The sequence below is a fragment of the Sipha flava genome, unplaced genomic scaffold (assembly GCF_003268045.1).
Source record: "Sipha flava isolate LNK unplaced genomic scaffold, YSA_version1 0_pilon_pilon, whole genome shotgun sequence".
NCBI lineage: Eukaryota > Metazoa > Arthropoda > Insecta > Hemiptera > Aphididae > Sipha > Sipha flava.
In genome coordinates, this window is record NW_020271713.1 from 5,890,040 (window position 1) to 5,962,128 (window position 72,089).

General features: G+C 29.9%; 2 protein-coding genes and 1 pseudogene across 3 annotated transcripts; 2 read left to right on the forward strand and 1 right to left on the reverse strand.

Moving 5' to 3' along the window:
* The first annotated feature begins 13,056 nt into the window (after positions 1 to 13,056).
* Positions 13,057 to 33,058, forward strand: LOC112682315. 2 transcript variants are annotated; one of them, XM_025552977.1, is made up of 8 exons: positions 13,057 to 13,345; positions 30,640 to 30,847; positions 31,432 to 31,609; positions 31,712 to 31,790; positions 32,015 to 32,078; positions 32,159 to 32,272; positions 32,347 to 32,478; positions 32,647 to 32,721. In XM_025552977.1, the coding sequence occupies exons 2-8, from the start codon at positions 30,716 to 30,718 to the stop codon at positions 32,719 to 32,721; spliced, it is 774 nt and encodes a 257-aa protein (XP_025408762.1). In that variant the 5' UTR covers positions 13,057 to 13,345; positions 30,640 to 30,715. The 2 variants fall into 2 exon arrangements, with proteins under 2 accessions (XP_025408762.1, XP_025408684.1); XM_025552899.1 differs by lacking the exon at positions 13,057 to 13,345 and having other exon boundaries at positions 30,716 to 30,847; positions 32,647 to 33,058.
* Positions 33,059 to 33,211: 153 nt separating this feature from the next.
* On the forward strand, positions 33,212 to 40,057 carry LOC112694451 (annotated as a pseudogene).
* An 8,536-nt stretch (positions 40,058 to 48,593) lies between these two features.
* LOC112694461 (52 kDa repressor of the inhibitor of the protein kinase-like) lies at positions 48,594 to 49,043 on the reverse strand. Its single transcript, XM_025569925.1, has one exon. The coding sequence runs from the start codon at positions 49,041 to 49,043 to the stop codon at positions 48,594 to 48,596; it is 450 nt and encodes a 149-aa protein (XP_025425710.1).
* Between the last annotated feature and the right edge of the window lie 23,046 nt (positions 49,044 to 72,089).

The following is a 72,089-nucleotide window of genomic DNA, read 5'->3' on the forward strand; positions in this document are numbered from 1 at the left end:
CGGCCGTCAAAATATAACATCGGTATTTTGAAAACTTTTTAAAATACATTGTTTTGTTTTTTTACGCTTTCGTCGAAACTTATTTTTGTCAATAATTTCCAAATTAACACCATTTTCATAATGCAATACCGCTGAAGCAATGGCCGCCCCAGCTCTGTCTGGAACATTATATCTATCACATGTGTTTGATAATAAAGCGTAATTAATTATAATAGTAGATTTAGTTTCAGAAACTGTCTCGGGGAGTCGTGATTTTTTTTTGTGTTGTATATTATCACCTTCAATATCATAATCACTAAATGCAGACAAAATTAGTTTTAAATTCAAATTTCAATATGAATCAAAAATAAGTGGTGACAAAACATGGGAACACGCAATAAGCATATAATTAATACGTACGTAGGCAGTGGCGTAACTGGGAAAAAATCTACGAGGGCAATATAATATATTTATTATTACCAAAACCCTGACACACCTCCCCCTCACCAATTAAAACATATTTTTATTGTATGTATTTTATACAGTATATCTAACTGTTTGATTTTACATAAGTCTTTTAACTCATTTTGTGGCTTAGATAAACATAAATTGTAGGTAGCAGGTACTAGGTACGAATATTGTTAAATAATACCCATAAGAGTTCATTAATAAAAGGTGCTATTTGTACTTTTGGATTATCTGGGAGGGGGCAAAATTATACCTTTATCTCTCAAAAAATTGTCAGGGGGCACTTTCCCACCTTGCCTCCCCCACAATTACGCCACTGTACATAGGTACACATAAGTAGGTATGTATGATTTAGATACTCGTATAGTATATAATATCGTAGGTATATAAAATAAATTGCAGCAGCTTATATAATGTATCTTATCGGGTTTGCCGCACATTGTATAATGTTAATTTGTTTCTTGACGCAGTTTACATGTCGACTGTTAGAAAAAGGTTAATTTTGCCGCAGTTAACATAAAGCTCTCGCCGAGATGATTGGGCGGACGTGTGTCGACGACGAATGTTGAATGTTTATTTGTTTTTTCTCCCTTGATCTGATCCGTTTGTATATTTTAATGTAGAAAACGAGTATAGATGACAGATAATCGTGATACCCAATCTTGTGATTCGATCTGCATAGTTACCATGCTGTAGTAGGTAATCAATATTTCTACGGTATTTTCCTGCTAACCCTGACCGCTTTTCATCAACGTTGCACTAATTATACGGTTATCTAAGACTACCAATTAAGATCATCGAAAAGTGAGTAGGTGCAACTCATATTTTGTTTTATAAATTTTATATTATAATACACAGTGAATAGCCATGTCGTAATAGTTATAATCAAAGCTCACAACTTTTAGTTCAATAAAAAGTAGTTAAGTATAAGCGCTTAAATATGCTCTAAAAATACAAAAATATGCGAAAAAAAATAGATATCACGTGTAAAAAACTCTTATTATTAAAATACCGATCGCGTCGCTATATGATACAAATAAATATATAATTTAAACCAAAAAAAGAAAAATTAGTTCATTAACATGAATTAACTACAAATATAAATAATTAATACTACTATAGTTACTTATTATTATTAAGAAAAAATGTGTTAAATACTACGGAACTGAAAAATACTTTAAAAATTAAAAAAACAATATAGAAAATAACAAATTTTTAAATATGCAAAAATAAGTTGGCAAAATAGCATATATACTTTGAAATTTTCAAAAATATACCACATTAAATTTCGTGTTTAGCTTCTTAGTTATCTGAAACAGATTTACAGTTCGCATTTCTCAAAAAATATGTAAATACTATAGGTATTATAAGTATATTAAGCCCTGGTTATAATATTATTATGATATAATACTGAATAAGCCTAAAATTTCATGCAAATGAAGTACTCTTTTCGTCTCACATGATTCCGATGAATTGGATTGGATAATATTTTAACACTCAACCAATTAAAACGCTTTTTTAAATTAATAGGAATTATTAATATCTATCAATTTTAATTAAAATAAAATTGTCATGTTTTACATATTTTTGTAAGTATAATTTCTTTATTTGGATAAAGTTTATTTCTTACTCGTTAAAAAAGAAAAAAAATGTATAAATTAGTATAAATTATAAATTAGTGAAGTGTTTAAATATTACGAGCACAATACGTTGCAATTGCAATGTTTAAACCATCGAAATCGAAATCACAAGGGTTATATATTATTATATTATTAATTCATTATATTATTTTTACCTACATAATCAACTTATATAATCATAAGTATTAATTCTAAAATAACTGCAATCAATAATATAATATACATTGTTATATTATTGTGTAATATAATATGTTCTGGGGAATTGCGGAAAACTATATATGTATTGTTTATTTCAAAGGTATGGAAAAAGATCATGTATAATTTCCAGCGCACAGTTTATGATGACAAATCCACGTGATTTTATTTCATGAAATGTATTCTAAAAAACTAACTCGGACAGGATAGTGTAATTTTATATTTTACTGTATTCAATTTAAATGCAATGATTGTATTCGATAAAAAACGATTCTGAGGGAATCTTTTTTATTTAATTTTATTCGTTTCTATGGTGATAAACAAAGCGTTTTAAGAACAGCTTAAGAACGATTTATATAAATAGTTAATTTATATAATTACCTACAGTTATAATTTATAATTAGGAAATATCATAAAAATTAAAAAAAGTATAAAATAAGAGAAAAAGCTCAAAAGTCGCTCAAATGTTTTGAAAATGTTACCATGTCTAGGCAAGGATAATATAAGTAAACAACCTAAATTTCAAGTTTTTATGAATGTTTTTAATCGAATTACAACAAAAAACTCCCAAAATTAAAATGTCTATAAATAGCCCAAAAACGGCTAAAATTATCCGAACTTTAAACCGTAAGGAACAAAATTCAAAATACAATAAAAAAGTTTTGTTGTCATTTTTCATTTGAAGCAATATTTCTGATAAAAAACGTCGTCCGTAATTATTTAATATTATAAAAATCGTAAAATCGTACGTTTTTTTTCCTTTAACAGGCTTTATTTCGAGTACCGTTTTGAAAATCAAAAAATGACTTTTTTAAAGTATCAGCTCAAGAACACTACCTTTCAGAAAAGATGCTACATTTGATACTTTTGAGCAAGTTTAGAGGGAGAAAAAGTAGTGTTTACCAATAAAAAATAAAAATAAAAATAAATTTCTTTGATGTTTATTAATAAACATAGATAATAAATAAATAAATATAGACAATAAATAGTATAACACAATAAAATATTAAAAAAAAAAAAAAAAAATTACGCCTTAATAATAATTTCAAAGTATTAACTTAACTTAAAAGTATTTGTTCAATTATTAGGTCAGTAGTTTTATCACGTTATACTAAATCAATTACTGATACTACGTGATAGATATTATGGATAAAACTGAATGGGATTTTTATCTATAACGTATGTCGAGTTTTTAAACTTCTAGTTTTTTAACGAATGCCATAAAAACAATATTGACATAATTTTTACGAAAAAAATTCAAAGAACGTCTTTAAACAAATCATTGTCGAAAATATCTATATATTTTTATATTTAAGTCAGTACAACATTAATTAATTTTAAATTTAATATTAATATTTAATTAAAAATAAAACTAAAATTCAATCTGTTATTTAAATTTTATTCTATAAGTGTTTTGTTAATTCATTTAATTTCTTAGAGGTGATTATAGGATTTATAACATGATTAAGTGGTACTCGGTACATATCTATGTTATTACAATGACCCTTAGGAGTAATCTTAGAATAACCTTCCATACAATTTTTACAATATGTTCTTGTTTACTACTCTTGTTATAAAGCTGTTCGACTTTTTTAATTTTTAATTCTTTTTTTAAGGTGAGCATAAATTGTTGATCGTTGAATGTTTACACCGTCATAGTGATATTTGAACGTGCTATAACTCATCGGTTTTTATGAAATAAAAAGATACACCGTGTAATCAGTGAAAATGTATAAATTATGATGATATTATATTTAATGATGGTTAGTTGTAATATAATTAAGTGTTTATTATGATTTTCGAGTGGAATAATTTATAGTAAAACTATAATAATAGAATTCGAATATCAGAATAACCACGTTTTATTACCATTGTGTCTTTTCCAGGCGAACTGAAATATCTGATTCAAATAAAAAAATATTTCAATACTATAAATTATTCGTTTTCATAAGCATATAACAAAAATGACGCAACCAACGGGGGGCTCGAGCATTTTATAGTCTCTTAGCCATACATTTACTGTGTACATCGAATACCCTAATGTAGTATCTGATTATAATGATATTAACATAATATAAATAAAATGTAAACATGAAAAAATATTGCTTATAATAAAAATAATAATAGAATACTTTAACCAAATTATTTGTCATTAAACCAATAGGTAGGTATTACATATTTTAAAGCATACGGTTGATATACGTAGCTTATACGAACGGCAAGCGATTCATGTATTAAAACACTATTACGTTGATATCGTTAAGTACTTGTTTTATCGTACTTTAAACGAATTAGATTATTTGAAATGTCCGAACAGAATTTAATTTAAATCGAGAGTCATTGATTACACAGGGGTCATAACCCTAGCACTCTTTGTTCGTTTAATTTAATTTTTATATTTTTGGTTTGGATTTACACTTGCTTAGAGGTTAGAACAATGGTAATTATTCTCATAATATTACGTCATTAGCATATAACACGCGAATATTATTAAGAGAAATCGTTTGCCTGCATGAATTCCATTTGAAGACAGTTAGGTTTCGTACAAAAGTTTAAATTTCATGTTGCATCGTTAGGTACACCAAAAATTCAAAATCATCGTAAAAGAGAATCAAGCTCCCTAGAACTTATTTTAAATCGAGTTTGAAATATTATTATTATCACTGATATCAATTCATATGGTACGTAAATACTTCAAAATAGTTCTACGTAATTTAATTAATGCATGTGTGTGTGTGTGTGTGTGTGTGTGTGTGTGTGTGTGTTTGGGTTAAGTGTAGTTAATTATAAATACCTACATATTTTTGAGAATTAGAAAGATCATATTATGTGTCTATTTATTGTTGGTCATAGTAGATTCTTATTAAATTATTTATTATGTAATTGATTTTTTCGAGTGCATTCATTAATAAAAAAATAATACTATTATATTATGTGTAAGATTTGTACGACTGTAGAGATTTCAAACAACTGTTTTTTTTTGTATAGTTTTAGTTCATCTTTGATTATGTGCATGAACAATATTATATAATAATATACTAATTAAGATATTTTTTTCGTATAATAATTTACTATGACTTTTAATAAATTTTATCTATATGAATAATAACATGGATCAAGTTGCCAAAATTGAAGTGGTTGTGACCAATACCCACTTACTGTGCTTTTTGATAATTTATAATTTAAGTAAATATTTCTCTGATGAATAGAGTAAAAAAGAGCACAAAATTGTACAAGTGTCTTATGTAAATACCTCGTATATTTAAATACTACGAGGTGATTTGAAGTTTTTAATTCATAATAATTTTGGAGTTTTTTTTTTAAATAATAATATTTCAATTTTGCAAGAAATTTAATTATTATTCTAAAAGCAAATAGTATATTATTTGTGTGTATAATGTTTGGTGTTATTGAAACTTGAGTTTTCTACAGATTAAGTATAATCCAATGATGATTATCAATGGAATATCGAAAAAAATAATAACGTACACTTATTCATAAAGATTAATATATATTATATATAGTATAAATTACTATATTATATATAGCAGTATTCTCTGCCCTCTTAAATCCGCTCCTGGTAGAATTATTAAAAAATAACATTGTAATATTTCTTTTATTATTGGACATAAAGTTTTAATAATGCAATTTTTAATTTAGTTGTTTAATCAGTGTTTCATTAAATTTCCGGTAGAAAACGTTCGAGTTATTTTATGTAAGCTGAGAACTTTAAACTCTGAAGTGTATTCATTTATATGCATGTTTAATGTTTGGGAAAGTAATGTAGAAAATTTCTTACAAAATTATATAAATCGAAAATAAACTTTCAAGTTTTAATTATTGATTAATTTACTTTATACACTTGATAACTAGATATTAATTATTGCTTAGTTAATTTTTTTTTTTTTATTTTATTTCGAATATTTAAACACTAGTTTATATTGATAAATTAAAATGCCGATAGAAAAATTCATTTTTACTTTAAATCTCGAAAATTGACCAATTTCATATTATAATTACAATAGTATAAACTAAAACTATTATTATATACTATGTGTTATAAGCAATCTAGTTTTGTTAATTATGTTATTTTTATTAGTCTTATTATTTCGTGTACACTCATGGAATCACTATTCAATATCTTAAAATTTCGTATTATTTTTTTTTTTATTTTTCTTCGATTTTGATAATATTATATTTTATACTGTAATATTTTGAATGTATTGCGAATCTCATACGTTTAAAATTTAGTTAATTTTTCCAAAACTAGAGCATATTATGTTTAGAATACATCTTTTTTTCCTTTAATAAATTCCAACCTTTCACTCCTCAACACTAATACTAAACTAAATATAATGTACTATTTAATTTTTGTCATTTCACTTTCAGCGTACACTACGAATTGGAAATGTTTTAATTATATTATTCTATGCCATTAAAATGTAAATTAGATTTTCTAAACCGGGTCCGGATGTTTATTAATATATCTAGGTGTTCGTATTTTACTTTTATCTTTAAAAACGATATTTATTTTCTTCGAAACAATATTCTGTACGTTAAAATTTAAGAATACACCATGCTATATGTGGAATGATATTTTCCGATTCGAAAACGAACGACGACAACAATCACAATGTCATCGAAAACGCCCGCACAGCCATATGTCCAACGTGATCCCGTGATGTTTACGACGACCCGTAGTTCGGTTTTTATAAAAACACCAGAAAATCACACCCTCCGTCTTGGACGTTCAATAAATTATATCCGTGCAACATGTGGATGCTGTAAACCCTGTGACGCCGTGCGGAATTCTGTGTTTCCACATGTGAACGGCGTCTGCAACACAATGTGTATGCGTTTTACGGTCCATGGGCTGTGAATCAAACAATGACGATAAAATATCTAGATGCGGCCGAAAGAATAAAGAATAATTTCAAAAGATTTACTTGTATTTTGCTGTAAGGCCGTATTTTCATTCGAACACTTTGTCGGGCCCGGATTAGATGAAATATGTGAATATTTGTATCGGTTATAAGTGTTACATATTATTTCGGTTATTATTGGAATTTGGATGTTATGTGATACAACTAATTGAATACCAAGTAGCTCTCGATATATTTTGAGAGAGAATTTTGAAACTTGAATGGCGTAATATTTTTTTTCTCGTCAAACCAAGCGTAGGTATAAAATATGTAACGAAATATAAACGTTGGCAGTATATTATATGAAAATATAGGGTCAAGTAGATTCAACTTGAATTACAATTATTGCATTATTTTATTTAAAAATGCTAAATATGTTTGTAGTTCTAAGTGTTTTTGAGACAGCAACCTAAAAAAGAATAAAGAATTATTATGGACATTTTTTTTATGGCGCGTAAAGATTTATCTTTACGATTGTAAAATGTAATAGACTTTTGAAATGTTTGATATTTAAATAAAAATCATTAAATATAGTAATAGTTTAATTATTATTTATTAAAATTTAATATTTATTAAATTAATACGCACAAATTGGCGAATATCTATACTTCAATAACAGTTTTTGGAAGTCATTTAATTATTTAATATACTTAAATAAGTAATTGTGTATTTATGCTAGATTTTCGAAGGTTTAAAAGAATTAATAGTTGATTTTGTGTGTTCATACAAAAATGTATTTAACAATGTAGAACGAAAAAATGAAATATAATAAATAAATTATCTGAAAGAATTCACTCAGGTTTGCTTCCCCTTTTACCAATAAATGTGTTATTCTTAAGAAACAATTATTAAACGTTTTTTTTTAGCGTTGAACATATTTCAATGAGCAACCTTCACTAATTTGAATTCGAAAATTCGATTATTGCGTATAGATTAACGTACACCACATGCCAGCTGGAGCAGTCAAGTGGTCAACGAATTTTCCCATTGAGGTTATAATGTTTCTGAATGTAGTTATTCTATTACATGCGTCTTTATAACAGTTTATTTAAACACGTAAACGCTTATATGCCGATATCGAGACAATGTAGGTAGCTGCCTAGAGCGATGAAATCAGGTGGTAAGATTTTATTTTTTGTATCATTAGTACGCAATCAATGTCGCACGGGCAAATTTTATTCGACTGGGAACTAGTTTTTAGGACCCACGCACCAACGAACTTCCAAAATAGGCTCAGTCGCCATTAAAGTTATTTATTCAAACATTTTAACTCATTACTATTACTAAATATTGTTTTGTTAAACATGTATAGTTAATACTTTACAAAAATATTCTACCTTGAACAATAAAAATGACATGAAAAGGTGATAAACAAATTACTACTATAGCCGCAGGCGTTGGTCACTCGTCGTCTTGCTTTATTCACAGCGGTGTGGAACAGTGTACATAGTATAATATTATTGTTTTTAATTTCAACGCGGTATTCATCGCATTCAAATGGGTGTCATATGGTGACATTACAGATTACTGCTCGATTTGTCCAAAATGTATCAATGTTGTATTAAAATTAAGTACTCTACAGTATACTATACAGTTTAAACTATACGTATCGCCCGATTTTATCGACGATTAGGTATAATATTTTTTATATAATAGAAGGTTGGCATTGATAATTTATTATTTCGTATATCAGTGAGGACTGAGAAAATGAGCCCATTCACCGACTAATTTGATGAAATTCATTAAATTATTTACCACAGTGAATAACATGAATTGAATTTATCAGTAAACAATAAATCATTATTTTACATTTTTCAATAGATTACTAAAGAGGTATTAATGTACGTTGTGGTTCATGAGACATGACCCGGTCACACGAATTACAGTAGCGTAGTTGGAGCACAATTAAGGAAAGGGTGTCGATTTAAAAATATCACAGGTCTAAATACTATATTATTTTATTAGCTATAAACTATAGATTTCAACCGTGATTAAAACAATATCAATAAAAAATTCCAAGGCGAGGGCGATTCACCCATCAGCTATGCCACTGCCGGATTATATGTTTGTACTAAGAAATTCTTTATAATTTCAATGTTATAGTAGGTAGATACTGCCTTGTGAGTTGGTCGATTGACAATTATATACCAGTAATAGTATGAAATAACTGTTTTAGTTCTTATTTAAAACAAATAAAAAATATCGATACATAATGAAAATAATTCAACAGTTTAACAATTCTAAACAATTGAAGCACGTTTTGTATAGTTTCATTATTCTATGAAAACGCTTTTAGAAAACTGTACTATTAACTGTAAGTGTTTTTTTTTTATAAATAAAAGAATTACCGTAAAACTCCTTGGTCAATCTTTAAACTAGATTTAAAAAAATATAATTATTATTTACTATATAAAATAATCATTTCGGGTTTTTTTTTATAACTCTAAGCAGTAAATAGCTATGATTTATTACATTAAAAGTGTTCATAGTCTCTTCAGCGTAGAACACTGTCAGATGTAGTGTTACAGAAGTTGGGTGGGCCGTTTTTGAATTTGAAAGCAATGATAAATCTTTCATCTTAAAAATGAATGCGAGTGGAGCGTGGTTTACTATAATTAATTATGATAAAAGTATAAAACTAGTTTTCCATAATTTTGGTTTGTAATTATTATTTTTATTATATTTAATATTATTATTGTTTGAAGTATAAATAGATAGACCTATCACAAGTAAATAATTTTTGATGTAATTTCAATTGATAGGAGATTATGAAATGAATATTTTTTCCATATTATAGGACCTATAATATAGGTAATGAAAAGTTACAATAATTTGTTTATTATAATTCTATTTACTTTTTTCTGAAAATAATTTTATATTTTATAGTGTAGTTAAAACAAAAAAATAATATTTACTAAGCCTAAAGGTATATTTTACAATTCGCAATTCTATGATTTTGTTATATTAGGTATTATAAAGTTTATTGAAAATGCTTTTTAAACCAATTAGAAGGTAATGTGGAAATTATGTGTAAGTTGATATGTAAATATACTCATACTTTGGTATAGATTCTCAATATTTAAGAACATTATATACCATTTTTAGGTAATTTATTACAATTGAACTTTGTTCAGAAAAGATAATGGGTAAAATTGAATTATTACAAATTATATTTGTAAAAATATTCACATTGCATAGAGCAAGTATTCATTTTTAATTTATAATTATACACAAATCATGTCACACAATGTCAGTTCCCGATTAAGACGTATAAAATCGTGGTTTGGGTGACGTGACTTTAACCCTGTCGAGATCAAGAGATCTTTTTGTACTGGTTTTAGTCTCACCACCAGTGCTGTGCCTAGCATAATTAGCGCCCGATGCCAAAAATCATTTTTAGTGCTCTCACCCCTCTACTAAATATTTTTATATCTACAGGCTATAAAGAGACTACATATGAATAGGGGGTTCTATATAATTACTTATTTTGTATGTATTAAATGAATAAAATAAATAATTATATAATTATAATTGAATAATATAAATCAACAACTAAAAAGAAATATGAGTAATATGACTCAAACCGATATAATACATTTACAAATCGAATTTTCGATTGGAAAAAAAATAACTTACCTTTACATAATTGCCGATTAGTTATAGTTGCCTATGAAACTTCTGCGTTCATGATATTTTAATTTTTTCTAAGTATTTCTATGTATAAGTACATACCTAAACGGTTTACACTTCTTACTATAATTTAGATGTATCCAGAGCCGGATTAAAGGAAGAGGAAGCAGGAGGGCATCTGCTCCCGGGCGCAAGATTTTAAAGGCGCAAAGTTTTTAAATAATCTAGATACCATTTAGAGTAAAAAAAACTATTACAGAAAAAAGTTCTGAATTTAAGGAAGTTTACCCTGAGGTGCAAAATTTCTTAATCTGACCCTGAATGTACCTTACCGAATGTTCGCAAGTGATGGACAAATTATCATTTTTAAACAGTTAAAATATTAAGCCAGTATAAATAGATTATACATATATGCTCAATTTTTTTAACTTTTAATAACATCCAGTCGTTTATATAAAAAATATTTTTTATTATCATATGGAGAGTAATAATTGGGTCTACCAAAACCTTTGCCAGGAGTAGCATGGGAAAATATCAACAAGATAAATTGACTTATTAATTAGTTTTGGACCTTTTTTTCAAGTAAATTAAAAAAATAGAGTTGATTGAAAGGGAAGTGCATTAATGATTAATGAACATTATGTTATAAGTTTTTTAGTAGCCCATGCATATATTTTATCAATTAGTAACTACGCCACTGTTTGCGCGTGTAATAATAATTGTTTGTCATCTAATATATGTGTAGGTAATTTATTGGATTCTAATTTAATATTTTTCAACAACTAATGGGACAAACAACTTTTTTAAATAGTCACCAATTAACAGATTCATAAACATCAGGACTAATTAAAAATTAAATTAAAATTTTACTTAATTTTCACAATATTATTTAAATTGGTTTAATTTAGTAATTAAAGTATAACATGCATAATGTTCTCAAAAGTATACAATCATAAATAAGCAAAAAAAAAAAAACATGGCTGTATTAAGAATAAAACAATTTATATAAAAACTCTTTTATTAATAAGAAACATAATTAATTAATATTTGAATGTAAAAGTATTATAAATTAAATTCAATAATATTGTTCGTAAGCAATGAGATTGAATGTACGTCAATAAGGCCAAATTACGATGGTGTAAGACCTTTAATGGCTTTAATAATTAAATTATTAAATAATTAACAATTATTGTTATAGAATATAGTTTTCTGATGAAAATATTACCTACTACTTACGAACTCCATGGCACGATTTGGGTACCAGACCAACACAAATTACCTTTTAATAATTTTTTAAATAACAATTCATTTTAAACAATAATTGACTTAATGTGGGTTTGCACAATTAAACCTGATTGGACGTGGTTAATGTTACACAATACAGTTACATAAATTAACGATTATCTATTTACAATAAATATTAGAAATATGTGTTATTGATTAGAAACATTGATAAGATCATACTATGAGATTTTGTTATTTCTATGTATTCGGCTGTTCTTTTAAAAAATCATGTTTTTAATTTGTTTGAGGTTAATGCGGTGACTTCCGGTACCGAGATAATTAATAAAATTAACCAATTATTGTATATTTTGAGCATAAGGATGTAAGTTTTGCTTGAATCATAATGTTCAGAACTGCCTTCCCAAACACTGGCCCTGTAATACTATTATAGTGTCGTAAGCTCGTGGGTAGAGGTGAAAAGCAGAGGTAAGCTGATGGTTCTAGGGCCTAAGTGCGATATTACTTGGAGCTCACTATAAGGAAACCGTTTTCAACGCTATCAACTGAAGACGGACTCGGACATTCAGATTTTCAGGGCCAACGAAAAAACCACAGGGAACATCGATCCGGACGATCGGGAAGGAAAAATAACGATTCAGTTTTCGACGTTACACGCTGTCCCGATGGTGAAGAGGGCCCGGAGGCTTAGAGCCCCGTCGATCATTGCTGATGTTATCAAGATGTTCCAATAATGAATGTGGACTGGTAATCGCGTGTGATCGATCGTCCGCCCGACGACAATGCCGCGGGGAGGTTAACCCCGACAATTTCGGAACGTCCCGGCGATAGGGCGAGAGAAGAGTCGAGGGGAACAGTATTTCTGGTGCACCGCGTGGCCGCACTGGTCGACGGCGCCGGGTCCCACACTCACTCGCGCCGCCGCCGCGCCGCCGCCGCCGCCGCCGCGACATGTGCGTTTCGTACCGGACGGCACATCGCTCCGATCCGTCGCGCGCGCCCCTGTCCGCTCTCGTCACCGCTCGTCCGCCACCGTTTTCATCCGCGTGTCCGCCGCCCGGTTTCGTCGTCACAACAAACGGGCGCGCACACGCACGCAGTCAGTCTCGCGCGCACGCCGTACCGTACCGGTTCGCGTTCCGTCCGAAGCGTATTCGTTTTTTTTTTTCTTTTTTCTCTTCCAATTTTCTCGTTCTTTCCCCGTCGTCCACAGCCGCCGAAGAGAAACCTCCGTGCCGTTTTCAGGGTTTCACATATCTCCACGTCCAGGTAACGATCACAACGTTTACATCGTATTTATCGTAGTATTTATCGCCACGGCGGTTGGTTCGTCTCTTTTGGGTTTTTATTTTTATTTTATTTTATTTTTTTTTCGATCCTAATACCATTTCCTAATGAGACGTAAATGCATTTTTTTTCGAACGTCTATCGCACGCACACACAAACGCGCGCAAGTGTCGCTCCGTGTCATCGTCGGAACATTCCGACCTGATGATGGTGTAAAAAAAAAATATATATATATATATAATAATAAATAAAAAAATACAAAAATAAAATCATCTCTACGACGTTTTCCCACATTCCGCGCGTCAAGTGTATCTCTTATACATTAAATATTATTATTATTATTATTATCTAGTAGTAAGAGCTGTGAAAATTCTTTTCGGAATCACTGGGCCGTGAAAACCTCCATATGGTCTCTTCCTGTGCGTCGGATTCCGGGGTAATTTTTTTCATATTAGTGTGTAGACGGACGTATCGAGTACACATAAATACAACCTTGTAAAGAATGCGACGGATTGTCTGGTGCATTCCACGTATACCTAGACAAAAATACGTAAGCGTTAATGATCTTGCGTCCATTTTGGTGTTATGCCTTAACTGTATAGGTATAAAATAAACTGTATGTTATGTACCCATGTATGCGTGCACGGTAGTGTACCACGTGTGACTTATAAGAATGTCTCTTCGGGATGAATTTGTATGTGTGTGTGTGTATGTGTTTATGTCTATTGTAGAGAGATGTATACAACGCCGACGCGACGCTGTAGGTATTGCTTTTCGTGAAACTTTATGTATGTATATGTTTAAATATGTGTCTATTATATAAGTATAGTGTTTTATACGTGTGTTTATCACTCGTGTCCATGCGTACGTACGTTTTGTGTGGGCAGTACTCTTGGTTTTAATTAGTCAGAAATTAACGAAACATCTGTTGTTTTCTAACTACGTTGTATTAAACGAACGATATATCTTCGTAATTGTTCATTAAAATGATTTTAAATATTACGTCATGACAGTCGAAACATATTGTTTTTGCTTTTACGCTATTTGAAAAATCGCCTTTTACGTCATTTAATTAAATGTTCACATATTATGTTTCATGAATTATATATTATAATAACCACACCACTATGCGTTACAAAGAAGATTCGATATATTTTATGAATCAAAAATATTTTAGAAATTCCTACCTATCTAATTCGTCGTTGATAGTTTGTCCGTACTTAATGATAACGACGTAGCATGTAGGTAAATATATTGTAAATAGACCGATGTATAAATAGTATGGTGTAGATAATCCTTTGAGTAATACAAATATAGAGACGATAATTTAGTTCACTAAATAAAATCAAATACTACTCTACCAGTAGGTAACAAAATATATAATATTGTGATTTTTTTAGTTGATGGTATTTTTTTTATGTTCATATTTGATGGGCGTCAAATTTTAGGTTTTTAATGATGAAACAAAAACGTTTGACACATCAATATAAGTGAATATTTTGAATATTGTAACAGTGTTTGAAACAAATGCCATTGTTACAAATGAAATTTTCTAAAAAGTTTATTTGTGTTATGTGACCGAGTGTACGAGACTGATATGAAATGATTAGTAGTTTTATAAAATTTCCGATGAACATGCATTAAGTAATTTATACAATCCGTGTAAAGTACTGAAAATAAATTAACTCTCGATAGCTCAGACCCAGTACCTATACCAGCTATTACCTGAAATGTAGCTTGATCGTTTTATTGTAGTTTATTTTAAAAATAAAATGTCTGTAAATTCCTTAAACATTTTTTTTTAGTTTTTCGATACTGTACAATTTCGGTATTACTATGTTTGAAATTTAAAATTTGCATATAAAGATAAAATGATATGAGATATAAAAAAATATTGTATTTGGATATTTTCATAACATCATAATAATTTAATAATTTACAAAAATATAAGACGCAGCTCATATTTTATGTTATTATGATACGTTTTCTAGACAATGAAATTGAAAATTCAATTAGGGCGTTGGGGGTATATTCTAATATTAAAATTACAAAGATTTTTTTTTAATGGTCAAAATAATATTATTTGGAAGGACGAATGAAAATAAATCTACTTGGCAGTATTTGTGATTAAATTTAATGTATCTACCTACCTAGTTATGTTTGTTGCATAAACTGATATCTCAACTGATAGGGACCTACTTACATGTTGAAATAAGATGCATCTTCTGTCTTCACAACTTTTTTTCGTGTTAAACTGATTATCAGATGACAAAAGATGACATTTAAAATTCTGTAACGAGCTACATAGGTATTTAAGCATATATAAAAGTTAATCACAAAAAATATAAACATAAAAATATCAAAACTATAATAATATTTTGACTTGTTACTTATAGAGGCGTGTAATCTATGTCTTTACATTTATTTTTTTGTAATGTCATAATATCATACCAAATCTAACATTGTTTATGGAATATATTCTCGGCACTATTAGTAGTACCTAATTATTACATAACAAAAAAAATCAACTCTTTTTGCAATATAAACATTGAAGTCGTATATATTTTGGTGGTGGCCAATGTATACAGGTTTTATCGACATAAACAAAACCCACGTTACCTGTTAGTTTCTAGTTCGTGGGAAGTAATATAACTGATTAAATCCTACACCCATGCGATTTTCACCATTATTGATATACATTTAATGTCAAAAACGTATAACCCCTGGGTATATTCTATTTTACTATTATTATCTTTGATAAAATTCGCTGTCTTATTATTTTAATCTGTGTATATAATTTTAAAAAATGAAAAGTCATTAACTAGTTTTAAATTATATTAGACTCTTTGTTAATGAATAAATCGCTGTATACAGTGGCGTATTTTCAAACTTTTTGGGAAGGAGGTTTTAAAATTTTTCTAAAAAATAAGTGATTTTGTAATATTATAAAATACATATAAAGTAGGAATTAATAATTATATTATTCTATTACTATTATTATTATTATTATTATTATAAATTTATTGAAGAGTTATTTATAACTAAATGATATATTTAAATAAATATTCTCTTTCTCTGTACCTTCGTAGCAAGTCTTTATGATTTTTGAATGTTTCTTTTTTTTTGAGGTGGGTCGAGACTGGGTTCCCTCAAAAAAAAAAAATACGCCACTTGCTGTATACATATATACATATTAATATATGAGCAAGTTTATTGTTTAGCTCTTATTATTTTATATATTTCATTTATAAATAATAAAATCTTGTTTAAAATTAACAAATTGTTTAAATTGAAAATTCCCAAGTCAAAATGGAAACAAAATTTATATTAGTAAGTATGTAAGTGGGCTACTGAAATTAGTTAATTAACCCATTTTGGATGTTGTAAGATATAAATAACTTATATTGAGTAGAACTCAGAAGGTTTTTATTATTTTAAATTAGTATATTTATATACCAAAATAATCTCGTCTTGTAAAGAGTTAGCACGTTTAAAATGTACCCACTATCGCCGTACAACAATATAAATACGTGTTTCTAATGTGTGAACATTATGTTTTGAATTTTAATTCAGTATACTCGTAGTTGTATCTATATAATATTATAATGATTGTAAATACTACGCTTGTGTATATTAACATATTATTGAACATATTACATGTCGTGTCATTGCTAATTTAAATACTCATATTGATTATTAATGTATATACGAGTAGTTTATAAGTTTATATGCATCATATCTTCAAGAATGACAAGCAACACAAAACAAATAAATAAACAGTGCTAGATATTGTAACTATTTATGAGAATATTTTTTACATTTTCTTGCTTATTCTTGCTGTTCTAAATTCAAAATATTTGACTAAAAAGTTATAAATCAATTCATTTTATTTTAAAAATGTTTGTGTATTTTATTCAAAACAAAATTAAATTAAAAACTTAAGGGTAATTTGTAATTACATAATATTGTTATGTTTTGCTGCCTTGTAAAAATTCATAATCTAATACGTTTTGATAGCCATTTAAGATGTAACTATTCTAACATTTTAAATTTATTAATACACCCGAAATTCCCTGTATGTGTACAAACGTTGTTTAGTTCATTCGTTGTTTTAATTAAAGCCACCAGCTGGTGTTTTTGATCTCGAGATCTTCATTGAAGCCTAAACACAAGGGCGTTGTGTTCCGGCTGCTGGTCTGTGCAACCGGATAATCCTTATTACTCTTTGTCGGTTGTCATTTGTTCAAATTTGGTGCGCGATTGTTTGTTTGGAAATTACTTTTTTTGATTGTTTTTATTGTTACCGGAAAATACTTCTAACATTCACAATTTTACTTGACATTTTCAGTAAATCGTTTACAAAACTTCTCAATCAAGTGTTACTGATACATTGAGTCATCGAGTAATTTTTTTTTATAAATCTATAGTGTATTATTTTAAAAATTTAAAAATGGTTACACCAAAAAAAAAAACCGTCTTTATTTGGTAGTGCTAAATTCAACGAAAACAATTATGTTAATAAAATAATGTTTGTGATGAAAAAAATGCATTATGTCGACGATTAACGTCTACTATATAATATAAATATTATTTTTCTGAGTGGTTTATAGTTGTGTATAACATATTAATATTATTAGTATTCCAGAACATTTGATTTAGAGATATTTTAATAATGTTGTCAATGCAATATGATAATATATTTGTTTAGTCTGTCGTTATCGTGGTTTTAATGGATTTGTTTTTGATTTTTTGTAAATAATATAAAGAAATGATTATAAAATTTTATATCAACATTACGTTACATTAATATGTCGCTCTTGACAATGCTTAGAAATGTTTGTGTGTATCTGATATTAATATTTATACATAAATCTTTTCTTATTTACTCACGAATAATGTTTACCATCATAAATATTTAGAATTAATATGTGGTGGAGATCGTGTAATTTTAGTAATCGTTTTAACGATAAGGGTTCTTTATAGTATTCTGAGTTTATATATAACAATTTCTACTAACAATAATTATTTATTATTTTATGCAAAAAAATGTATGACGCATAATAATATATATATTATCGACCAATGACTTCTGCGAAATCTATCCACTAATAAAAATACGAAGACATGCATGCAAGCGGATGTACAAGGTTCAAGTGAACAATAAACTTAACTAAACGAAACTTGAACACTATTTGATATTTATTTTTCGTCTCCTATATTTTCTAAATTTGATAATTAGTATTGCATAAAAAAAGATCGGATTCCACATATAATACATTAAGTTAGGTATGCAAAATAATCCGGTGGTCATTAATACGTCTCCTTAAATAATTTTGCTATTTAACTGATATACAATTCATTATGAGGTATCATAATTATTATTAAATCCATTAATATGTTAAGCAACGCCATAACAATGTACTTAAAATACCTATAATTTTATTTTATCATAACGTGTGCAATCAATAATTATTTTGAATAGTGTTATTTTGTTTTAAGTATTGTTCACAATATCAATCGTTGTACATTTAAGTATTATAATAATTCTCGTTTTACAATAATTCAATATTCGACGCAGAATATGTTTCGATTTTTGCCATACGATCGTGACAACATATGCAGTGATTGGATTTATTATAGGTGCCTGTAATAAATAGTTGTCCGTATCTAATGTCTGTACGTCATTTAACACGGGTATAATATGACCAATTAAGAGCGTTTGTGTGTATGAAACCCCAACATTACTTCCGATTCGGTTTAACCGGTGGTGCGTGTCAGATAGGGGGAAGTGCACCCATTAGTGAGTAAAAAATGTACGCATCTCGAAACTAAAACAGTAAAATACCGGATATTGTAATGGGCGTATGCTGCGCTGCATACCTACCTATATCCCTTGTTTTTTTTCATTTATTTATAAACAAACAAAAGGATAGGAGAAATGCATAAAAATGATTGCGTGATCCGGTTCAGTTCAGATGCTGTCCTTGGGTATATCGCGAGTGGTATTTATATATATATATATATACATATATAAAAGTACCTGAGGGCTATATATATACTATGCACTGCTACTGATGGTATTTTTATTACAATAATTAATTTCTGACGCTGAGATGAAATAATGATCAAATTCAGTGAATGCTATGACACAGGCGGATACGCTAATTTTTTATCTGCCTGTTTAATTATAATATGAACAGTTGTAAATTATTATCGTTTCACCATGTTTAGTTCTTTTTCCCTCGCGACATTCTATTTAATCACGACGTATTTAGCATAGATATATTTATAGAAAGTAAATTAGCTAATTGTAATATTGCTTATTGACCACGTAAAATTCTAGAGTTTGAATTCGTGTTTTATTTCACTTCGTGTGCAGGAATAATTTTTAAACTTATATAAACTGCTGGCTAATATAGCTAATTCGATATACATATGGGTGCATAAGGTACTGCATTGCATAGTCCAATAATTTCAGTGTACTGCTCTGCTATAGTACTTACCTATACATTATTATACTTAATACAAAATTGTAATTGCCCATATATGATATTACATCGCCTGTTATGTGATTTTATAGTTTCTGATAACAACTAGCTGTATGTACAACATACATACACCGTATTAGTATTCAACAAAGAACAATATAAAATATCGATTTTTTTAATATTTGCACACAATACCGGTAATAAATAAAGTCGAGGAAATCGTTGGAAGGCTTGTTATGTCCCAAATTCATATAGGTACGGTCAATTTTTTTTAAAAAATTACCGATGAACATTGGTGAAAAAAAAAACAAAAAAAATACAGTCATCCATCAATATTCAAACACAAACGACACTCCTTGCCAAAATTAGTTTTCAAAAATTACTATTGCAAAAAATGAAAGTTACACGGTTTTAAATTGTAAAATCTACATAATATATTCTAATTACGAGTGAAACAAAAATTTGCGGACATTTGCTAACTAATACATTTCGTATTTCTGTATTATTCGTAGTGTAATTCAATGTCACAGTTGCTGCACTGGTGCAAACAATAATCTCCGTTTGTGCTGTAAAATCTAAACCTACGAATTTTGAATGCTGATCTTCTACCAATTGAATACTTATGTGGCTGCTAAGCATTCTATGGTTAATGTCCTACGATCGTATGCACGCTGAATCGTCGTCAAATATGCAAAAAAAATTAGTCACGATTTGCAAACTGATACAATTTATATGAATTATATATGGACCACGAATGTATAAAAACTATAAACAGTGCTTCAAAGTTTTTATTTAAATTCATTTTATTATCATACATTTTCTTGGATTATTTAAATGTATGGGTTGTTATACATATAATGGGTTATATGCGTTATTATACGCGTCCACAGAGTTATTGTAGCAATAATAAACGTTATGTTTGGCTTATTTACACATTCGAAACGTCTAGTAACACTTTTGTGCCGTCGTTGTAACGCATTTTTAAAGAAAAACAAATATATTAATTTATTTTATGATTCAATTCGATTTCACGGGCTGTTGAATTATAATAATGCTTGTAATATTTCTGTATAAAATGCTTACATAAACAACAAGAACAAAAAGGGCTGCTGTTTAATCCTTCATAATCGAAGTTAAAATTATTTAACTCTTTTACACAACCGACCCGTTGTTGAACAATGTCATTTATCTACAGTAAATTATATTATGCTCAAGAAGCCAAAATGAGTAACATAAAAATGTTAAGATTCATTGCCGCCAATTCGGCGCACCGAAGCGCAACAAAACAAATAAAGGTATATACCGAGATTTTACGTATATTATGAATTGTGCGCCATTTGATAATTCGTATTTACGCTAGTTAATTTATTATGAAATTATTTGACGTCATTCAACAATTGTTTGTATCAAAGTTGTACATTGTATATTATTATTTTTTCCATAATTTTTATAAATTCCGTCCGTTACATAATATTTTGTTGATGTATGTTTTCATTTTTATTTTTTTTATTTTTATTTTTATTTTATTACATTCTATGACATGGCAAAATATTTTTTCATATTTATTTGTGGTATTGCAAAAAATATATGATACTCTGTATTCAATATATGTTTTTATTGTTAACAATGAGGTTTTTAATGTGTATATTATAATTTTTTCTTCGCTGCTTATCAAGTGATGTTTTATATTTCGACAGCTATCAGTTGGGTACTAACTTGAGTTTATTATCATATTTAATTAGTGTTACACGAACTACTGTTAAATTTTATGCTTAATATTAGTATAAAAAATTTCTCGTCGTGAGAATTTGTACAACTAGCTAAAAGTTTTAATATTTAGCTTCACCTCGACAATTTTACGAAAATAATCGTATACCTATCTCCGTGTATTTTTATATTTATTCGCGTCTCATAATCGACCTCAAAATATATTACGTTACGCATGTTAACACGGAAAATGTAAAATATTAAAATTTCCTCTGAATCATTCAAATATTCCAAGTATATATTAAAAATATTTTAATGCAGTATTCAATTCTTGTTTAACGTGACCTTGGAATAATGAATGTTTGCAGACGATAATTTCTACGTAATGGTCATCATACACTTATTACCAATTAGTCCTTTAGAAAATACAAATACAGTTTTAAAAGGAAGGCAACTAATTGAAACTACTTAATTGCTACAGTGGCATTTAGGTTCAGTGACCTGAGGATTAGGCTTAGTAAATAATTCTCTATTTTTTATAAACCGTTAAATTATTTTTTTTTAAACCTTTTACATGACCTATAGATATTAGACACACAAACTACTTAATATTTTATGATAAATATAAAGGTTGTTCCGTGATTTGTAATAATATTATATATTTTGTTAAAATCGTTGTTTTCGGTTAGATAAATTTCAAAATGCTATTTTATACTTGTATGCATTTTTATTTTAAATTAAATTACAGTTAAGTGTTCTATTTGATACTGTTAATTATCATTAAAATTATGATTTTTTAAATTTTTTTTAATTAAAAAATTTATATTGGTTTAGAACAGTTATTCAAAGAGACGTTTCTAAAGTGTTACTTTATTGCAGACATGATTAATGTTTATAAAAATGTGCATACATTTTTAATTAATTAATTAATTTAAATAATTTAATATTCGTTTATACATGGGAAATATTTTCACTTCTTAAATCATTTGATTTTTATGTCAAACTAGCACAGATATAGAAAGGTAGTTATTAGATATACATTCAATTCAATAAATTTGATAATATTTGCAATATAGGAGAAATATTTTTAAAGTTTCTATAGGAAATTTGGATTTTAAACGTAAAACATTCATGCCAAAATGCCAAAATTATTTGGTACAAAGTGCTAACATTCGTTTATTAAATTGAAAAAAAACTATGCGTCATGTTGACAAATCGTATTTTATGACGTTTATTTTCTGATATTAGTATTTAATATTTTATTTTAATATATTTCTTATATATAACGTAATCATTATTTCATAGACATATTTATAAACATAGATATTTAATATTACAAAAAATCATTATGTCACGCAATATTTTAAAAACTATAAAAATCCACCTTCAATTAATATTAAAATTCAATAATTGCATGATTAATTCCTTTATTTGAACTATATGTCGATTACACAAAAAAAAAAAAGATATAGTTCTATAAATGCACGTGTTCTTTTATTTTGTAAGTAATAGTAATTAAAAAATTATAGTATAAACATGTATTCATCACGGGACAGTATTGATATTTAGTGGTAATTAGATATCTACATCTTTAAGAGTTGTTGAAAAATCGTTTTTTCTTTTTTAAATTGCACTCAAGTTTATTTAAATTTACAATATTAAGTTGTGAATATTGCAAAAACACATATTGGAAATTTCAAGTTTAAATTGTCAACACTATCAAATAGTGTATAATATGATTGTTCACTTTGAACATTAAATATGTTTGTTCACTTTAAACATTAAAGAACTCATATATGTATGTAAATTAATGAAAATCCGGGTTTCCAAAATATATATAGGTATTTAGGATTTAATTCAAAACAGTTTAAACAATGAAATTAGTGTGCTATTCACATGAAAAACACTTATTAAAAAGATCATACGATATTCATATGAAGTTTGGTATACTTTTCTTCGAGTTGCGGTCGTAATTTATATAAAATGTTGAACAATTATTTTCGTGCCTTTTGAAAATTCATTATTTTTCACGTTTGCTTAAATCAAGTTATTGCTCTGCTTATCACACGGATATCCGCGTGGGATTATTTTGAACTCGACTTTGCAGTGCAAATAACAATAATACTGTAATTTGTCTTGTTGCGTGAACCAATTCTCATAAAAATCTTTTTTTAGGTTCACTCACATGCGCGTGTTAACACATATTTGTCCGGGTGAAGTTAATTAATTGTTAAGTGAAATGTTTTCATTTCAACAATAATAACATAGTGATTAAGTGACAATTAGAGTATAAACTCGGTGGTGGTGCGTAATGTTATTGGTATTCCGTCAAAGAAATAATAATGACTGTACGGAGCAGTAACGATTTTTCAGTGATGCGATCAGTGATGATGTACAAATTAATTTTGTTTTAACTTGACTGCGAGCTCCTTGTGTAATATACAAAAATTATAAGATAACCCAGTTTAGTTAGTAAAATATGTGCCAGAAAACGGTATTTATATATTCGCACCATGTCCATGTGTAATATGTCGCATATTAGTATGTAATGTATGCATGTTATCCGTCGACGGGCGAAACCTGTTAAAAAACGAAATTAATTATAAGTAAATGCGAGTTTCACTATCGCGTGAAGGACGCGTCTTTGCCGGCCAAGTTTAAATCCTCAAAATAACATTATTATACGCTGTACGTGCATGCATACAGGTATGCAGAGTATTTTTTCAATTTTTTTTTTTTATGAAAACAATAGTAATAATAAAACGCACCTGTGGGAAAAAAATAATATTGCGTTGAATTTTCCCGACCAATCAATAACGTATACATAGTACGCTTACCTAGGTTCCGAGGCTATAGAAAAACGGAAGGACGTAGATGAAAAAAACTCAATGAGCGTGACGAAAAATCTCAGGAGCATCGGCTTTCAAAGTTCCTCTTTATCGCTATAGTTTTCTTTTTTTCTTTTTTTTTTTTTTTTTACTTTTTACGAAATATGACATGCAGTATCATTCCATTCATCAATGCGGTGTATTATTATACGCACGGTTACTACGTTACACACACTCATACACCACGATAGTGCATTTTTGTGGTTGGGCATTGAAATTATACGAGTTGTTATGTATCGAGTGTGTGATAATATTGTAATATGAAAAGAGTATATATGTACCTCTATGTGTCGGGTGGCGTCGGCGTATAAGTGTATTGCAGTGCGTGCCCCAAACCGCAGCAGTTGTATAGCGAGTATAAAATACTGTTCCCGGAGTTGTAAAGTATCTCAAGGTCTGGGCTTGTATGTATATTTATATTATATTTTAGATAGCTAGATTTTGTAGAATTATGAAAATAATAACAATGTTATAATAATCAATGATAATAATATGATACCGTTGGTTCGCTGGGGTAAGAATCTTGTACGTAGAGTTTAAAGGTCAAACACGTTGACGGACGACCGCAAGATAAAAATATATTTACGACCGTGCGTTAGGATACGGATCCTGCGTGCGTACCACGAGCATGATGTACTTAGGACGTGTATAATAAAACTTGCAGCCTGCTGGTTTTCGAACAGTAATGTTCCCTGACATGACAATTTCATTTAAATTCCTGATACCCCTCCACCCCTAGTTATCTCTAATTTATCCTTGACTCGCCGACTTTTCTGTTTATCTCCGTAAACTTCTGTAAACATGTAAACACCTTGTACCTGTCGTCACAAGACGTGAATAGTATCATATTTTCCGGAGTGACATAAAAAAAAAACTTGATCGAAACCTTTAAAATGCGCGAGTTACAACACCGTGTAAAAATTATTATCTATAATGAAATTATAACATAAACATTCATCGATACGTCGCATATGTACTATATTTTTAAAGCACACACAAATTAACGTGCGCATTATAACGCTTCGATTTGTATACTTATTTATATATATATATATAATGTTATACGAGTAATTTACTGTATATTCACGGTTTGTTGATAACGCACTTACGACAGTGGTTGAGCGTTAAAATATTGCACTTGTGTTTCCGATTCTTAACTTCAAATGGTTTTCGAGTGTACAATATTATTGTGTCGCGACGTAAGAATATCATAGTACTGATACACTTAATCGATACAGAATATAATGATGACGTGTCTTTCATAATTCGATTGACAAAATAATAATATAAATACTTGTAATCCATTGTATGGCACATAACGGGATAAAAACAGTAATAATAAATAAGATAAAACTCATAAAAATTTAAATCACTATGGCACGTGCATTTATATTTTGAATAGTTTTTGTTCATCAGATGAATTTTAGTTTATGTCGACTGTCAAACGCATACAGGGTAACGAACGGATATTTATAAAACGATTTGTTTTAAAACGTTTGGAGGAAGAGTGCACACCTCACGAGACAACCACTTTAAATCCAGTAAAACGTCGTAGCATATCCTGCTTTATTTATAGATAGACAACGAATGCTTCCATTCACTATAAGAAAATAGGTAATTCAGTAATATTCGAAATAAAGAATACTTCAATTTGGAATGATTAAATGGCGTAGGAAAATATTGTGTAAAGTGCATACATTGATATTATATTGCTAATATAATATATGTACTATGGTATAATAAGTGCCAAAGTATTTATGCAATGCACGTACCGTGTAACAACCGGAAAAAGAGCTATTGATAAAATGACAAACCTACGGTTAGCTTAAATCATTATTGCCAGATGTTTTAAATAAAGCTTATTGATTTTCTTTTGTTTTGTATTGTAAGTTGTAATTTACATTTTAATAAAAAATTAACTAAAAAATGACAATTATGGCACTTTACAAACAAATAGCGATTAATTTTTAAAAAATATTTGTTAAGGCGACCGTATAAAACTTATTTTATTTTATTATAAACCCCAAATTATTATTATTATCATTGTTCTACAAGTATGACTCAGTAAAAAAAAAAAAAATAAAAATATACGTTGAGACTTACATTTCAGTATATTAAAATATTATTAAGTTTATCGTACATATCATGCTCGATTACTGTTAGACCTTAGATCCATTAAAAAAAAATATATAAGCTTATATAATAATACTTTTCAATATTGTACAAATGAATTTCATTGTACAAAAATAATAAATACCATTGTATTTTAATGATTTAATGATGACGTCAAATTGTTGTTCAATCATTGTTTTTCATCGTTGTCGGAACCGTATTATATTTATTATATTTTGTTTTATGAAATAGTGGTAACTGTGGAGTAAATTCGACCTACGCTTATATTTTTATAAAAAGGCATTGACAGTATTAAAAAAAAAAAAAAACTCTTATAAAGCCACGCAATAGTAACAAAATCTAATTCCAAAACTCGCATATTTTGTTTTCTGCTGGGATTTTAGTTTTCGCGTATTACGTCGGATCGTTTCGTCTGCATCTGTGTGTTCGTATGTTTAATGAGCATCGAAACCTCGGAGAAGACGTTTGGACAGAACAATAGCGTTATGGTAAAAAAATATACGTCTACCGGTCGCATTTCATCGGCGTCCACTGCGCGTGTAACAGTACACGTAGGTATATTGTTTAATCACGAACGCTTACGGCCTAAACGGTTTTTTTTCCCCCGACGGTGGTAAAAAAATAAAAAAATAAAACACCAGGAACCGCGGTGATACACTCCTCCGGTCACGTAGATGGCCGGCGAGTGTAACGTCGTCCACAGGTTGCTGTTGCCGCGCGAGATCATGTACAGCCGGGCAGTAGTGATTGTTTGTACGGTATTGGGGACGTGAGACGCAGACGCGATTTTTGACGTCCGAACGTTTGTACGACGGCCGTAAATCACACGCGCACGAAACACTTGATCGCCATGACGCGGTGGTGGTCGGTGCGCGCCACGATCCGAAGCCGATGCCGGACAACCCCCACGTAAAGGTCTATTTAGACCTAACCGTTCCGTGTCCGTTCCGTATCCGTACCGTCCGTTTAGTTTCAGTGCTTTGGATTTACACAATACCGTTTCGTGTCCGATCCGCATCCGTTGTCCGTGCCCGTTCAGTGCTGTTCGAACCTATCTTTTGACCTAACGCGCGTTTTACGTATCGTGTTTCATTGTTGCTTTAGGCGCTTGAAAAAAATTATAATATGACTGGAAGTGCAGAATCGCTAGAAGATCTAGCTGTACTTGCCTTGCTGCTAATTCTATATGAGAACGAACCATTTCTATAATTTTTCTGTCGATATTGGTACACACGATTTAAATGTAGATACTCAAGTTTTTGAAAAAACAACTTTTTAAATACTTTAAACTTTAAAATTTTATTTTTAATTTTACAAATACGTCTCGCGAGTAGGTATGAAAACCAATCAAGCTGTCAGTTGTCACTGACGGCTGTTTACATAGTTCCGTATTTTCCATATCCGTATCAGTGAAATCCCCAAAAACATTGTCTCCGACAAATTTTAAAGCACGGACACGGATAGTGCGGATACGGAACGGACCTGTGTAAACATGCCCATTATATAACAAGTAAACAAACTTTAAGCGCCGGACACGAAACGGACGGTACGGATACGGAACGGTTATGTGTAAGTAGACCTTAAGGAGAAACCCGTGCGCGCGGAGACTAGTCCGGATTTATACTAGAGCTCTTAAAACACGTGTCACGGAATTCACGTGTACACGTGAAATACATGTTTATCCAAAATATATATCCATTTTTACAATGGTAAAATTAGTAATTTTATGTTATACACTTGAAGTTTTAATAAAATATTAATAGTACAGTATTAAGTTAAGGATATACGTTTTTATTTTGGATTTTACACGTGACTCGTGACACGTGAATTCCGTGAATTCACGTGTATTAGGAGCTCTAATTTATACCGGGCACGTACGCCGACCGTGCGCGCGCGGACAACCCAACCAACGGACGACGACCGTCGTCGTCCCCCGAGACCGGTAAATCACGCGCGAACATTGCGCGTGAGCCGTCCGGCCCCGTCGCGTACGGTCGACCTTGCGGCCCGACCCGGACCCGTTCGGGTGACGGGGCGCTGTGCGCGCGATCCGTTTGCGCGCTCGCATCACGACCGAATCGAATGGAGAGAAGAAACATTAGCGGTCCGCACGGGCGGCGGGTGACCGTTGGATTTCGTTTTCCACGCCGGAGAACACTAATCGTTCTTATGATAACGCGACAAAAAGAAATTACATTTACGCGTACAATGCTTCCATTCAATACAACGCGTTTAAAACGAGAACGTTTATCGTTCGAAGAATCACGGAATGCCTAATATTGAATTTTCCGTTTAGGTTTTATTCGTGTTATACTATCGTTATTATTGTTATTATTATCATTTACGTAATAATTACATTTCATCTGTTTGATTTGAGCACCGGAAATGTGTATAGTTAACGTACAACGTTACATCATAACATAGGGTTAGTCTTCGGCAAGAACAAAACATTTCTTTACTAAATTTTGTTACATTTGACTGTAATTAAGTTGCGTCCGACTGCGCGCTAGTGCTATTATTTTATACCTATCGGTTAACTAACCAATCCCCCCGTCATTTTCTCTAACTGCCAACCTTATAATTCTACGTTTATTCACCGTGTATTATTAATCGATGCGTTCCGTCCCGTTGCCGGTGTAAAAAATATTATATTTACTTTGGTTTATAAATACGTCGTATTAGTGAGATTTACTAGAGTAAGCAATGTGTGTGTGTGTGTGTGTACCGTAAACACTGAGAGCACGTAAAAGGCGTAAATATAGACTTGGACGGCTTACAGATACCGGGAACACCTGTGTTTTTAGGGACCCTCGACCGAGTCCTCTAAATCCTACCACGCTTTTGTCTTGCTCCTTTTCGACGGCCGCATTATCAACACGATATTATTATTCATCGGCACCGGCGGTCCCACATGTGTGCACCGAGAGGCAGCTGCAGCGGTGCGATACCGCTCGCGGTCGGTTTCATGTGTATGCACATTAAAGCATCGCTGGTGCTGCTGTGGACTTGAACCGTAATATCCGCCGAAAACATCGTGCTCTTCGTGCAAACGCGTGATTCCGATAGATTAAATGATTAGTAATTTCCTGCGTAGTGTTGCTCCGGCACATTGTCAAACCCAAATACGAATGGCATGTTATCGAGAGATGAAACAACAATTTTTGACCCTAAGAGAAAATATCAGTTTTTCTTTCATTCCCGATTTTTTCGTTGCCGGTTTTTGTTTTTATTAAAAAAAAAAAAAAAAGACAAAAAATGTCCATAACATATCACGATGTCCTACTGAACTGTAAAAATAATTTGTTAATGCGTAAATAAATAAGTGTAATTTGATTCGTCTTTAGACAGCATTTTCAACGCGGACTTTACGTGCGTCGTGTAATACGAGTGAGACAAATTATAGAATACCCCGCATTCATTTCTGATTCTCACGAAATATTAATATTTTTTCAGTTCGTTTTCATATATTTTTCTAACATTAAAATTATAGCGATAATATTATTTGCTGGATAGTTTATTAAAATCGTAGAAAGAAAAAAATTAAATATAATATTAATAAATTGATTGCGGTTGGTGTGATTACAATTTTCATGAGGAAATCAATCAATTTGTTTGCTTAATTTAATGTGATTTTATACACTCCAATAATATGTTATTCTTAAGGTTACCGAGAGCACGCAACTTCAAATATACATTGTATAATAATTATGTCCGTCGAACTTCTTAATCTAGTAGTATCACCATGACGTTATTAATTAATACGTTAGTTAATATTTACAAAAATTCTTGCAAAACAACTATAATTATTTAAAATAATAGCTGTATCAGAAATCCAATACAAAAATAAAATTTGTTAAATTTTTTTTTTTTTAAATAATAATGCCTTGTATTGATTTGTATTTTGGAGAAATGTTGACTCTGAAATATTGCCCATTGTTCTATTAGAAGTTTAATAGTAGTCATCGGTTTTTTTTTTTTTTTTTTATATTAACCGTCGTGAAAAATAACTCCATTAGGACAAATCTAAATTCATAAATTTAACTTTGTGTTGTTTTTTCAGGTTTTAATCGCTCTGTCTTTCGAATTGGTTTATGTTGATCGGTAAGAAGATATAAAAGAATCCAAGAGTATTAACCATGTTGAAACACGTGCACCGAGCAAAATGTGCCGATACACTTAGCATTGTGTCTACGGCAAGTTCTTTCAATCAAGAATCAATGTCGAGTAGATGTTCAAGTATATCTTCGTTGAACATAACAAATCCTGTAGTGAGTTTCTTAATATAAAAATTTTTTATGAATACCTAACCTTTTAAAAGGAAAAACATTAATATTAATTACATTAGAACATAAATTTAGTATAAAATTAGCCTGTATCTTCTACTTTTAATTAGTTTTATATTGATAATCTGATGCAATAAAATTATTTAAACACAGAAAATAATTTACATTTATCAATATTTAATATTGTAAAATTCCAATACATATTATTGGAATATTAAAATTATACACATGTAAAACACTCTTATACATCATTGATGATGTAAAAATAATAATAATTTAAAAAAGTTTACATTGCGTACATAATTTTTCATACAAAACATTAAGTTAAAAATTGAATCCCATCAATTATGATATCTTACAATATTATAATAATTTTGCATTATTGTTTTAACGCTTAAATATTGGTTCAAAATATAAATGATAATTCATAATATGTGCATGCTTTACATACATACAACGAATATTGCTTGTACCTTTAGATGATATAATTACTTTAAGTTTATACTTTTTAATATATTTGAAACACAAAAAGCATATAAGATAATTTATAATTTTTTTTTTTTTTTTAGGAAACAATCAAAGTTTATACAAAATGTTTGCGTTCCGACCTCGAGTATAAAACACTTGGCCTATCTTATACGACAACTTGCAGTGAAGTTATTTCCATTTTACTCAGTAAATATCGAATGCGCCACAGAGACCCAAATCTGTTTTACATGACCATGGAAATAAACTTAAGGAAAATAGGTTAGTTACTATTGCTACAATATAGCTGCTTTATTTAAACACTTCACTACAATTATATATTATTTTTACGGTTACAAAATATTAAGATTTTATTTTGTTCAGGACTCAGAACTGTATTCGTCTTGGATAACGAATCTTGTCCCGCGGTATTACAGTCCTGTCAACCCAAAGGAGAATCGAGGTGTGTATCTAGCTGTTAATTTATCTTTTTCATAGTACAATCTAAATATAATCAATTTTTTTTAAAAAATGTATAATTTAAAATTTTTAAAAAATTGAAATAAAATTATTATATCAATCGGAAATAGTAACCCGATCAACTGATGAATCCCTTTGTATTATACTTTTATAATTGCTTATTTATAATTACAACTGGTTTTAATTCAATATTTGTAATTAATATAGATTTTGTTTGCAATCAAAAAAAGGTGGTCTTGTGAAAATTTATGACAGTGAATTGATGCCAGGAGTAAGTGTTTTTATTAACATTTAGCTAGTAATTTTTTTAACTTAAGTAGATACTAATTATGATTTTTTTTTTTTTTTTAGTCCAAGTATAAAAGCTTATTGATTTCTGAACGAACTACAGTCGATGAGTTGATCAGAATATTACTCAACTGCTATAATAGCAAAGAGGAAGTTGAACAGTTTTCTGTGTACGAGGTAAGTACTCATTTTTCTAGTGAACCTCATATAAGCCTTAATTATTCAACAAATATATTGAAATTCTTCATTAGGTATCAAAATCTGAAGAATATCAACGCAAACTTCATCACGATGACATGCCATTGAATGTGCAATACTGTTGGCCCCATGGCAGTGATTTCATTTTCCTGCTTAAAAGGAATCCAAATTACAAGTCAAAACAAGTAAGTCGTTTGATTAATATTATATTATAATGTAAAGTGACTAACATTTTTCGAAATGTTTATTTGAAGTTTATTTAATGAGATGGTGGGATAATAATAGTTATAGATAAGATTTAAATGTATATGTAAAATATGAAAATGTTTTAATGTATGTATTATTGTTTCTAGGTTCAGACTATTTGGACCGATCACCACAAAGAAGAACGTATAATGAACGACTATGAAAATTTTATTTACATATAGTTTTGTTACACTGTATATTATAGTGTTTGTACATATGAGTGTAAAAATATTGTTAGTTCTATGAAATCAAAAACTATGACTTTCTCAGGGTTCTCAAATATTGTAAGGTGTAGTAAACAACAGTTTATATATATTTAAGTTTATAAATCAATTTTTTTTCTCATATAATATGCATTCAGTGAAGTAAGCTACTAGAAATATAAAAGTTATTTCTTCGTATTTCATTTCGTTAAAAGTGTAAATTTTTGTAATGTATAAAAAAAATGATATACGATAAAAATTACTTCTAATGAATCTAGAATGATGCAATTATATTGTCAATGAATTTATTGAACTTTAATGAGTGATAATAATAGTTTGTAACTAAACATTATCATTGGGTTTTTAACTATCATTTATTTTAATTACCTACATCTTGGTGAATCATTGCATATTTAATTTTATTTGACAGATATTTTAAGTTTACTTTTAGTTGTTTATCAATACCCTCATGTCTAGTGCTGTATTTTGTAGGGTTAGTTATTTTTAAACAATTTTCATATGCCTGGCTTTTTTCAATTTTTTTTGTTGTCTTGAACTTAAAAAAATTATTATTCAATGTAAAAAATTTGTTCTATGATTTATTAATAAGAAATTGTGTGTTTTATATCTAAAAAAAATTTAAAGATGATACTAAACATGTTTACTGATTCAGCTGGTTGGAATTTATTGTTTTACAGGAAATTATATTATTTACACTCAAAAATTGTATTTTTTATGAAAAAAGTCATGCTATTTTCATTTTTATATTTATATTTATATTTTGTTATGGTTACTAGTCCTAAATTATTTTGTTTTGTTTATATCTAAATGTGTCATTCATAAATAACTCATTATAAATGTAAGTGGTCTCTTAAATTTATCATGTGGGGAGTTAATCATTTGCCCATTACTTACATAATGAATATTATTTCAAAAATATTTGGTGCACATCAATTTTATGTTTGTATAATATTAAGTTTTAGGTATACCAACAGAATTAATATAGTGTAAATTAATGTTCAATTAAACAATTATTGCCAGAAAGTATTTTTATAATATAATTGCGGTATTCAATATTTAATAATGAAAGAAAATTATTATTTAATTTATTTGATTCAATAATTTTTATGTTCAAGCTGCTATACTACTTTATAATAGCAGATTGTAACAGTAATGCAATGGAATAATGTCATTTGCTGTTGTGTAATAAATAATTTTTCATACTACAAATAAATTTACTGTTAATAATACATTATCAAGAAAATAAATAAATTACAGTATTTTGAAAAATATAATATTCTCTGGCTTAAATTGTTCAAACCTTAAGTCTTATTTATTTTTTTTATTTTTTAAAGTATAATAAAATGTTTTACATGTTTATTTTAACTTGTTAAGATGTTAGGTATTTGTTTTTATTATTATTATTTTCTTAACTGTGTTATAAAAATTTGGATGTTACATTTTCAATATTTAAATACATAACCATTGAAAATGTAGGTAATTTCATTTTTGTAATTCACATTATTAATATAAACCGTAAAATGTATTTTGGAGATTATTATGTATTGAATAAGATTAATTTATTTTGATATGTGATTTTCAGTATGATGTTGAACATAAATTATGTAATTATGATAACATTTAATTTGAAAACTGTTTTTCTTGTGAATTATACATTAATTGATTAATTATTAATGATTCATATCCGCAGTCAAAATAAGTCTGTAGTTTTCAAATTAAATAGATTTTTAAGATGACAATAAAAAAGTTAAGCATTAGAGGCTGCATTCAAACATAATAGCTACTGTAGTAATAATTATTTATTGTGTTCAGTAGTGTTGCTTTTAACTGTTTAATTCTATATTTTTAAGTGCTAAGTAATATGTTAATGTATATTTTTTAATATTTTTTTAAGACACAAAATGTTATTTAAATTAAAATTAATGTCATTTTATTCTATAAAAATATTAAAATAATTCTGAACAATACATATTTTGCACTGAATTTTTTTAAATTTAAGTCATAGGTATTAATATTGTTTTACCAAAGATATTAAGTATGTATTTGTATTTTTAATAACAAATAAAAACTAATTTGAAGCATTAAAGAAGAATGTAAAATTATTTTGTAAATTAAGTGTACAATGGTTAATCTTTAATGAAAAGAAACCATTTCTAAGTTACGAAATATGTAAAATTAAATTTTGTTCAATTAATAAACTCTTAACTATAAAGTATATGATAATAATTAAAATGGTGGTTGATATTTTTCATATATATTTGTAACAATTCTTCACACACTATGCAATTCAATTTATTATTAGTCATTCAATAAATATAACACATTTATAATATATACGGAACAGAGAAATCTAGATTGTTCCCCTCACTCAATTTTTTTTATCTGTATAAGATATTCCATGCTATAAAAGTATTTTATCAGAAAATATAAAAATAATCTGCTATATCTTCAATATTAATTGCATTATTAATTAATTACGTTTTAAATTGTACATGTTGTTTGCCTTTGGCTAATGATTTATTCGGGTCTTCTTTGAACAAAATTCAAATTAATTACAAGGAGCCATAGGTAGTGGTCGAAGTGGTTCAAAATAAGTGAAGGGATGCCTATATTTTTATACTACTTATATTTTGAGACTTATACACTTGGATAGGATTGGAGGCAGTAGCGGATACCTCATGGGTTAAAGGGGTTAATCAACTCCCCGAAAAAAATTGGGTGGTGGGTGGTCGTGGTCAATTTCTAAAGCATTTAGGGCTGGTAAATATTATAGGTAATAATATATCTATAAAATATTGTAAAATTTCAACATTATATTTCATGTCATTATAATATAATAGCTAATAGTTGAGTAGTTTTATAGTGAAAACACTGACAACATAATATATCTCTACGCACACCTCGTGGCCAAACCATTATTTAGTTTATAAAATATGATACAAATCTAAAATTAATTAAGATTGTTTTATACGATAACTGATGTTAGATCAAATGCTCATGCCCGGTTGCATCAAATATTTACACGAAGATAAACTCGTTTAACTATTTAAAACTGTATATATAAACTGATTACGAATTATGACCGATAGATTTTTGTCCTCGGGAAATTGATAAGTGTGGTATTGGATTTGCATTATCTCGAACTCTTTTGTAACAGTTCTGTAGTCGTCTACAGTTGTTAATTTTAGTTTTAGTGAATCTTTTTTTTTTGATCTATTGTAAAATCATCTTGGGCTACAGTTGCTAGTGATGAGTGAAACTGTTCGTAATTTGTAATATTTTGGACAAATATAGATGGTATTTTCCTTACCTCGGAATTTGTGTTGTCAATATCGGCCAGTGTGATGTCATTTACTTATTCGTTGTCCAATAGGTTGGACAGCGGATCGTATCGGTTTTTATTTTTTAATTGAGGACTTGTTGGTGACGTTGGGTAGATATTATCTTTTCTTTTCCTCTTGAGCGAGGAGTTTATCTCCGTTTTGCTGGTCCCTCCTTGTCCGAGAGGCATTTGTAAACACTTTATGCAGATGCAATTTCGCTAAACGTTATTTACGGAACGAAAACTCTATCGAACCTGCCGCGTCGGTTGCCGATAACGAATTGTGAAAACGGTTTATCAAAACGGGTTAAGAACTGTGCAACTGAAGTTGTATAAAATTTTTTTAAACATTTTATTAACAAATCTACCGTTTTCCATAGATAACATATTCTAAGTACATTATTGAACACTTAAAAAGGGACTATATTTTATATTCCATAAATATTTTGAAATAAAAAGTATACACATATTATAGTTATACTCGATATTTAAGGGGTTTTATATAGGCAATTTAAATATCAAAATTAAAACAAAAAACGTAATTTTAAATTTAATTGTTACAAATCATACGATCGATTGTTGAGTTTCTCGTGCTATTCTTTGTTAGTAAAATACAATTTTTACTTTATCAAGTCCAAACAATCACAATTGTTGTTCATTATTATTTTTGAAATGGCTTCTATAGGTATAGGTAAATATAAACATTTAAAATCTATTTATCATTGGTTATGAAAAATACGGTTCTGAGTCAAGGACGGATTGATCAGAATCTACGTATGAAGTACCTAATAATTCCATAATCTGACTGGTGGAGAAAACTTTTACAAAAAAAAAAAAAAAAATCTCTGGATTTTGATTTCGGAATGATTCAATATCAGCAGTCAAAATCATTACTATCCTAGTACGTACAGTGTATATTTAATGCTAATAAAAGTGTACACCTCATATTTCAAGTTCGCATCCCTATTGCGACTGATATTTTTGGATAAAAATACAACTAATACAAATATTATATCTTTAAAATGCTAAAAAATGCCAAGACTTCTTCACAGTTCGTGGTGCTATAACACTACGGTGGCCAAAATGGTTCGAATCAGAATCGCGTCGCTCGCTGGTTTCGGCTTCCGAACGGAATCCGTCGCAGTGACGTTCTCGCGCGTAAAAACGCCGTTTAACTTCGACTATATGAAATGGTTTCGACCCGCAGTGACCAGAAGCGTATCGGGGGGGGGGGGGGTTCAGGGGGTCAGCTGACCCACAGTTAATATTTGTTGACAAAATTGGCCTCTTGGAAATTTCTTTTTTTTTCAGACCTTGATTTGGGCTCTTGGACAGTTGGCCCATCGGATTTACTTGAAAAATGAACGCCATGTATATTCAAAATTTTTCAAGTCATAATTTATATTTTAAATTACATCGTTTTAGTAGAAAGTTAAGTAAACCATATTTTATTCCGTACGTTTGTTGCGCTGATAAAATTAGATTATACTTATTAATCGTAAATAAGTCATTATCGGTGGTATCACCAATTTTAAAATGTAATATGAATATACTTATACACTTTTATGAGCGTATTGTGTTTTTTTTTTTTTTTTTTTTTACAAGGTATTCAGTTTCTAATTCAGTTTCATCCCTAATTAATGGCCCCTTGAAATGGCTTGACCCACAGTTCCCCGACTCTGGATCCGCCCCTGGCTGTGACGTAATACCGTCTTGCGTTTCAGTCGTACACAAAGAGCTTCACGGAAGCACTGCGCATCGAGTACGCGGAAGACAACATCACTGTGCAACACCTGTTCCCGTTGTTCGTCAACACGAAAATGAACGCTTTCAGTTATCGGCTGCGAGAGACCGGTCTGTTCGTGCCTGACGCCTAGGTGTACGCCCTAAACGCCGTGAACACGTTGGGCATGGTGAAACACTCGACCCGTTATTGGGCGCACGGTATTCAGGCGACCGATCGTTTAGTCACCGACTATATAGTTATACAAGTATTGTTATATAAACACTCTTCAAGTCGAAAGTCCTACGTCCTGGTATACATGAGTCGTGAAATTGTTTTGATGGGTCGGAGAATAGAAACGTGAAAAAGTACTTTTAATTTCGAAGACGATTCAAAATGGTTGAATGGTTGAAAACTACTACTGTTTAAAAAATTAACACCAAAATCTCAAAAAAAAAAAAAAAGAAAAAAGAAACGTGTAAACATAATTCGTTATGTACCTAATACGGCTAATTACAATTAATTGTGTTACCTATTATTGTTCGTAACGCAGTTGGTAGAAAGGTTTTTTGTTTTGAACTCATCTAACTAGAAGAAAGTAAAATAATGGGTAGTCGTTTCTAAATTAATATTATTGAATTAATATTTCAATTCTTCAAAAGAATTATTAAAAAGTTACTTTCGACTTTAATATAACTGTTATTAACGGTTATTTACAGTTTATGTACTGTCTATGTATAGACATATGACGTGAGACAAGAGAATTGAAAAATACCATATGTTCGTATTTTTAAAGTCGACAACTGGATATACGAGTTTTAATTATTAACCTAGATCCCAATAAGACAAGTAATACAAATTATTGTACTAATCGAATTCTGTTAAAACAAAAAGAGTAAAATAATCTCTTCCTTGCATCAAGGCTATAAAAGACGATTAAATTATTTTCGCTTACATAATAGTAGTAAATCACTAGTCAATTACGATATTTTTATTTGATGTCTGAATGGTTAGATGGATAGGGTAGTACGTTAAAACGGAACAATTTGAAGTCCATCCCTGTGCCCCATCAATAACGCAGTAACTTAAAAGAGATTTTAATAAGTAGATCTATTGTTGATTCAACTGGTTTTATTAACTAAATCATTAATTTAAACCAATTCTTAGGTCAAAAAACTAATTTTAAAACTAAGTGCGTGTTGATCACATGTTCAGTCTGTTATATTGCCAATTTGTACAAGTAGGTCTATGATTATGTATTATTACATATTTCTGATTAATTCATTAAATTAATTTGTTTAAAATACGTAAATCGTTAAAAAGTCCAATCTATAACCAAGACTGTCCATCATCGTGCCTATAAGAAACGACACTTGATAAAACTTTTGAATACTATTAATTTCTATCGTTTAACCTATTAACTATAATTTGTAACCAATATGCTGCTATAATAATTTATCAAAATAATTCACTTGATTACTCGGTAAGTTTAATTCACCTATTCATGTGCAACAGAAACGCTAAACAAATTCCGCGCCCTTGGGCAGTTGCCTCCCTTGCTCCTCTGGTAACTACGCCATTGATTATAAGACTATTAAATTACATTTTCAGGTGATTGAATGAAGTAAAAAGTACAAAAATATCGAAGTTTTTACTTTAATATTTCATTAGTCATTTAGTTATTCGTCTTGAAAAATTAAAAAAAAACTTACTTGTTACCTTTCTGCATTTAGAGTTTCAGGTGCTACCCCATTGAAAAGTCCGATAGACTTAATGAACATTGTATGTACCTCTTATGTAGTAAATGTAGTATAATAGTACTTTTATGTAAACGATTTAATAATAATATTGCCAATCGAAATCATTTGTCTACGCGATCATTGACAATTGATTGCGTCACTCAATAACATTTGAACAACAACCCATAAGCCGTTTATTATTATACATATTTTTAATATTAACAATTATTGACGAACAAATAACCCTCCACGATCAGGTATAGCCTTTAGTGTTATACAATGTTATATATAATTATTATTATTTTAATATTATTATTATTATATATTAATTTTATTAGTATTATATTATTATTACGTATTATAAAAATGTGTGTTAAATGTTTGTTGTTATTATTTTAGCATTTTTTCCTGAGACTGCCACCAGTGCGGATAAGAACTTTAGTAGGAGAATTTACGACTCATTCCTTTAGAAACGATTATTTCTCGAGAAAAGGAATGAAAGTGGAATAACTTTTTTTAATTTATAGTAGCTTAATTTTTAATTTTTTTTAATTTGACGTTGTACATGTTATGTAATATATAATACAAATAACTATAATATTGCTTTGTAACGTTTGTATAGTAATAAAAATAGTTTTCTTGTTACCTGTTTAATATTATTTTTTTAACTACCCTGAATAACATTTAAGTTAGATAATCAAAAAAGCAACGCCGTAGGAGAGTTGAAATCGACCAAACTGATGTAAGTTTAACTAAAGGAACATACATAAAAACATTTATCTATGTAAAGAATATAAGATAGATCAAGATAACTAAATTAAATATTAATAGTTGTAATAATCGTAACCCTTGAAAACCTTAATATGTTTTTTTGGCTGTATTCAAATTGGGTCCCGAATTATTTTAGATACTACACTAGTTGGGTCCCGGATTTTAATAGGTACTACACTAGTTGGGTCCTGAATTATTTTAGGTACACAATAGTTTCTGAATATTTTTTGGTAAGTACTACATCATACTAACATTTTCCTTCCTATTTCAGGACCGGATTAAGAGTTTATCGGGCCTGGAGCCCAGTAGTCCAAAGGGCCCTTAATTCATACACTATTAATTACCAATAACTGAATTTTATTTCTTTAAAAAAATGATACAAATTAATTGATTGTAGGTACAGATATATCTTTTTTAATCTTTAAATATTAGTTAATTTTCGTTACATACAAATATACAACATTATTGTTTAAATGTCAAAATAAAAATAAAATATTTTAAAATTAACTTTATTAGGTACCTTATTTTCTTTCCAATTTTCAATTTTGGCAGTAAATACTTTCATTTTTTTGTAACACCAATTGTTAGGCATATAATATAGAAACTAGTTTTAGTGATAAAATAAAAAATTAAATAAAGGTAATAGATAGCGAATTAGCGACTAAATAAAAACTGCGAGTTAAAACTTAAAACATAAATATTTCAGTATACAATTTACTGATACGCCATGATACATTATGTATCATACATGGGATAGTAATTAATATCTTTTAAATAGCCAATAGACTTACCTTATTTAGTAATATTTTCATATTTTCTTCTTTTTCTTTTTTAAGCTTTCGCTTAACGGCTCCACTAGCACATTTTTGTGACATTTTCGTAACAAGTATGAAATATCAAATAATGTGTACCTATCTACGTACTACGTGCCAATTGTTACACTGTTTACAGTTAAATCGTAAATGATGGTCGACGATCGACGCTCATATGTTTCTAGGAAATACAATCTAAATATAGTCATAAATGAATTCAAATCAAATCTACAGATAACAAAATATTGTCGTAATAACGTAATGTCCTAGACGGTTCGGTGAATGCAAACAAATTATATTTTATCATACTATTTTTATATTAGGTATAATATAATATCATAAAGTCCTATTATTCCAAACCGATATTACTGCTCGCACGTAAGCAGGTGGTAGCTAGCACACTGCGTAATACCATTGATTATACTAGTATTTATAATCAATGGTAATACATATAGTAAAAATACGAAAATTTTATCAAAATAAAATTTAAACTTAAATTATTTTGAACTTGGCCTGAAATAAAAGGCCCCTTCGGGGCCTTCAATATTTCAGTGCCTGGAGCCCGGGCTCCCAGGCTCCGTGCTTAATCCGGCCCAGTCCTATTTTAACAGACTTAGACCTGTTTAAATTAGTTATCAGTAAAAAAAACAAATTTTAATACATTATCATAATTGTAATATAAGTGTAATATATCAGTATAAATCATCAGTAGGTACTTTATTTCATTTGAAAAAAATAAGAAAAATAAAATAAGAAAATAGAATATAACAGTTGAGTTTAAATTATTTTTAAGGTCTCCATAACATCTGTTCTCGTGGACTTGGAAAAACAATAAAATTACAGCAACTGTGATATGAGTAAGCCAGATAATTAATTAGGTAATTACCTATAGGTAGTTCATTACCTATTGTAAAATGTGTGGCATGGTTGCATCCAGCGTTTTGGGATGTGGGTATTGGAAGTTGGCCATATTGTATTGCGATTGGTATTGTTTGTATAATTGTCTGGTCTGAAAATATATTAGGTAAGTTATGAATATTTGTTTTTAATTAATTTATTATTTATTTATTTAATATATTTTTTTTACCTTTTTTAGTAACCATTGATTGTGGTGTGATCAACATCACTGAATTTGCATTAAAATTATAATTTTTTTTTAATGTATTTTGTGCCAAAAAATTTTGGAGGCTGATTAGATGTCCTCTGTATTGTTTTAATGTTGTTTAATATACATTACTGAAATTTTCTATTTTATTTATATTAAATTCATTATATAATATTCTTTTAATTATGTCTTCGATGTATAAAATTTTTGGCTTTGTATTTTTTTTTATACATTTAGTATCAATAGTGAAATTTTTAAATGTTATAAGACATTTTAATGTAACAGAATTGTTATAAATTTTAATTGTCTGATGATTTGTGTTAATATAATATTTATTTGCTTTTTTGCCTTTTTGAATTTTAAAAATAATTTTTTTTTTTTTGACACAATTGTCATAGTTTATTTAAAAAAAAAGATGTTTTATCCACTGCAGTGTTGTGAAGTAATTTATTTATACATATAAATTCTTTGGCGACTCTTACAATTATATAATTTTTATTATTTTAATTTTTTATCATTTAGTTTTACTTACAGTTGCACTATTTGGGTAACTTTCTGTTCTTTTAATTGCACAAATAATCAACATTTCATGTGTTAATTCATTATTTAAGATCCATTCATTTGGAAGTCTGAAGTTTTGAGAACTTTTATTATTAATTAAGACTTTGACATAGTGATTGGAATCTAATTCTTGTCTGTAAATAAAAAAAAACATTAGAAAATGGTTAGAAGTATACAGCATGTCCCAAAAGTCCCGTATCACCCTCTTAATACTTCCATGGAAAATCAATATATTTAAAAAAAATTGAATTTTATGCCATTCAATCAAAATGTCCATACTTAGTATTGAAAAAAAAACCGCGTTTAAATATATTGATTTTCCATGGAGGTATTAAGGGTGGGTGATACGGGACTTTTGGGACATGCTGTATATGTTAAGAGTACGTCCTCATAATACATACGGTTGTTTATAAATATCAAATTCTAAATGATCATCAAAATTTTGTATTTTCTTTAAAAAATTGTTGAAATTAGGGGCAAGTACTATATAATAATATATAATAATATATATAATATATATGATGATTCGTACATAGTCTCAGTATTTAATTTAAAATCATTTATTATTTCTATAACGGAGTACAAAGCCTCTAATTTCGAACATTTCACGAAAGACAAAAATATATTTTTCAAAATTTCTCCTACTTCAGGATTTTGGTGACTGAAAATAATATAACATGAATTAATAGAATAAATAAATGTTCCTTAATATTAATATTCACTTGTTATCAAACATAGCTGTTTTTTTTTTTTAATGCAATTTTTAATTTTATCGTGTATGAAACAATTTTTTTTGTTTATAAAAATAAAGTTATCTGCCAATTCTTGAACAATATCCCACACTGTACGGGGTATTACGTTCAAATCTAATAACTTATTTATATAATTACAGAAATTGGTTTGAAATGTAATATTATATTTACATTTGATGTTGCAATCAGTTGAATATATCTGTAAGAAAAAATATTTTATTTTTATTATTAATTTAGTATATTTAAATATTATTATACTTACTTATAATTATTGACTTTTATAAGGCTATCAAACGTTTTCAATTCAATTATTTTTTTCATTTCTTTTTTATAAGCAGTTTGATATGCTTTTGATTTTTTTTATTACATTTAAATCGTTTTTTATTAAAAAATTAAGGCAAGAGGATTTGTTACAATTAAGCATGTTAACATTTTTGAGTTTTTTATATATAAGAAAGCTTTTTTTTTTTTAAATTAATTATATTTTTATGTATTTTTAAAATTGTATATTGAATTTGCATGTTATTCCTAATAATATGATCGTTTACGTTTATATTATAGTAATCGTTATCATATAGGTAATCTTAAATTACATTAGGAGTTAATACTTTATGGCCCATTTTTTTTAAGGCTACAATAGAAGCAGCGATACATTCAATTGTTTTTAAACTGGGTACCTGTGAATTTAAATTAAAAATTAAATGTAAAAAACTTTTATAAAATAAAAATAATGTAAAATAAAACATACCACAAAACGAATATATTTAGGTATAATAGTTTTATTTGAAGAATAATCGATTTTCATGTGGTGCAATAGCATATGTAAATATATGAACTTCTTTGCACAATAAGAACACTTCAATAGAGAATTTACATCCTTAAAAATATCCTCATTGTTATTCACACATTTATTTCCTTTAAGTGTTCTTAATTCGACTGAAATCACAATAAAATTGTAAATCCTATACAGTTAAAAGAATGCATAGAAAAATCATATTATTACGTAAATTTGAAAAGCACAATTTTAGCCCCCCTAGAACCCCCCAATTTTATCAACCTATCTTATAGAACGTAGCCCGGAAAATACTTTCGGTCCAGTTGATGGATGTCGAAAAATCGATACTTACGGAGATAAAGTTGCGCTTTTCAATTACATAATATTGTCATAATTTAATTTTAAAAAAAAATGCTAATAGTTAAATTATCGAAAAACCACTACTCCCCCGATCAACACCAGTCTTCAAGACGTTTTTCGGGGTCCTTTAGCCTGTGTATTGCCAAAGTTAGAAATCGACGGGTAAGTTTGGAATAATAAAAAAAAAAAAATAACGATATTTAATACATAATTTACATATTTTAGATTTTGGCACACACGATTTACCGCAGGGTTGTATTGCGATATCGAGGTAAATTGTGAGTTTTTCTAGTCCAAAAATATGCGATTTCTATCATTTTTTTTATGTTTTTCGGAAACCTACCATTTTTTTATTTTATTTAAATATTATATTAGGCTGTAATAATATTTTAGTATTAATTTAAAATACCGAAATTATATTTAATATATAATTTACATATTTTAGATTTTGGCACACACGATTTACCGTAGGGTTGTATTGCAGTATCGAGGTAAATTGTGAGTTTTTCTAGTCCAAAAATACGCGATTTCTATCATTTTTTTATGTTTTTCGGAAACCTACCATTTTTTAAGAGTAGCTTATGGAATTCTTAGGTACAAAATACTTACAAATTAGCATGATTTTGACACATTTTATACAAATTACTCAGTTCAGTTTCAACACTCGTAGGTAAAGGTTGTGTTTTCATCGTAAATCTCGTAATCTTATTTTTTATATTATGTTGTGCGTTAGTTATAATAGTAATGTTTCTTCTTCTTCGGTTAATAATATTAAATGCTGCAAGTGTCGTAATATTTACCACCTTGAGTGTACTGATATAGGCTCTCCAAAGAAACTATAAAATTTAGGAATTAACAGGAACTTATGGAAATGCATCGAATGTTCTTTATCCAATATTACAGTAAGAAAAAATACTACTAAATCTTCTTCAGTTAAGAATGAATCTATAAATAGCCTAAGTCTTGTTAAAGCAGATATATCATCTATTTTATCAAAAATTGAAAATTTGGTCACTTCGACTAACTCGGTAGAAAAATCAATAACTTTTTGTTCAGATAAAATTGATGATTTTAATTCCAAACTTGATAGTGTAATTGATAAAGTAAATGATGTTGAATACCGTTTAAGCCACATGGAAAACACATATAAAAATTTGATAAACGATTTAGAATTATTAAAAATAACTCTAATATATCCGAGCAAAATGACCTTGCTAATAATATCGAAATATCTGGTATTCCTTTTAGTGCTAAAGAATCATTAAACGAAGTAATTATTTGTCTTGGGAAAAAATTAAACGTAGAAATTAAAAATTCGGATCGAAATTATTTAGGCTGAAAAGTAATAAAGATAATCAGGGAAAGACCATTGTTCATTTTAGTAATAAAATAACAAAAGATAATTTGTTATCTGGAATTAAAACTGCATATAAGTCAGGTAATCAGTTAAAGGCCAATCACATAAATTCAGTATTCCCAGATAATAAAATATTTATAAATGATCAATTATCAGTAGGAAATAGAAAATTATTCTGGTTATCAAAATTATTATCAAAGATGTATGACTTCAAATATATTTGGACAAACTCAAGCGGAGTCATTATGAAAAAAATGAAAGTTCACATAGTTTTCGAGTCATCTCTATCAACCAACTTATTAAAATTGATATTGAAAAAAAAGTCGTTCAACTCTATGATATCGTGATAAAGAATTAATTATTGTTATTTTAGAATACTGTATATTATTATTTATTTATTTCGTTTAAGTTTAAATGATTCGTACCTTACAAAATATATGTGATGAAATTAAGGCTGTAAATAATGTTAAAACAAAAGATATTAATTTTTAAATGAGGTTAAATTATATGAAAAAAGGTTTTCTATATTTGCAATGAATATAAGAAGTATTCAATGTAATTTAGATGAACTAGCTACTCTATTGAGTACTATTAATGATAGATTCGATATTATTGTACTTAGTGAAACTTGGTTAACCAATGATTGTAACATTAGCATATCAGGATTTAAACAGTATCACTGTCTAGGCATTTTAAATAAATCAGATGGAATCACCATTTTTGTAAAAGATTGTTTTGATGTAACGTGTATAAACTATAATGTAATTAAATATTGTAATTCATTAGATATTACCATCTCATTCAATAATATTAACTACCGGGTTACTGGAATATACAGATCACCAAGTTACAATGTTGATTTATTTTTAGATTCCCTTGAATTTTTCCTCAGTATAAATAATAATAATGAGTTACATTATATATGTGGAGATATTAAGATTAATATTTTGTCGAATAATTATATTATAACTAGATGCCAAAATGGTTCTAATAGTAATATAGATCACATATTTTTAAAAAATATAGACATTAATTCTATTTCTAGTTATATTATACGTATTAGTATTACTGATCACTATGGTACTTCTATTTTAACTGATATTGATACACTGATAAACAATTATAATACTAAAAATACCTCTTTAAATCCAACATCAATTAAAAAAATTAATTATAACAAACTAAATTTAATCTTAAACAACGAAGATTGGGGCAAATATTTAAATAACCTGTCTATTAACAATGCATTGGTTATGTTCAATGAAAAAATAAATACAGCCATAAATAGTTGTACCACAGATGTTAAAATTTAAAATTGTCGTAAATTTATTGAACTAAAAAAATGGATAACAAGGGGTATCTTAGTTTCAATAAATAAAAAAGAAAAAAATGTACATAAAAAAACGAAAAAGGCCTTTTGATTTAAACTTTGCTAATAAATTTTGAAAATACAAAAATCTACTTCAAACTATCATCAAAAAAGCACGTATTCTACATTATCAAAATGAAATCTTACAAGCAAATTCATATACAAAATCTACTTGGCGTATTATCAATGAAATTACTGAAAATAAAAATAAACCCAAAATTCCTATTACTTCGCTTTGTAGTAAAGATGATAAAATAGTTTATGATAAATTTGAAATTTGCAATATTCTTAATAATTATTTTACCAATGTTGAAGAGAATATATCAAAAAATATAAAAAAAAAATAATTATCATAAATAAGATTGGGAATTTTTGAATAATAAATGTTATAAAGAGAATTCGAAATTTAGAAGAATTAAAACGAGAATAGTTTAATGCTGGAGAACAACCAGAGATAAAAAAAAGTACAAGCACTGTGCTAAAAGACTATTTCTTAATAACAAATTATAGTACTAATGATAATAAAAACTTTATAAATGGTATATCGTATAATTTTTCACTAAATGCTTTTTTGTTTTTCAAAACTATTATCACTGAATGCATAAATCGTATATTTTCGCTCTTTTTTTAAAATTCATCGTTTTTATTTTCGCCATTATTAATTCGCAATTTTTATATTCGCGGTTATTGTTTCGCTATTTTGGTTGGATACCCTATCATTAATAATTAGTAATTAATAATAATAATAATAATAATAATTATTAATTGTAATTTACAAAAAGTCTTGCTGATGAATTGTATTATACTCGTATGTGTTTCAAAAATAATCGTGGATGTAACACACAAATAACTAGTAAATTGAAAATCGTTTGACTCGTGACAAACATTTACATACCTACCTATACAAATATCTTCAGTGACGCCGAACACGTAAGCAAGTGGGGTAAATTCCCCAGAAATTTTTTAGATGGTGGGCAGGTGGATAACTCAATACAGTTAGTGCTACATATATTATTACAGGCGCGGATCCAGAAAATTTTGACAGGGGGTGCTCAAAAAAAAAAAAAGATTGTTACACCTTTCTATTTATTTAAATTAATATTTTCTATTTGATTTATTGGTGCTAACTTTTTTTTCATACATCAGTATTTATTAAATATAAACTTAAAAATAACAATAATTTCTTACATATATTGTAACTGTAATTTTCTTGGGTGTTTTTCATTGAATTCTTCAATAACTTCCTCTGGAGTAATTTTAATATCCCTATGAATATTAAGAAGCATAAGTCCATTTAATCTATCCTCTCCTATTGTTGATCTTAAATATGTTTTTGTTTGTCGAAGTGAGGAAAATATTCTTTCTGCGGTGCAAGTGGTAACTGGTATAACGCAAATAATTTTTAGCAATTCCTTTATATTAGGATAAAATTCAGATGCATGAGTCAAAGCTTCTATAGCAGTTTTAGGTTTATCTAATTGGGATTTCCAAAATTGTTTCCACAAAGTAACTTCACCTCTAACCTCTTCTATCGAGCCAATTAGATCATCGATATAAAATTTGGCCGATTTAATAATTTTTTCGATATCTGTATCTTCAAGTAGGAAAAATGGTATTAAATATTGTAAATACATAATCGTTTCGTGTCCGTGACCTAAAAATCTATTTTTGATATCTGATATTAAATTATTTAAATTCCGATAACGGAATAACCGATATTATTTATTATTATTATTATTATTTTGAAAAATAAGAAATAACATAATTTATAATATAAATTTATTTTGTTGGTGGCCAAGGCGACAGGGGGTGCCCGAGCACCCATAGCCCCCCCCTGAATCCGCGCCTGTATTATTATTATTGTATGATAAAATATTGTATAATAGTATGTTATTGATAGATAGTACTAGTATTATACAGGTATAAAATACTTGCCGTTCAATTGTGATTCATGGTGTATGGGTGGGTATCCATAAGTAAGGTTTACATCAGTAATACAAAAAAAGTTCGGTGTCACTGAATTTAGGCTTGGAACCTAGATCATTTTTCAGCTTCGGTTTGATTCTGATTTTCAATTTTTTTTTTTTTTCGGTTTCGACATTTTAATATTACTCTTTTGGGATTTCGGTTCTTACATTTTTTTTTTTTTTTTTTTATGGTTCCGATTCCGATTTCGGTTTTTATAATTAAAAAAATAAAGGTTCCGGTGTTAATGAATATTTTATATTCTTTAGGTTCTACAAATAATTGGAGTTAAAAAAAATAGGCATAAAGTGTAGGCGATAGCAATACTCAAAAATGCTGTACAAACGAAATAATATAAAAACTATCAAATAAGAAAAGGTATTAAAAAAATGGTTGGGAAATTTTGATTTTGTAATGTTTTAACCTTGGTACTACAAAGATCCAGAACACTAATTAATAATCCCGAACAGGCTAATAATGTTTTGTAATAAGCAATAAAACGTACATTAGTATTGTGATTGTTATACACGGGTATTTTATTTTTAAATTATTTTTTAAAAACAAAAATCGTGTTACAACCAACAATTGAATTCATTAAAAACCTAATATTGTGATAAAATTATATAATACCCAATGATCAGGCCCGGCTAAAGTGTTTAAACAAACATAGGCAAAAATTAGTTTTTGCCACCCCTTACGTGTAAATATTTTATCAAATATTTTTTTTTTATTCATAAAAATTGTCCAGGAAAAATGCCACCCTAGGCGTGGGCCTATATCGCCTATCCCTTGAGCCGGGCCTGCCAATGATCAAATTATTTACTTTATAATTTACGGGTTGACGTTTTTGAAACGATATCGTGTTCAAAATATTTATTAATTGGTGATTATTTTGATCGACCCACAACAAATTTATATGTAACCAAACGACTATTTATCAATACTAATACTAAAATTAAAACAATTAAAAACCTCGGGCAACAACAAGACATCTCCAATTAACTAAATTTTTCAGGACGAACAAATACCTATTTTAAAATTAAAATTATAACTTTAAAATTTAACTGAAATCATATTTTGATTTAATTTTAATGATTATAATAGAGACTAATACTTAAATGGTAAAAATAAAATTTTAAAATAGCCAAAACAGAAAAATTAAACTTAGGAGATGTCTAGTTGTTGTATCGTAATATTATTTTCAAAATTATAATTTGATAAATATTTAATATTATTATTATTATAAATTGTTTCTATTAGGTATATTGTTTAACTTAATTTTATATATTTTGGAATATGTTTGTATTCCAAAATAATAAAAATTTATTATTATTATTGATAAATAAATAAATAAAATTTTTTATCAGTGTACTTTTTCATGATAATACATGATATTTTTAAACAAAACTGTATTAAAAAAATTATTAAAATAAAATAACTTATGACTTTATGTAACAAACAATGATCAATAGAATGTGGCAAGTTCCTCGTCCACATATTATAAATAAGATTATATAAAAATAAAATCAACAAAATTTAAATGAAAGTAAAATCTTTTAAAACACACCAATATATTGTCGTATATCATACGTATTTCATGCTTTCAGTGTCAGTTCTCCGTATTGTTTGATTTCGTTTCATATTCATTTATTACTCGATTGTGTATTAAACAATTATTGTTTGATTTTCTGTTTTGATACTTAACGTAAAATGCTAAAAGTTAAACCATCGAACTATTCAAGACTTAGATATTTTGTGACCGAGTTTGGTGGCGATGATGTTTTTTCGATTGACGCAAGTGTTCTATTTTGCAAATTGTGTGAATATAATAGTTAGGCTAGTATTGTTCACAAAAATATTTATATTTATTTATTTTATTTTTTATTGGGATGGTGGGTATACTAAAAAATATTTAAGTCATTAGCCCCACTAATTCTAAAACCTCTGTGCGCCACTGCGTTTATTGGTTATTAATAGGGTTAGGAAGTTGATGCATTTTGCATTTTTTTTTCGAACTTTTTAGAAAATGCTATCCTGGCCACAAATGTGTTTCATTAGCATGTGAATCTAAATAACTAATTTTTATTTTGCATTTTTTGGTGTTTTTTACTTTTTTAGTCATTTTTTGACATTTTTAAGTAATTTTTCCACATTAGTCATTTTTACTGATTTTACACTAGTTTATTTCTTATTGTTTTTTATCGGACATTATGCCGATAACTTAAGACTTATCCGATTTTATCTCGTCAATTATATTTGTCGTAGTCGTGTTGTAGTGAATAGTATTATACCTAAATTTTTTTTATTTTTTCCTAATATTCGATTAGTATCCGATATTATCTCGTCGATTATAGTCGTCGCTTCATTTTTATGTTATAATGCATAGGTTCCTAAAGTGTGCGCCGCGCCGTCATGAAATACTACCGGGTCTAACATTTTTCTTCTGATTAGTCATGCTATGACTTAGAGAAGGGCGCTCTGAAAAAACCTTGGATCAAAAAGGGCGCCTTAAACCGAAAAAGTTTGGGAAGCACTGTTATAGTGAATAATACCTATATATAATATATTATATTATATTATATAATAATAATAATATTATTTTAATAATAAAATAATAATAACTATCAGTGGCGTAAATTGGATCCAATTTTTGGTGGTGCAGAGACATATTCTCAACTTAAAATTTCCAACACACCAATTTTTCAATTTCCTAAGTAAAATTCTTCCCTATGAACTATATATTTTTCCATATATTTCTTTAAATAATGAATAAATTTTGAATTATTTTAGCATTAAAACCTTTATTATTATAATATTAATAAAAAAAATAATCAAATTTTGTTTTTAGTATGCTGATTTCCTTGCCTCGTGAAAATAATATTATAGGTATACAAATTTCAATGATTTTCTGGTGGGCAAAAACATATCTTTGCACCACCCAGTTAACGCCATTGCCTATTATATCTAAATTTTATTATTTTTTCGTAATATTTTCGAAATGGCGAAAATTAAAACGTCGGTCAGTGCTCGTCTATGTCTCCCAATCACTTCAGTGGACGCGGAAAGAAATTTTTCTAAATATAAATATTTATAAACAGATAATCGTCATTGATTTACTTTTGATAACATCAAATACGCTCTAATCATACAATGCAATAATTTTGATTTTTGAGTAATTTGTAAGCTTTGATAAACAAATATTTGTAATTTTTTATTTCATATTTTGAGTAATTTGTAAGTTTTGATAAATTTGTATAGAATGTTATAGTAAAATAGAAAAAAATATTTAAAAAAAATTTATTTTTATTAATTTAAAACAAATATTTGTCATTATTTAGGTAATTTTTTAATGTTTTGAAGGTCATCAACTTCCGAGCCTTAGTTATTAATAAATGGTGTTATTCTGTGATAATACTCATATCGTAAAAAAACTCAAAAGTGGAACAGTTGGTCAGTGGGAATATTGCATCTAAAAGAATCGAGTTGGTGCAATCGTTTCGATTCACTCCTTTCTGGACTTGAACGAAGTGCCACGGACTTCTATACTAACGTTAGTGCATGATACAAATTACGAGACGGAACGATTTGGTTTTGGACCCATTACATCCAAAAGGAACGTGCAAGGGGATCGTTTCGATTCATTCCCCTTCAGACTCGTTCCGAAGGAAATGGAAACGAAACGGAACGAAAACGAAACGTAACGACCCATCACTAATTCTCGGTAACTATCAGCTACTGATTCATTAATCCTGAAGGAACCAAAATAAATTATAATTTATAACTCAACATTTTTCCTGTTACATTAATGGATGTGCATATTTTTCTATACAGCTTATTAGCCGGTTGCTGAGTAAGGGTCGAGTAAAAATTAATCATTAGGCCGGGTGAAGAATTCGGTGAACCGAGTCCGGGTAAGGTACGAGTAAAAATGCAATGTTAGTCGGGTACCGGGTAAGGGCCGAGTCTTGATACTGACGTCGAGTACCCAGAACAGTGATCGGCAGAAGTGACTAATTTTTACCAACTTGGTCGGTAATACTGTATGACTAATTTAGTTACTCTATGTGGGTATAATTGGTCATTCCACTAATATCGTATTCGAATAATTTCTATTCCACTAAATTTTAATCAGTAATTTATATTATTTCGCTAATTTTTATTCGATTAACTACAGGGACGCAATTTCAATGAAAAACTGGAGGTGCTGAAGCCCATCTATCTTTTTCATGTTACTTAATGGTTATAGACACCAGCAACCCGAACAATTCAACAACTACTAAAATATTTGGTAAATATTTGAATATTTATAAATTTAAATTGTTCACTTTGATTTTACATTTTTATTGTGCCTATAACGAATTACCCGTCTGTAAACACAAATGTTTTATCTCATGATCACTTTTAAATTCTAAGTGAAGCAAAGGATATTATGGTTTTAAAATTATGTTTGTATTTTATTTTTTTAACACTTTTTCTGATAGAAATACTGGTCCAAAAGTTTTTCCAGGATATTTTTAGATTTTAAATTGGATGTGGTGGTACTTTAGATAAGTTAATTTTTTAAATCTTAATAGTTTTTTTCAGGCATGAGAAAAAAACTCTTGAAACGGTAAAATACGCTGTTAATAAGACTTTCACTTTTCAGATTTTAGTTATTTAGACATAATTCCAAAAGTAATGTGGCTAGAAACTTTAACTTTACCCTTATAGTAAAGATATTTTTTTTCATATTTGACAAAATTTTCAAAAAGCGCTTTTGATTTAAATATAGAACTTTAAAGACACCTTATATTTTGAAAGTCTTTATGTAATAACATTTTTATTTTTGAATATTAAGTGAAAATGTAATATCACCTTACTCATATTTAAGTACTAACTTATTTCACGATATTGAAAAAATGTCAAAAATCTTTAGTCTCAAATTTATTTCAAAAGCATTTAAGTAAATTATTATATCTACGATTTTTACGGATTTTACTGTTTATACATCAATTTTTAACATTAAATGTTTATTAAAAAATTTTGTTCCATCCAATCATAATGAAACTTTGAATACAGATAAATATTTAGTTAAAAAAAAATTGTCTTCGCTAAACATTAAAATGTTAAATAGGTTGATATAAAAAAGAACCTACCGATAATTAGACTACAAATAGTAAAATATAGTTATAAATGTTTGATTTTTATACTGAACCTTTGCAGAACCGTTTTAATAAAGAAATGAATTATCATTTCTTTAAAACTCAGTATATTTACTACTAGGATTTCCGCTCATCCCCGGTGTCACGGTCGATCATTCAGTTTATCCCCGTTAATAGAAGCTGAGAGAAAATAACATTTAATATATTATTTAATAATAAAAAATACGAGTAGAATAATATTGTACATTATATTATTATATTAATGTAATCTAATCGGTATGGTTATGTACAATAATAATATATTTTTGCATTAGCTAATAAACATTGAAATCACAAAATTATATACTAATTTTGTTTTCATATCAGAATAAAAAAAAAGCAATTCAATATGATGGTTTAGGTTTAGGGATTTCAAAATCTACTGTTCCTACCTATTACTATTATCCAGTTCGAGGACCGAAGAGACGAAGGATGAACTTCCACCACCATCATTTAAATAATAAATTTATGCGATAAAAACTTTGTTTTTCTATGCATAACGAGTAATGAATATTTAAATGTAAATTAACATGAATACATTTTGGGGCTGCTATTATCGAAAATGGGGGTGCTAAGCACACCCAAGTCCCCCCCCCAAATCACGCCTATGATTAACTATCGACCTTATTTCGGTAATAAATAAAATACTGACTAACTTTAACACGAACTTTACTACAAACATAAATTATACAATACAATATTGTGCGTGTTTACCATTTATCTATGGGCTTGTACCATTGTCGGTATACATTTTGTATGACTATTTTTCATAAGCCCTACGCGCTACGAGTTCAAACGACTGCAAAACAAACTAATTTCAAGTTTCTCAAGATTAGTCGGTAGTTCGGTATTAACGATTCTACACATCGCTAACCTGGAACGTTTCTGATGAACACGTCTTTTTACAAAGCCATTGACTTATAAATTTGTCGTCGTAAATCGGAAAAACGAGGACGTACTATACGGGTATTTGTGTACCGAGTACAGGCCGATTTATTTTTCGACTGAATCGACGTCCCCCTCCTTCCACGTAAATAGGCATGTCAACAATGCGAGGTGTTCTTTCGAACCAAGATCGGTGCACGGTCACGGCGAATGGGTTCGGTCTCAAACGCCGTACACGGTACGCGGTGCGGTGAGTACCATAACGCTAGCGCAACCTAGCGGTTCCGCGATAAACCGTGGTGGGTGGGTCGCTCGGACCGCATTCGACCGCGGCGGTACACAGATGGCGCGAGCAATCGTTCCCCCGGACTTTAAATCGTGCACGTGTCCCGTCGCAGCGACGTAGTCGTTTCTAATCCGAAAATCACGATTGTCGAATTTCGAAATCGCGTGCTCTGCACTTTCTGTCCCGTGTACGTCACGTAAAAAGGTGTCCGTGCGTTAAGGGGTCCACACACGTTCAGCCAAAACGGTGCGATTCGGTTGAACAGTTTTATCTGTACGATAGATCGTGTTTTAGTGGCTAAAACACACACACACACCTTTAGTTAAAACCGAGCGATTCGACTGTACGCAATCGGAACGAATCAAAGTTCAAACGACGAAGACAAAACGAGTTGTTATAATTTTTAAAATTGAAATGTTTTGAAACGAAGTTCGAACCACACCGGAATTCTATTAGTGTTTATACGAATACAATAATAAATCAAACGCAATACGACTGCCGCTCAGATACAACGGTAGGTACGGCTAATGGCCAAAGTGAAACGACATTTTTATCGTGGCGTGATTAAATCTTGCTAACGCGCATTAGGATTTATCTTCACGCCGGTAATTTTATTCGGTAGTGACTCCGTAAAAATCGAACGATTGTGAGAAAACCACTCCATTATATTAATAGTTTTACCATTGTCAACCGTAGTTGGTTACGAATGTAACGAGAATCGTTACCCTACGAGGTTATTATAAATGTTTGTTAAATTTCCATTGCGTATTCAACACTCGTGATGGATTTGTTTTTAGATAAATGTTAAACCATTTGAAACGATTTTTAAATAGTAACTTGTATTTTTAATTGTTAATTAAAATTGCGTTGATTAAAAACAGGTTTTACTTGGTGGCGATCAATTAACCTGGCGACTAATTTCACTCGCCATTAATTCAACGACAATCAATTCACCGGGTACCGTATCAAATAGTTACGTTACAAATCGTATGTCAAATACTTTCAACAAATTTGAAAACTTTGATTTTTGTAACAGTCTCTCACCCGAGTATTTGTAATACACGATGTAACATATAACATCTATTATCGATCCTATGTCTAAATCTATATATCATTGGACATTTTTCAGTGTTAGGGTAGTCAATCTATTTTCTCAAGTTGAATTTCTTAGATAAGTTTTTGTAAGCTTAAGTGTAGAAAAGCTTTTTTCAACCAAAGCGGTTATACGAGCAACTGGCAATATTGAAAACATTTTCAATATTGTAAATATTTATATATTAGAAAAAAGTAATAGATTATGGGGGGAAGGAAAGGGCACGTTCCCTCAGTCCCATTCCTTGGCTACGGCATTGATACACCTACTACTTTGAGAGAAAAACGGATTGTCGTCCAGTGAAAATTCCTTAAAAAATGCACTGGTTAATAACATAAACGTGTTCACGGCAATATGCGTACGTTTGGAAATCCTAAGAAACCGTGGAAGTATAGTGATCCAGTGATTCGGGTACTCTAGCACGCACAGTATTGGAAATAACACCATTACGCACAGTTAGAATGGTACCTAAGGACTGCGTTTCGCTCAGTGGCAGTTCATCCCAAAGATGGATCCATGCGCGAAAGAATAAAAAAGACATTTGCTTTTATACGTTTAAATTATACGTATTATATATAATACATAATTAATAGTCAGTCGGTGTCGGATGTATACTTTATCAGTTTTTCGTTGGATTTAATTCCCCTATTCGTGTACCTGCCTATAGAATAAAATAAAATTGCGTACAATTGAAGTGTTCAAATTCGTATTCTGAAATAACGAAATCACTAGCAAGTCGGCACAGATTGTTACTAAAATCTAAATTAAATAAGCAAAGAAATTGAATTATTATAAAAATGGAATACCACACTTAAGAGGATGTGATATCCCGGGACTTACATTCCAAGGATCAACGATGATTTTGCGTATTGTATTGCAAACTTTTCTTTATACGTTCGGTAATAATGGTCGGGTGTCCATAAAAATACGGAGAAGAGGATGGTAAAGGGCTCATGACATTTGCACATGCATCATACATATATGTATGAGACGTCATTGGTCGCATTGGGAAACGTCAGTGAACCACATCCGTTAACGATCGCGGAAAACTGCGAATACATATCGTATTAGTAATTTTTTTATCATAGTAGGATCTACATTAAGAGTTTTTTTATGCTGTGCTTGTGACAAATGCCGTAAACGTGAGAAACTAGTCTTTAAAGGTTAACATAACATTATTATATGTTATGCGCGTGGAATAATTAAAAAAAACATGTTAAAAAAAATAAAAATTTAGCAATATATTAGTGCGTACCACGCATGAATTTGGAATCAACTTGTATCAGAAAAAGAAAGTTTTTATAAGAGTCAATTTAATAGGTATTGATGATTTTTTTTTTTAATAAAAATCAGTTATTATTATACGAACACACAACGATTTTTGCCCTTGTCTGTATATTTAATATCTTATTTGGTTGGTTAGTGCTTCAATTTATTGGTTTGTCGATATTTTTTTTTTTTTTTTTTTTTAATTTAAACATTATTCTGTTTCTTATATAAAAAAAAAACTTGTTAATGTTATTTAAATCCAACTGTATGATAAAATAGAAAAGGTTATTCTAATACCAAATATTTAAAAAATAATAAACACTTGGCTTCTATAGTTTTTCAACGGTTTCTCAAGGTTTGAAATAATATGGAAATTTTATTGTATTCAATAACAATGATGATTATTTCAGCTTCTGAGTCAAAAGTAGAATATGTATTATTAGTTTTATGCAATGTTTTTTATATCCTGTAAACATTATTTTGGATAATAAAATAACAATATAAATTTTTTTCAAAAAATAATTCATTGGTAGTGGAAATTGGGTTTGAAAGGTTCTTTAATATTGTATTTTCTTATTTTCTCAGAAGCTTTTTTGATACAAAAGAATAACGGACAAAAAAAAAACTGTGAATATAAGTTCTTCGAACAAGCGCTTATTTTTTTTTAGTAAAGTAATAAGTGTATTTTATATTGTGTTTTTGACTTATATTATTGTAATATTATTTTATTAAAACGTTATAAAATACTATACGATTAATATATAAACGTTTTATGATTTTTCTTAGTTATTTAATTTGTATTAAATCTGAAATAGGATATGGTTAAAAATTATAATAATTGTAACGAGTAATTATATGTTTTTTTGTTTGTTGTATTTACTTATATAATCTATTTTAGCTTTCACTTAACTGTTCTTTAAGATTTACTATTATAATTCAAAACTTTAGAAATCTAATAGGCACATGAGATCATTCAGCTGTTTTACATTTTCCAGAAAATATTTAATAATATGTATATAAAATTAACTATTTATTATTAATTAATTTTAAATTACATTAAACCGGACGTTTCGACTTTTCGTTTTATTTTTAATAATTTTTGATTTATTAACTACAATTTATGCTTCATTTTACATTAGTACATTAGAAATGTATAGTTTCTATACTAGATATGTGACATTTTAAATGTTCAACTAACGAATATCTCTGTCTAATTATCAACCAAAAAAATATCTGTACTGACATCAGGTGCTCGATAAAGTACTTAGGTAAATACTACCTATATATGATAAAAAAAATACCAAGCTCTATTTAAAATTTTAATAGTTTTTCCTTTTTTGATTTTATTATTATTTATGATAAGCTAGCCAGTTTACCAAAAACCAAAAAGATTTACACTGATTCAAGAAATTATAATTTTGGTTACAACATATAGTTTCCTCTTTTTAATTTTAACTTGCTGAGAGATCGTCGCAGTAGTGTCCAAAGAGTATATTTAGTGTACATTGAATGTCAGTAATTGTACACGTATAATTGTGATTCAAACCAAATGCTTCTAATCCAATCTAAAGATACTGTAGAACGTTCCTAGTACAATTTTTGATCTAGCCGAAAACTTTGAATTAGATTTATACACAGGTTTATTTATAAAATTATTGAACATCGATAATGTAGAAACACGTAAACATTTTTAAAACAATAATTGTATTAATGCAATTATTGTATTGTTCGTTTTGTTCGGAGTATAAAAATCAGGTAAACTCGAATAATTGTGCACAGTGTACCTATCTGAAAAAATACTTCTCTGTCTATTGTTTTTGAATTTCGATAATTGAAGTATAAGAACTGGTAAGATTATGAACACAGTACGTGAAAATTGTTGAAAAATGCAAGTCTATAATTAATTAAATGAAAAATGATTGTCGAATATTATTATTATAACACAATGGGAACTTCAGCTCATATCGCACACAGATTTTTTAAAATGAATAATTTTTGGTAACCAATATCATCTAACTGTTTTGTTTGGTGTAAAATATTTTTTTTTCTTGTTATACACCTAAAAGTATGTATATGAACATTTGGTGTTGGTAATTGTATCAATATAAATATATTCATATGTGCGTGTGTGTCCTTATGTACGTCTGTGTGCGAGTGTGTAACATGAAGAATCTTATCTTTTTTACAAAATCATGAATGTACATTTTTTAATTTAACCAAGTATCTACTTTATTGTTTCAAATCATTCAATTGATTTTTCAAAAAGACGTGAAACGCGCTCGTGACTAACATATAATGTACGGGTATATTTATCATATCATTGCGTATATTATGAGTGTAATGAATAATAAATAATTATATTATTAATGATTATTAAATTTACGCGTGGCCATAAAATAAATATATAATTAATAATTAAAAACATTTCAGACTAGTACCGGTAAGTCGGAGAGCTATGATTCGCTATTATTCGTAGGACGGTACAAACATTTATAGTATAAAATTTTTACTCTCTCAGAAATTACCATTTCGTAATAAAGGTTGAACTGTAAAAAATCATAGTAGTACACCTATATATGTATATATTAGTGCTCTGTACGGTCCGTTATTTTAAGGACCAAACCGGACTTCAAATTTCACCAGGGGACCGAAGTCGGATTGGACCACACTTAAACGTTAATCGAAGACCAAAATTGGACCGAACCGATGGCTTCGTATTATTTTTAGACCGGACCGGACCAGTAATTAAATAAAATTTAATAAAGTAGACCGTGAACCGGACTTTCGGATCGATCTTAAAACATTTTGGACCATTTATGTACCGGTCCTTAAGGTTCAGTCTTTATCAACCCAGACCGTACCATATGATGCGTTTAGTATTACACTGGACCGGACTATCCGAGTTTATAAATAAATATTTACCTAAAGTTGTAAGGTTTTTTTTCCGTTTTATTTGTTTACATAACAATATCTGTGCTTAGATTTTAAGTACCATGATTGGGACCGGACTGACTTTCATTTTATTTTTTTGAAACCGGACCGGACGAAAAATAATGCATTAATCTGAAGACTGGACCAAACTACTCCTAAAAATTATTGAACCGGACCAAACCGACGATTCAATAGTTTTTGTATGTTAAGACCGTACTAGACCGGGACATGCAAATTACTAGTATATATATAAATATTATATCGATTGGTCAAAATGATATACGTGATAAATTTGAAGTTCGTTTGAAAATATAATTTTATAAACGATTAAAAATACAATTTTAATAATTAATGTAGTCGATCAAATGTACTGTGCGATTAGCTATAGCTATAGCATGTGCGCGCGCAGATTTTTTTTCTTCAGTAGGTTCATGTTATTTGTTGGGTTGCCGTTATTCTACCGGTCAAATATTATTAATATTTTTGATTTTTTTTTATCTTATTCAAGTTTTGCATAAATTGTTTCGACTAAAAGAAACGAAAAAAATGTATACGATCGATTAATCGACTACTAAAAATATAGTTGATACAAGTGTACGATTCTTTATTGACTTCTTGAAACATAAAGTTAAAATTCACATGCTTACATCAAATAATATGTAACATTTTTATAACTACAGTGAACCTCCAATTATCGGGACTAATTAATGTCAAGGGTGGTCCGGATAAGCAAATATCCGGATAATTGATATATGACATATCAAAAGTTATATAATTGTATGCATATATTGTATGTATGTAATATAATTTAATATTCATTACCGTAAACAAATAATTTTATTATAATATTTAACTAAAACAAAATAAGTTTTAATTATAATATGTAACATAATTAAAAAAAAAAAAAAAAAAAAAGCCGACATGGCACAATATTTATTTTATTTTGAAAAATTACGATATTTTAGTTTGCTTCAGAGTTGACTTTCTCTTTAGAGCAGCTATTTCTCTCAACCTTCTTAATTGCAACAATTGAGTGGTGTTCGATTCTTCTTGCCTCTCAGACCATATAAACGCCAAATCTAATTCATCAAAAACTTCAGAATGAGACGGCCCATTTTTGCCTTCAATCAAATCGTCAGTTTTATTTTCCTCTCCTTCAGTATCATCTTCTTCGAATAACCTACGAACTATTTCATCACCTAAAAGTATTTGATATTCAGGATCATTTGTATCCCTATAAGTGGTTACTCGTTTATATTCTCTTCATCACAATTCCCAAATACGTGAACTTGGCACGTGCCGTTATCCTTTTTTTTCTCGTCCGGTTAATTGGACGTCCGGTTGATTGGCGTTCAGATAATCGGAGTTCTTCCGTATTTAATTTGTACGGAACCAAAAAATAAAAATAATGAAAATACACTACCTCTAATATATAAACATAAATATGCAAATTATTATGTTTGTATTTTCTTTTTCTACCGAGTTTTCAAGACAATTAGAACAATTAAAACTACTTGGTGGCCTATTTAGTTCGCCTTACGAACGTCTCCCGTATGGGAAAAATTTTTATTTTCCGTTGCATAATGTTATTGTGATGTGCATGTACGGAAATCGTTCATAGGGCGTATAAAATTAACCCCTGGTGTACCAATAAAATATTAACAAAAATACTATTCGGCAAAATAATGCTTCGTTGGTTTATCAATTATCTTGACCAATTCCAATATTATCAAAATTACATTTGAGATTATTTCCAACGGAAACATAAATAAATATCAATAAAATATTGTCGTTTATGGTGTTTGTACACGACACACGATTAAAATAATAGTGACGCAAATCATATAAGCGCATTATTACGAATTATCAGGGTACAATTTAAAAATATTTACATGAACGTCAAATGTTTCATACAAACCCGTCGTTTCCAGTGCGTTGATATTGTACACTTGCGGTTGTTATTTTGCCGTTCGGAGTTGAAACAACAATCCTTGTGCGTACGAATATTTGTGGTATTAATATTGCATAAACAGTAAAAAAATTTTAACTTTGTTTTTTGTGAAGATGATATATTGTTTTCCATCAATTTATAAATTAATATTTATAATATTCCCATTAAATAGTTGTATACAATGGAAATTCTGACTATTTTAGGGGATTCGTGTCCATATGCACTTTGGACACCTTGAACGAGCTCCAATTGTTAGTTTTCAGTTTTTACTCAGTTACATTTAATATAATAAAGTTTAACAACATCGCATTATAATTAGTATTGAAAACATATTAACACTTTAGGTTTTTATTTTAATAAATGTTGCGACTTGTCTGGAAAGTCTGGATTTCATCAAAAGTTATTGTTTTTATAAACGAAGAAGACTTTTTTTTTGAAACTTAGACTTATTTATATTCACAATTAACCTTTATTTTTGAGACCAAAAATGTGTTATAAAAAAACTTTTAAGTAGTTATGTGTTAGTTATAATGTAATTAAAAATCTCAAACAACCCTTTGAATATTTTTCAAATAATTGCATTCTTGTTCAGATAGGTATATTAGGCGATCAATCAGTACATTTATGTTTCAGTTATTTTTAATTGCTCTGCTTCGGAATAAAATTAATAATGCATGATGCCCTTTAAAGTAAACAACTTAAGAAAAGTGTCACCAAAAAAAAATATAAATAATCTGGTTTTTGCATGTATGTGACAATTTAAATTGGTATGCAATTATTTTTTTCGAAAACATATTAATTGATCAAAAAAGATATCATAATCAGTTTAATAGATAATTTTCAGTCTTATTAATAATTTTATGTTAAAATTATTAGTTTTATGTGTTAAAACTTTAGTTCTGAATTTAAAATCATAAATATAACGTAATTGCGCAACAAATAATCCAACAGATAATTGTCGACAGGAACTAAAGGAAAACAATATATTCCGGGTGAGTTTGGCATTTTGTGTTAAATTAATTCTGGTACGACACTGATATTACATCATGAATAGACAAAGAGAAAATACTCGGTATACCATATCTATACTACCGGTGTTTTTTCTTTTTTTTTTTCTTCATCTCACATTATTCTCAAAAATGCTTCAATTATTTTTCTCTTTTCATAAGATATCATCTCATTTTCATTGTGATATCTTCTTTCAATATCGGCCACCATAAAAATATCCCCATCACTATTATAATCGTCAGTTGTTATTAAACGCCATGGGTACTATAAATAAATCTCTATTTCTTTTATGGACCGTTTTATATAACACCGAGCAGTAAAGAATCAACAATGAGCTCGGGTTATTATTTCGGTCCAATTTTCGGCTCATTAAATCAGAACAATAAACATGTTTCAATCAAAAGTTTAATGGAAACTCTCGCAAATCTCAAAACTACATAGGTACATATTTCGATCGCTGTATTTGTTTGCTATTCCCATTATTTTATCTATCTCCTGTTAATGTTTTATTAAAATATAAGGGTTAATAATTACGCTCCTGCGTTATAGTTCGTTACACAACATTTCATTAATTATGTATAAATATTTACAATAATTTTTTTGATATTGTTTTTATACGTCTATTACGTATATTCTAACAGATCTATAACGTGCGTATGGTTTGCGTATGGACTCGCGGAAAAGCGCCGTGGAAGTGGCAATAAATTGCTGTGAACATTAGCACTTAAAATAATTTCAAACTGAATACTTAAAATTTACAATTATTGCACTCGTCGATTTGTGCATATATTTCGATATTTGATAACACCATGTAATGCACCTCTTTGAAACATTTTAAATGTATAGTATGTAATTAAAAACAACGAGGCAAATGCAAACGATTAATGTACAAACGTACACACGTCCATATAGACCTATATAGATTAAAACATGAAACGTTTGGCAAACGATTTAATTTTAATCAAAAGTGACTATTTTAGATTTATTTAACAGCATAGAAAGAGAAAACTAAAAGCTTGTTATAAAGTTACTATCAAACCGTTACAACATGCGCAATTTATATAGAGACTAAAAGCGTAATTAATACAGCGATGAGATCAATCAAACTTGCCAGTAGAGTTCATCATTTGAAATTAATTACATAGTCTATGCAATTAATTACTTACAAAATGCATTTATTACGAATTATACGAGTATATTGATTCATACCATAAACTATAAAATACATAGCTTAATACGATGGAGATCGATGAAATAAAATGTTGAAACGAACGGATTTGTACGGAACTAATATTTTTCGTTCGAAGACGGAAATCTAATATTTGATCGGTATGAAAATTAAGTCAATGGAATATAATACTATATAATATGCATTGAAAAAAAAAAATCAATATTTTATATTCTAAACTGAAAACTGTGATGCTCTCCTTGCTAGATTGGTTATTTAATTACTGGAATAAATAATTATAAATGTTGGCTGATTGTTGGGATACATTTATCCATTCTGCACGACTAATAGCACTCGATTTTAATAGCGTATCAAACTTTGGAAAAGTTAAAATTAATTTTTTAAGTTCTCAAACAGTAGTATTGTTTTAAACATGATTTTTTTTATACTGATACCGTTAAAAGTCGAATCAGTGTTTATTGTAAAGCTTATATCGTAATTCATTAACCCTACCGAAGCGAAAGAAAAGTGTGCACTGTGAAGCGAATAAATGTTTGTGTTTCCATTCGGTTTTAAATTCCAATATTGGTAATGTTAAGTATGCATGATATACGGTTGTCTCCGTGTACACGGTCATAAGGGCGTAGGGCTTATTCTAAGGATATTTTACCTACTGCCTAAACACATTGAAAACGTTGTTTCGTGAAATTTATTTGGATTATAATACTTACCCCCTCCCCAAATAAATTGTATATTGATATTCTAGAATTTTGACCATCGCTTGGCAGAATATAAAAAAAAAAAAAAAAAAAAAAAAAAAACGGATCTTTTCCGTTCTACGTATACCATTATTTAAATTTAAATTTCATAGATAAATCAATCATCGGAGCGGCAAAGATTGTGAACATACATAATTATTACTTATTAGGTACTTGGTTAGGTTTATAAATTACACGAATTTCAAATACTCCGTAGAAATTCAATCATTCCACGAGGAAAATTATATTTTTGTAAGGTGCCCACGTTCATAAAGTCAACGCTCCTTTGATATTTCTACTACCCAATTTGGGCCGTACCGCCCGTTAGGATAAGACCTGTTAGGGCGCCCGCGCTATAATCGTTCGAGGTGTTGAAAAACCGGTGATATCACCGACCCAGACAGCGTCGTCGTGCTACTAACATAAATAAACGAGAAGCATAAGTGCACATGATGTCATCATCGAATTGTTTAGACTACGACGTAGTCGTATTCGAAATGTTCGTTTGTCAGTAACTTTTAGATATTATTCGCACGATTCGAACGAATCGCAATCGTGACGATATCGTACGCGCGCGGACATCGACGCGAACGTCGAGAACGTTCAACGCGCGAAACACTCCGTCTTTGTTCCGCCGACGTTGATCTCCATACGAGTTACGATCCGCGAACTTCGGGGTTGGACGCGCGTCGTGTGGACGAACGTTAAGGTTTTACTTGGCGTACGGCTTAAAAAATCGGAAATCGATCGAAACGATTTGCCGCGACGCGTTCAACCAGAACTGTACGCGCGCGTAAGTTATCGAGTGCAACGCTGTCGACGCGCCTACGCGTTTAAATTAATCGTCGCGCGGTACGGACCGGCCGCCGTTCGACGGGAAAACTTTTTGAGCGACACGAGAGAACGTTTCGGGTGACTTTTCGGGCCGAGGGAAAATCGTGACGCCGAACGCTAGAGGGTTGTGGCGAAAAGGGCCGGATCTAGAGGGGGGGGGGTGGAAGTCGAGGATTTATCCCCGGGCGTAACATTTTAGAGGGTGTAATTTTCGTAATTATTAACAACTGATTTGATATTTTTAACTTCGTTAAATACTGACATCAGGTTGAAACTCAATAAGTACGATTGTAAGATCGATTACGAGAACACAATTTATTCGAGTGTATTTGTTCGTCAGCCTATGGATAGGGCGTAATTTTAACATTTTACCCGGGCGTAAAAATTCCTAGTTCCATCTCTGGGGGCGATGATCAACGGCGTTTGCAGGCGGATCGTTTATTTCCCCCCCCCCCCCCCGACCCGCACGGACACGTCGAGAAATCGAACCGAATGTAAACATGGCGTTCGACGCCGTCGTCCGGGGTCGCGTGGGCGCTGTGCGTTTTCATATTTCCCGTTCGATCGCGTCCGTTAACGGGGAGTGCGGGTGTGATCACCGCGCGCCACCCATTGTTTTCGGATTGGAACGACCGCGCGCACGTACTCGCGGAGGCGAACAAAAAACCGAAAAACCGAAAAATAAAAATAAAAAGTTTAATATTAACAGCGCGTACTGCAGCGGTGATCACGATCGCAACTGCGATGGCGACGGGCGCGCGCAACGTGCATTCGAAACCGTACTGGTGCGCGCAGGAAGGACTGCCGAGTTCGTAATTTATACGGCCCGGACGAAACGCGACGACCGACACCACGGTGCCCAGGTGTTCGTACGTGTACGGAACGGTCGGGTCGGACCGATTCGAATAGCGCTGAAAATACCTCTTCGGCGTTCGTTAGTAGGTACACGGACGAGAGAAAAAAAAAAAATTTACATTGTTGGTTTCGGTGTACTATGAAATAGCCGGAAAAAAAAAAAAAAACTATACTAAACGGATGGGAAAAATAAAATCTCGATACCGATTAAAAACCCGACCCGGTTGCTTAAATATTCAGCAGATTAGAAGAGGTTTACAAAAAAAAAAAAATGTCCACGATATTCGGTTATCGGAACAACAATATGTGTTCCGAAAGAAAAAAAATTCAAACTCTTATATTGTTACGAAACTTCGTTATTGCCCAAACTGTTATTTTATTCGAGTGTTCCCGTGCGCACACCCATACACACACGTATTTCAGAGCATTAACTCGGTATTAATTCAAATCGTTCGGGTTATACATATACATATATATATATATATATATATATATTCTAACTTGATTCGTGTACTACGAAAGAAGTAAGTTACACGAGCACTTGTATTGTATTTTGTCCATTGCATTTTTGTTTTATTTTATCAAACAGGTTTACGGAACAATAGATAAATGAGGTGTGGTATTTAGAATCCAAATGACGTTGAAAATGAATAGCGAAAATGAATTTTTTGTTTACCAAAACCGAATTTAGTGTTAATTCTCGATTTCAGTTTGAATACAATTTCAAATATAGCTGTGTCTCATCAAGTCAGACGTTTTATAATTGGGAGGCCTTAAATTATTAATCGAACTGATTGTACGTGTTGGCGGATAATTCGGTAAACCAATCGTTTTTGGTTTTGAACTATTTTAACGGTTTCGAAATAATGTTTAAAAATCGAAAATGGTTTCGAATTATCCATAAGATAATTACACTAAAATACCTATAAATTAAGAACTTATAAGAATCACCCGAGTTCGTCCAAGACATTATATGTCGACAGGATGTAAAACTCATAACACGGAAATATATTGATAATTTTATTTCTAAATATAAATTATGTTTTACGCTGTAAGCCTGTAGTTCAGTAAAATGTTGGGGCAGAAAGTTCGTATATAAAATAAATAAATTTTTTTGAAAAAATATTTGTTTAAATACTATGTTTGCTTAATACTTATAGATAAATAAAATATGAATATCCATAAAAAACATTGACTCCTTTTATTTTTTAAATGGCAATTATATTGTACTCTGATATATATTTGTCGTGAACGTATTATTAGAGTAATAATTTACACAATTTTCAAATTGTCTCGCGAAAGAAGATAAACTCGAATTATGTTAAAACATCCAGTTCAAATAGTTAGTTTAACCCATTCGACCCTTTCAACTAACCACCTTTTCAAATATCCCAACATTTTTTTTTTAACATCTATAAATAAATATACTATTTTAAATAGAAAACATTTATCAAGTAATTTATAATATGATTTATTTTATTTTGTTAATAATAATTTTTTATTTATTTTTAATATTCCAATTTTTTAGGCAGTTCAATTGAACTACCTGAAGTTAGTGTTCGGCGCCACTGATGACATTGAAAATACAATAAAATCAGATACATGGTGTGGTGGGAAGGAGAGAAAGAGAGAGAGAGAGAGAGAGAAAAGATTCATTACAGAATTAAAAAGTTAAAACAGAAACACCGTAGTATCTGATGTAATGGATGATTGTGTTCAAAAGAAGTGCTGTGAGTAGATCGTTTTTTAAAGATAATAATTTAATTGTATTTTTTCATATTAAATTTGAATTGGTAGACATCGGTTTCAGTTTCAAATAACATTAACGGTTTGGTTATTTGCTATGCATACAAACATTTGTTTAACTTGATAGTTGACAATTTTTATAGAATGGTATCATGGTTTTTCCAAATTGTAAACGTGTACATATGCTTACATGTACAGGTGTTTTCATTGCAAAAGATACTACGAGAAAAGTCACCATTATCGGGTAGGCACATCGATGTTGTGCGTAAGAACTGAAATCTTACAATTCGCCTCCTCAGCCACGGAGGTTTGGACACGCCTGTGGTGCAACTATCTTAGCGTAGAATATACCTAAACGAAACACGTGTACAATGGCAGATGTAAACAAGGAGTAAATGTTCCCGGAGGAGGCTCGTTATTTGGTCCGCTATCCGTGCACTATACGTTTTACATATTGAATCTACGCATGGCTCGTCTATTCGTCTTAATCGGTGTATTCGACAAGGTACGTTAGCTGATGTCCGACGTTTGTTCATGCGCAAATATCAAACCGTCGTTACGAACGTCGGTGCACACAACGCGCAAATTAATCGTTTCCACTGGACACCGTCGAATGTCCAATCGTATTTATACCACGGATTTGAGACTACGAATTCGTTGACCATAAACTATGTCGACTGCAAAGTATTCCGGTCACCGGTCTGAAGTCGGGGCTATAGCTCTAGGCTTTTAGCGTTCACGAGAGCGAACCGAATTTCACATAAAATAAGAGGGGAAAAAATGAACAGAAAACGAATAACAACTATAATTTCATAGCGTCCGAGGGTAATAGTATCAGACCACCTTACACGGTGTTATTTCGATATTACTCACGATCATCACTACGGTTCGGAGCCGAACGTTTCGAAATCATTTCAGTACTCGGAAACTTTATGCGGACAGAGTAGAAAGCGTGTCATTGATTCGCACGAAAGCACGAAGCAATTTCACGGCGCATACTTGCACCGTTGTATTTATTTAATTTGTTTACCGCTTGGGCACTCGAATATGCGACGGACGGGTGAACACACATTGCGTTTGGAACATACTTACCCATCCGACACAATATGAAAAACGGTACGAATTATTGTGCTACGTGTGATCATATCGAACGCAACACTTAGCCGGTTGTTGTGATAACGAAATAGTTCCGTGGGCAACATTATTATTATCATAAACAAATAAAATGTTAGCGTACGTCGGACGGGGTTTCACGTGTGTGTCTGTTCAAATATCGTATAATTTCGTCGGATTATTCAACGATTTTGTTTATTTTGAACCGATCGCATTTTTCCACCGCACTCCGTTCTGTATTATTCTTACGCTCGCCGTGCGCTACGAAACACGTTTTTCGTCTGCAGCGTTTTACAATATCACAATACGTTTCCGCGTTGCTTTGGAAATTCGACGACGACAAGTGCGTGCGTGCGTGCGCGCGCACGGATCTACGGTTCCTTCGTCAGATAAAATAATTAGGTAGAGGTACCTGGTTCGATTGGTAACATTGCAGCACACGTACCTACGAAATATTTGTGTATAAATAATTCATTTGCAACGTCGGCGATAAATTTGAACGCAGCCGCGGACCCGATAACTAGTGGGTACGTATACACACGGGTACCTGCAGTGTATAGGTAATAATATTATTATTATGTGCGTTCAACTATCGTATCGATAAAAATGTAAAATAGCTTTCTCGTCGCCGTCCAGCCAAGATCTTTTTATTATTATTATTATTATGCGAGTGCACATGTTGTTTCCCCTCCTTAGCCCGCCGAATAACACAATTATAATTTAGGTATTTGGCCGGTTAGATTACTACTCGTACGCGCACGCACGCGCACACGAACTATTATTGCCAACGCAGACACGTGAAACGCAATGTGCGCGCGTACGTATATTTTTTTTTACGGCAGACGTGTCCGCGTACGAAATCGATAAATAATTAAAAATATACGTACAAGCGAAACGAGTGATTTATCACCGAGTTGCATTTATACGAAAAGCTGTACAACGCTGTTCGAGCGTTCCACCGTCCGCGCCGTGTATAACATTAAAATAATAAAAATAAAAAAATCTTTTCCGCGGTAACTAAACTAATAAACCACTTTTACTCTGCAAGAACACGTTCAACAATTTTCGTGAATTTTGGTGACGGTGGGGTCAATAATTGATCCATTGAACCCCCTCGCTGTGGACGCGCTATGATTAGTCGCGTGCATTTCGTGCTCGGTAGATGTTCATGTTGTTATTAATGCGTATCGTTCGCCGACTCGTTTTGTGCGCGTTTCGGCGCAAGCGGGCCTTGGCATCCGTTCGTCGCACGTACGGCGGGCAACGTTGGGCGGCGAGCGACGGGGCCCTTAGGATACGGACGGGCGCGCGGGGACCGTTCGTACGTTTTCCGCGTTTTGGTTTCGCGCGGCCGCAGGGATACGGGAAACAATGACCGCGTAGCATCCGCAGGAACGGCGGTAGCAGGTTAGGCCGTCCCCGCGCCGGGCCACCTTCTGCCGGAGCAAGCGGGGTCCACGGCGGCGCGTTCAGAAATACGATCCCTACCGCGTCCGTCCACGGTTTTACCGATCCCTCGCGCGCACCGACCCGTCGACGGCACCGGCCGGAACGATTCGCGCGCGCACAGCTCTCCGGTACATCCGACCGACGTACGCGGGAACCCGTTTGCGTTTATTTGGTACTTAGCGTGCCCGC

Coding starts and splice junctions, on each gene's coding strand:
- LOC112682315 (XM_025552977.1), top strand. CDS start 30,716: ATGTTGAAACACGTGCACCGAGCAAAATGTGCCGATACACTTAGCATT. Junction 32,079..32,158: donor ACAGTGAATTGATGCCAGGA/GTAAGTGTTTTT, acceptor TTTTTTTTTTAG/TCCAAGTATAAAAGCTTATT. Junction 32,273..32,346: donor AACAGTTTTCTGTGTACGAG/GTAAGTACTCAT, acceptor ATTCTTCATTAG/GTATCAAAATCTGAAGAATA.
- LOC112694461 (XM_025569925.1), bottom strand. CDS start 49,043: ATGTATTTACAATATTTAATACCATTTTTCCTACTTGAAGATACAGAT.